Genomic DNA, 70,095 nt, shown 5'->3' with positions numbered 1-70,095 from the left:
CCAAGGGAGGACAGCACAGCCCAGCAGCAGGACAGGAAAAGGGAGGGCAGGGGAGAGATCAGCCTGAGAAGGGGAAAGAGGATGGGAGGCCAGGCAGGAGAAGCGGACAGAGTGGGGCACGGAGCCTGGGGCTGCTGCTGGCCTGGACCATCAGTGTGACAAAGCAGGCACTGGGGAAGAAGGGTAAAGACAGGTAGGGATCAGAGGCTTTCATGCAGGGACAGGGGAGCTTTCTCTCGCCACCAAGCCCTGGGCTAGCCCCTGGCCCTGAGAACGGGTAGGAGATGGCCCTGAGGCAGGCTGAAGGACAGAGTTCCGACCCTGGCCCCGGGGCCCAGCCCAGTCAGACCGACCTCCCTGTCCCCCTCCTCGACACCCTCCATCTTCAGCACCCCGTGGAGTCCTGGGTGAGGGTGAGAGAGGGGTGTGCTCTGTTTAGGTGGGGCCCTGCACACCCGTCTAGCATGAGACTGACTTTCTGAGCTCAGGTAGACCCTGGCTTCAGAGTTTATACACATAAACGAAATGAGAAGTGCTGGCAGCCCTGATCTGATTACAGAGTCATTCATTCTTTGGTCGTTAATAATTTGTGCAATAAAGGGTTTTGGCCGCTCAGTGTGAGGAGGAGGCTGTGGCCCAGCCTTCCCTTGGCGCCGGGCCGCGGGAGCTGGAAACAAAAATTATTAGTTTCTTATCGCTCAGCCTGCCATCGCTCATGCTGCCAGGAGCCTGGCAGGAGCCAGCGGCAGTCCCACCGCCTGCCTTGGCCGGACTCTCAGCTGCCGTTTGTTGGGAGACTCTGGGTGAGGCCCCTCATCGCCCCCCCCCCAGCCCCTCACTGGTGGGACCCTGAGACTTCAGGGTCTGCTTAGGGGCTGCAGCTGGCACTGAGGCCTATTCTGGAGCTAGGGGAGCTTTGGGGTTTGAGTTCTTGTGCTCTGAGCCTCAGGCCCTCCCTCTCTGTAAGTGAAGCCGAACCACTGGAGGTCGGTCAAGCAACCGCACCCTCCTGGCCCATGGTATTTGCTCAAAAAGGGCAGTGGTCATTGTGAGCAACACCACGGAGGTCCACAAACCGCTCTCCACCTTGGCCAACCCCCCAGTCAAGGGAAAAGAAAGGTCTGTATCCGGGTGCGTGTCAGCTCCTCTTGGTATGAACGTGCCTTCCTGGGTGGGACTCAGAGCGTGGTTTGGACCAGAGTCAGGTGAAACCTTTCTCTGGCCTTGCTTTGTGGTGTGTCTTCCAGCTTTCTTCATTTCCCTGGTTTCTGTGTGGGCCACAGGAGTAACCAGCCATTTCCTGTCTGGGGTCAGGCTGTGGTGTCCCAGCAGGAACAGGGGTCTCCGCCCCGAGATTGTGCCCATAATTCCTTTTTTTAAAAAAGATTTTATTTATTTATTTGACAGAGAGAGACACAGAGAGAGAGGGAACACAAGCAAGGGGAGTGGGAGAGGGAGAAGCAGGCTTCCCACGGAGCAGGGAGCCCGATGCGGGGCTCGATCCCAGGGCCCTGAGATCATTAACTGAGCCAAAGGCAGACGCTTAACGACTGAGCCACCCAGGCGTCCCTGTGCCCATAATTCCTAAAGTGGCCTCTCTGATTACATCTGATCTGTAATCAATCGGGGATTTCAATATCGAATAAGGGAAATTTTATGACAAATAAACAGAAGAAAACGAGTCCCCTTTGAAAATAGGTGGGCAGACACAAAGGCTCCTATTGCATGATTCCACGTACAGAAACATCCAGAACAAGTAAAAGAATAGGGAGAGAAAGCAGCTTAGGGGTTTCCAGGGTCTGGGCTGGGGGAGAAATGGGCAGGGGGGCTTCTGGTTCGGGGACTCCTTTGGGACACGAGATATTCCGCAGCAATGTTCTGGGGTGTGGTGGCACAGCGTTGGGAATGTACTTATGCTCATCACATGTTCAGTTGAAAACAAGTAATTTTATTTAAAACAAATAATAAACAGTATACAGAACATGAAAATGAACAATATGAACCAGAACAATATGAACCAGAGAGAAAGAATATAGGGGGAGGGGGTGAAACAATCTGGCGGGGCGTCGGGGTCCGGCGATGGAACTAAGGGCAATTGTACAAGGAGCTCTCCCCGCAGGGCTGTGGGCTCTGGATGTGGCTCTGGGAGCCCTGCGGGAGCAGGAGTAGGGGCAGGGGTTGGGATAGGGGCAGGGCCAGGGGCAGGGCCAGGTGTAAGAGCAGGCCCAGGGGCAGGGGCAAGGGGAGGGATAGGATCAGCAGTCGTGGCAGGTGCAGGATCTAGGGCAGGACCTGGGTAAGGAGCAGGAACAGAAGCTCCGGCAGGCGCAGGGGCAGGGGCAGTGGCAGAAGGAGCAGGAACAGGAGCTCAGGCAGGGGCAGGGGCAGGGGCAGCAGGTCTGACAGGGGCAGGGGCAGAAGCAGGAGCAGGAAAAGGATCAGGAACAGGAGCTCAGGCAGGGGCAGGGGAAGGGGCAGCAGGTCTGGCAGGGGTAGGGTTATGAGCAGGAGCAGGGTCAGGGACAAGAACAGGAGCCCAGGAAGGGGCAGGGGAAGGGGCAGCGAGTCTGGCAGGGGCAGGGACAGGAGCAGGAGAAGGAGCAGGAACAGGAGCTCAGGCAGGGGCAGGGGCAGGGGAAGGGGCAGTGGCTCTGGCAAGGGCAGGGGAAGGGGTAGGAGGAGGGGCAGGAGCTGGGTTGGAGCAGTGGCAGGTGCAGGATCCAGGGCAGGAGCTGGGTCAGGGGCAGCTGCCAGTTCTTCCTGGTCTGCGTCAGGCTGTCCGTGGGTGGGTGCTGGGTCACCTGCCGGCTCCTGGTCTCCTGCTGAAGTCGCAGCCACCACCCCTCCGTCCAGAGCTACCGATGGAGTTGGAACGGGCTCTAGCTCCTCAGGTGGTGGAGCAGCTGTGAGAGGAGAAAAGCTCACCCCTTGCCCAGTCTCCGTGGAGACAGAACCCACCCAGGGCCTCCCAGAGAAGCCGCAGCCAGGAAGGAGCCCTCCCCGGGGCGTCTCCCCGACCGCAGTCCACCCGCTGGGTGCTCTGCGCCCAGTCGTTGCTCCAGGCCCCACACCAGCCTCTGGGGGCTCGTCCCTGTGGGGCCAGCACCGACCCATCCCCACACACCACAAACACCCAGCCCCAGCCTTCTCACCCTCGGGCTCGGTCTCCGTGGGCTCCGACTCCTGGACCACTGTCCGGTGACCAACCAACTGGGACAGTGGTCTGGGTGGTGTTGGAGGTCTTGCCCGGCAATCCCCAGCACTTGTTTTTGGGGATGCCTGTTGGGTCAACCCCGCCATCAGGGAGGAGGGCATGTCCGCCAGCCGCCTCGGGAGGTCATCCGTGGCCTTCTGCAAAGATAGGGACGGGTAGCCGGCTGGAGGCATCACAGCCCTGCCCGGCCATCCTCACTGTCCTCCTGCCCAGTCCCCCTGCTGCTCCCAGATCAGACACAGACCTGTGAGTGCACAGCCCTCCACCCGGGATGCACTGACCCATCCCTGCAGGGCTATCGGGATAAACTCTGGGTAGAAGGGGCAGCGCCCGCACACCCCATCCCACACAGCCAGCCTTGCCCTTGAACATGACCTGCCCACTGGGAATCTGACCCCTCATCAGCCTGCTCCTGCTCAGGGTGGCCCCACCCCGCATGACCCCTCTTTAAACAAACGCGCACACACGCACACTCACACACAGACACGCACACACACACACACACACACGGAGGGGAGGGGACCTGGGGCTGCACAGGTGGATTAGACCCTGTGGGCCTGGGTGGCCGGCTCTGGGCCTCCTGGTGTCACCTGTCGGGCCTTCCGGCCAAACGGCCAGAGGCGGTGGGGAGCCCTGATCGGACATCCCCAGCGGGGGCCAGCGTTTGCAGGGCGGGCTTTCTTCAGCCTGCAGCATCCAGACTTAGGGAGGCAACAAGCCCACATGTTCATGGCTGGATGATCTCCAACGAAATGAGCTGGGCAGGGGGCTGTCTCTGGAATGTGGGTGCCTTTGTTACCTGGGTTCCAAATTCTGTTGGACTCTGTTGTCAGGGAAGTGAGGTCACCACTGCCTGGAGTCCCCTTACCCAACTTCCTCCTCACACAAGACCCCCGCCCCCGAGGGCCCCCTCCCCCGGCTGCTCAATGCTCCCCCTCCCCCCATGCCCCATCCATACAGTGACTCCCTCACAGCCCCCCCACAGCCTTCCCAAGGCCTGGGTGCAGCTGGTGTCCCCGCTGTGAGGACACAGAGCTGGCTTCAGACTGGGCTCCTGTGCGTGCCCAGGGCTGTGACCCTGGACAGACCCTGTGCCTCTCAGGGCCTCCCCAGGCTCCCCATCTGCACAGTGGGGTGTTCTGGCTTCTACTCCTAGGGACGCCATCAGGGGTAGGACCTCTACATACATTCCGGACCTGCTATCACAGGAGGCTGGGGCACACTTGGCAATGCAAGGAGGAGCCAGGGGCTGGGCGGGACATGGAGCACAGCTCAGAGGGGCCTGGGTCTGCTCTGGGGTCTGGGCAAGGCCACCCCCCTCCTGCCTGTGTCCCAGCCCCCATGGAAAGGTTGTAATGAACTGATTCTGACCTTGTCCTCTCACAGCACAGACTTCCAGGGGCTTCTATTAGGGTTAGGCTCAGGTCCCAGGGACTCATCTGTGCCCATGTGCTGAGCAGTCCCCACAGTCGCTCCCAGCATCCCCGAATCCTGGTCACAGATCCCTATGGAATCACCTCCCCTCCGGGGTGGATGGCCTGTGTGACCGCACTCTCAGGAAGAGAATGGGGCCAAAGGCTGGGATGTCATTTCCAAGCTGATGGAGGAACGTCTGTGACTTCTTCTGGTTCCCTCTGTCGTGTGTTCATTCTCTGTCTCCTTCTCTGTTTCTGTCTTTGTCTCTGTGTCTCTCACAGGAGCAGGATCTGTGGACTCCAGGGGTGATGTGAGAAACCTCAGAAGCCTCTCTTGTCCGTGTTTCCCTCTTCTGTCCTGGGGCTCCGTTCCTTCCTAAGGCCTTGTCACCCGGACCAGAGCACTGAATCTGGACCCTCTTCCAAATGGAGGCCCGGAGGCTGCAACAAGGAGGGTCTTGGCCTTGGTCCCCAGGCTAGTGGTCAGTGCTCTGCCACGTTCTGCGTACCCAGGTCCTCAGCCCCCCAAGCCCCCAGTCTGTCCCCTGCTCCGAAGGACCTCGAGGGAGTACAAAGCATTTTCCCAGGACTGGGAGCACAGGGGGTCGGGGATGGAGATCCAAGGCCAACAGGCTCTCACACAAGCCTGTGGGACCCTAGGGACACTGCATCTCTACAGCCCAAGTGACAGAAAAGTAAGCTGAGGCCTTTGTGCTGTAGCCCCTCTGGACTTGGGGGTGGGTATCTCTTCCTGCTTCCAAGTGCCCAGGTTGGTGATGGACACCGGAACCCAGACCCTGTCCTCTCCCAGTGCCCTGGCAACCGCCCTGGGCCCCTTGGGGACCCCTGACCCTCAGCCTGGCCTGTCTCCCCTCCCCATGCTATGGATCTGTGTCCTTGCCAGGAGTCCTGATGCCCTGCCCCATGGCCCAGCTGTCTGCAACCTGTTTCTTCTTTCCCCCCTGTCACCCACCTCGCTCCCAGGGTTTCCTCCCCTTCTGACCCCCAGTTGGGCAGTCAGAGTGGTGTGTGTGTGGGTGTGGGTGTGTGTGTGGGAGTGGGTGTGCGGGTGCACGTGCCTCTACGTGCCTGGGGATGCCAAGGTCATGTCCCCACATGGGACGGGTGGGTAGTTCTTCCCGACGATCTGAGGGGCTCTCACCCCCAAAGCAAACCTCATGGGAGGGTTGGGACTGGCCTAGGACTGGAGAGCAGCTCCTTGGAATCTGCACCCCTCAGTTGTCCTGGGCCAGTCCCTGCCTCTCTTGACCCAGGTTCCCAACTGTCCCTGAGGGTCGGACGTGGAAAGGCTTGAACGTGGCTGCTCCTCCAGGGGTAGGTGGGGGACAGGTGCACCAGGCTCGCAGGCCTCCCCACCGAGAGGGCCAGCCAGGTGTGTCATGGCCAGGTGTGCACAGACGACCTGCCCACAGCTCCTGGACCATGAACCAGCCCTGCGGCGGGCGTGCACGAGACCCATGGCTCCACACCTGACCGGTCCCCCGCGTTCCCTCACCACCTCGGAGACAAGGGCTCTTCTTCGTCCTAGGGCCTGTCATCCTTCAGACAATGAGAACAGAGGGATCCGTATGTAGAGGAGGCCGGCAGGGCGTCCCACGCAACGTCGTGTGCCCATCTCTGCTTTGTCGTCTAGGCTTAGCGGCGGACCCCCACCTACAAAGAGGCCCGCGGGGCAGGGACATTTGTCTGCCCTGTTCCCTGAATTATGGAAAATGTCTAGAAGGGGCTTCCTGTCCATTTGTGGAGTTGATGAAGCCCAGCCAGCACCTTCTAGATGTCTGAGTGGCTCTGGGACCCCTCTGCCAGCCCCCAGGGATCCCTGGTCTGGCTCCACCCAGGATGGGAGCCCCAGATGGAATGTGAAACCTCCTCACAGCCAGGAATGCGGCTTTGCCCGGGACACAGGACAGCGAGGCTTGGGGCAGAGAGCTCCTTCACGGTGGAGAGGAACCTCCTCAGCCCCAAGCCACCCTCCCCGTGGGCTGGCCACAGGGTCGGGGAGTTGTCCCAACAGGCCCGACGGCAACCCCGTGTGTGGGGCCTGGCCTCGTGAACGCAGGGTTCCCAGGAGTCACCTGAGGTTCGGAGAGGGGACGTGCCAGGCCCGAGACACACAGCCCGCAGGTGAGGGGGAGCCTCCGGGAGGGACGGGGGGCCCTGCTCACCTTGGTGAGCAGCAGGTGTGGGAAGGGCTGGGGAGGCGATCCTCTGGGAGGTGCTCTGGGAGAGGGGCCACAGGAGAGGGCCTGGCCCGGCTCCACCAGCTTCCTCAGGCTGTCAGCACGGACCGCCCACAGCCTCTGGTTCGCCCCCAGCGGCAGGGCCCACTCAGGTTCACGGTGGGGCTGATCTGTGGATAAAGGAGGGACAATTCACAACACAGAAACTGCAAAACTATTCCTGTCCATGTCCTGAAGTGCAACAGAATATCCAAATTGGTTCGGATCATCTTCCACGTATGTGAAGGGTGATTTTGTACCTGGCCAAGGATGGGGCTGGACCGGGTGTGTGTGTCTGTGTGTGAAGGATCAGGTGTGTGTGTGTGTGTTTGAAGGACTGGGTGTGTGTGTGTCTGTGTGTGTGTGTCTGTGACGGGAGCAGCCCAGACCCCTTGGGTTGAGATCATGGCCATGTAAGGGGCACAGCCATCATGGCACCCCGGGTCGTCAGTGTCCCGGATGGCGTCGGGGCAGGAGACCCTCCTGGCACTCCCCGAGCCCGGTCCTGGAGCGCCGTCGTCCCCACACTCCCCCTGAGGAACTTCATTAGCGTGGCTCGGCGTGGCTGGTCGGCTTCCTCCTTTTGGGTGGACGTGGCGCAGGTGCACTCTGGGTGGGCGGGGCCCTCCCACCAACGGTGGGTCGGAGGCAGGTGGATCCTGCGCAGGCGCACACGGCCCAGCAGACGGCGCTTGCGCGGGACCCCACCTGCCAGCAGGCCTGAGCAACCCCGAGGGGCTGGCTGTGGCCTTGGTCCTCCTTGTCCCGATCTCCACTGCCTGCTCAGTGACCCTCACGTCCTCTTAGGCCGGAGGCCAGCCCCAGTCCCGCCAGGCAGGGCCGCTGGACTGACTGGACGTGGAGACCTGGGGACTAGAGAGAAATGAAATATATGAAATATACCCCCGCTGCCGAAATGGCCCCCACGTTCCACTTCAGTGTTCGTCTCAGTGCATGGCGGGGGGGGGTCAGGGGAGGGTGATGGGGACAAGTGTGGCAGGGAGGAGGTCAGGCCGCCTTTTCCTCCTCTACATCCCCTCCCCCTGTCTTCCTGGCAGCAGCCCCTCTCCCCAAAATCTGGCACTCAAACACCTTCATCTCCCTGCTTTCAACCCCAACCCATCCTCCTCAGGTTGGAGTCACTGACCCCATCTCCAAAGTAGAAAACGGAGGTCCCAGGAGTTCCCACAGGAGCTTGCCAGTCACAGTGCTGTGACATGGCCCTGCTGTCGGTTTGAACCCAGCTCAATCTGACCCAAAGCCTGAGCTTACAGAGGAGCCGGAGGAAGGAGCCTTTGAGCCCAGGCTTGGAGGTGAGGCCATCCTGGATGGGGGTCATAGGGAGGGAGGGCAGGAGTTCTGAGGGGCAAATTCCTGCCGGGCTCCCTGGGGGACGAAGGCCCTACAGAGGCTGGAGTGGGCTGAGGGGTGCACACTGGGGAGCATGTCTAGACCAGATCACGCAGGGCTCTCTGGATATTGGGCAAGGAGTCAGGGGACACTGTGGGTTGGGGGGTTCAGGGGACACAATCCGAGCAGTCTTACAAGAGCCACAGCATCGTAGACTTAGAAGGAGCTTGGTGGGCATGTTATTGTCCCCACCCAAGCATGGATCACCAAGCAAGCACCAGCCGGAGGTGAGGAGGCTGCCGCAGTTTCCTCCTCTGTAGAGTGGGGGCCATGGTGGTCGTCTGAGTCCTTCCAGGCCTGGGCATGCTGCCTGGAAGGTCCAGAGGTGGCTCTTGTCAGAGTAGCTAGCTGTTCCAGTGAGGTCAGTACTCAGAGATGTCTGAGTCAGGAGACCAAAGGGACGCCCCACGTGCCCAGTTCAGCAGGATGCTCTTGGACATGGTGCCGATCTTCATGTCCAGGCTGATGGGGTTGAGGCAGCGGCGCCCACCTGCTGCATGGAGAGCAGCAGGGAGGAGCCGTGGTTGCAGACCCCGAGACACGGTGCTCGTGTGAGTCCGAGGCTCCCACAGATGTGATGGAGGCTGAGGAGAGGGAGGTGCTGACAGAGGCTGAGATGATGCCTGAGGTCTCCAGCGACGACTGGGAGGTCAACTCCGGAACTTGAGGAACGGCAAGGCCAGCAGAAACACCAGACTGTGTAAGGCAACCCCGGTCAGCATCTAGCCCAGAAGCTTCTAGAGACTGAGTCTTCTTGGCCCCTTGTGGCTGTGGAGTGGGGACCCAGGCTCCAGGAAGGGATGTCTGTCAGGGAGAAAGGGTGGGACAGTCACCTCCTTTTCCTGGCCATCAGGGATCCTGGGACAAAACCCACACTAATGTCGTCCAAATCTCCATCGGGCTGGAGGAGCATGGAGAGCGGGTAGGCGATGTCCCTGCTGCACAGATAGGGGCTGCATCTGAGCTGGTACCAGGACTTGGAGTGACCGCTCCTTTTGGTCTTGGGTGTTGTGTTGGGAGTGTGGTGGCAGAATGGAAGGGCTGACTTTGCATTGATCCGACATCCTGGGTGAATGGGTGCTCTAGGGTGTCCATGGGCACAGGTGGCTGTGACCCACACATGGGAAGGTGTGAAGGAAGCACACAGAAGACAGTGCCCTGAGCTATGCAGGTTTTCTGCTCATGGGCAGTGCTCCTTGGCAAAATTCAGCTAGTCTGCTTGTTCCTAGAGCACAGAAGGCCCCTAAGGTCGTGAGTGGTTCATGGGAAGTCAGGTCAGTCTGTTGCTGGGCATCATGCCTGGCAGGAGGAGAGCTTCAGCCTGAAATGAACGTCTGGGGGTGACCTGGAATGCCAGGTAGGGTAGAAATTGCCCAGGTAGCCTGATCCACTCCAGTCTGTATTGCTTCTCTACCCAACAACCCAGACCTAGACAATGGCCCTCTGGCTGGCTGGCATCTGGAACGGTTAGAATGTTCCTCTGGTTCAGTCGAAGGAGAAGATCAAAGTTAATAGAGCAAAGGAAACTATGAAGATTAGGGCAGAGATACATGGAAGAGAAGAGCACGTGAGAAAAATCAGTGAAAACAACAGTTCTTTCTTTTGCAGATTTACCAAAATTGACAAAGAGACAAAAATGGAACCACTTTATACCAACCAATTGGCTCCCTGAGATGAAGCAGATCATTCTGAGAAGCACACAAACTACCAAAGTGACTCCAGAAGAAATGGAAACCCTGAGCAGACCTGTAATAAGTAAATAGACTGAAGCAGTCATGAGAACTTCCCAAGAATGAAAAGTCCAGAACCTGATGCTTTCCCTGGTGATTTGTCCCACACGTTTAAAGAAGACAGAATACCAATCCTTCTGAAAGTCTGAAAAAAGTACAAGAGGAGGGAACACTTCCCACGTCCCCCTAGAATGCCAGCATTGTCCCGATTCCAAAGACTGACAAAGACCTTACAAGAAAAGACAGTTGCAGGCCAAAATCCATTATGAAGAGCGAGGCAAAAATCCTCAACAGAATTCTAGCAGACAGAATCTAGCAGCACATTGACAGGACTCTACATCATGACCAAGTGTGATTTACACCAGGAATGCAAAGGCTGTTCAACGTAGCTAATCAGTGTCCTAGACCACATCCAGAAGAAACATGATCATGTCAATTGTTGTAGGATAAGCTTTGACAAAATCCAAACCTTTTCATAACAAGTGTTCTCAATAAAATAGAAATAGAAGATTCAATTGTGGTAAAGGAGAGGTGCCTGGGTGGCTCAGTGGGTTGAGTGTCCGACTCTTGGTTTGGGCTCAGGTCATGATCTCAAGAGTCTTCAGATTGAGCTCCAGGGAGGGCTCTGCACTCGGTTGGGAGTCTGCTTGGAGATTCTCTCCCTCTGCCCCTCCCGACTCTTGGGCTTGCATGCTCTTAAATAAATAAATAAATAAATAAATAAATAAATAAATAAATAACTCTTTAAAAATTATGATAAAGGATATTTATGAAAAATAACTCATATGTATATCATCCTCTGTGGTGAAAGACTGAGAGTTTTCTCCTTAAAATCCCCAAAAAGTCAAGGATGCCCATGTCCACCTCTTCATTTCCATATTGTCATGGAAGTTTGGTCAGAGAAATTATACAAGATTAGTTACTAAAAGCTCACAAATGGAAAGGAAGAAGAAAAAGTTTATTTATATAGGATATGATCTTCTATGCAAATAATCCTAAGAACTGGAAAAACTCTGTACGAGATTATAATATTTCCCGAAAGGTATGAGCAGAGAAGACCAACACATATGGATCAATGGGATAGTGCTGAGAATCAAGGAATACATACATGTACAGTCAGTTTTTTTTGAGCACGGAGACCAAGATCACTCAATGAGGCAAAAACAGTGTATGCAACAAACGGTGTTGAGAAACCGGATATCCACATACGATGGAGTGAAGTCAGAGCATTCCCTTCCACCCTATAAAAAATGAACTCCACATGGATCCAAGAATGAACTTTAACAGCGAAAATTCTTAACACTCAGAAGGAAACTAAGAGCACCTAGGGGCAGATCTTCCTTCCCTTGGATTTGGCAATATGGTGTTTCTTGTATGGCACCCGAAGCCCAAGCAACAACAGAGAAAACAGAGACACTGGACTTCAACGTTGCTAAAAACTTTTGTGAATGAAAGGGTAATCTCAAGAGGATGTAAAGAAACCCAAAGAATGGTAGGAAATATTTGCAAATCTCATACGAGTCTTGCATCTAGAATGTGTACAAAACTCCTCCAACTTAAGAACCTAAGCAACCCCACTGAAAATAATAGACATTTCTCCAAAGAAGATAGTCAGACGACCCAGTGAGCACATGGGGCGATTTTCCTCATGAGATCATAGGAAATGCAAGCCAACAGCACAGTGACATGCCTTCCCCCACCCAGGAGGAGGGGCTCCAAGATCGGGTCAACCTTCCTCTTGTAAATTTCCACAAAAGGAAGCAGGCAGAATCCTAGAGATGTTCTTCCAGTGGTGACCCCTGTGACGCTCCTGGATCCGAGTGGTGCCAAGGTGGACTGCAGTCAGCGCTACAGTGTGCTGCCCAGATGCGCTCCTTGGGACAAAGGCTCTCATTTCCTCCGTGGCCGGGAGTGCTAGCTGCTGATGGCTCAGAGAAGTCCCTCTGAGGAGCTGCCTGCAGCTGCAGGGCCCCCCTCCCAGGGGGCAGCCGTGCAATGACTGGTTTGTGCACAGTGCAAAGGCTCCACCCTCTGGTCTCAATTCAGGATCTCTCTCCAGGTGGCCCCTCACCGTTCAACCTCTGCTCCCCAAGAAGCTGCCTGCACGCAAGGATCAGCCATGCCCAAGACTCCCCTGTTACCCAGCGCTCCAATCTTTGTCTCCCTGCTGCAGCTGTGATGCTCCCTCTCCCTGGAGCCACTCCTTGCATTTTGTCCCATCTTGCCCGCTCGCCTTAAACTACAGTCACAGGTCTCATCAATTGTCCCGACCCCTCCACGCCTCTCAGTGAACGCTGCTCATTCATTGTCTCATCCTTTTCCAAGAGTGTGCTCACAGACACAGCAGTAAGAGCTCCGTAATCAAACATTTTATACATGGGAGAAGTCATAAATAATAGAACAACAGCAGCATGCATTCCCTCGGCCATCAGAAATAAAGCATAATCGAAAAACTGAAGCCCCTTGACTTCCTTACTTACTGATCAAAGTCCCCACCAATACCCAGAGGCAACCACTCTCCTGAATTTAGTGTTTAGCATTCTTTTTTACTCTAAAAGAATGGAATTAGGGGTGCCTGGGTGCCTCAGTCGTTAAGCATCTGCCTTCGGCTCAGGTCATGATCCCAGGGTCCTGGGATCGAGCCCCACATCCGGCTCCCTCCTCCGGGGGAAGCCTGCTTCTCCCTCTCCCACTCCCCCTGCTGGTGTTTCCTCTCTGGTTGTCTCTCTCTCTCTCTCTGTCAAATGAATAAATAAAATCTTAAAAAAAAAAAAGAATGGAATTAAATAGTGCATGCATCCATATTCAACTTTTTTTTCATTTAACCTTGTGAAAATCATTTGTGTTGATATATGTAGCTACTTTATTCATTTTGTTACCATAAAGCATCCTATTGGATAGCTATGTATCATTTACCAATTCTCCTAGAGATGACTTGATGACCTTCCCCCCTGCCAGCAAAAGCAGCATGTTGCAGTGAATGTTCTTGTCTTTGCACATTTGGGCAAGCTGCTCTAGGGTACACACCAAGGGTGGAATTGCTGGGTTGTAGAGTATATGCATCCTTAACTACTAGAAATTGCTAGATGGCTGTTGAGAATCACTAAATCAATTTATACTCCCACCAGCAGTGAATCAGTTCATTCTGCACCGCTCACAAATCCACATCCTTGTCAATTTTGGCATTGACAGATTTTTAAGTTTTAGCCCATCTGTCATGTGTGAAATGGCATGTCCTTGGATTTAATTTCCATTAGCTTAAATCTTAGTGAAAGTGACCTTCTTGTTTGTTGGGGCACCTGGGCAGCTCATTAAGCATTTCCTTTGGCTCAGGTCATGATCCTGGGGTACTGGCATCGGGCCCTGCGTCAGGCTACCAGCTCAGCGGGGAGTTTGCTTCTCCCTCTCCCTTTCCCCCCTCCCCCTCTCATGCTCTCTCTCTCTCTCAAATAAATTTAAAAAAAAATATTTGTTGCACAGGGGTGCCTGGGTGGTTCAGTCTGTTGAACTTCTGACTCTTGATTTTGGTTCAGGTCATTATCTCGGGGTCATAGGTTGGAGCCCTGTGTGGGCTCTGCGCGCTCAGCGGGGAGTTGGCTTCTTCCTCTCCTTCCTCATCTGCCACCATCCCCCATCCCCTCTCTCAAATAAATAAACAAATCTTTTAAAAATTATTTCTTGCACAAATAAATACAAAGTGCTCCACTCATTCATTCTGGTTCATGCATCTGTCCTGTTTGATGCCTGCAGAGATCCCATTCCTAGACTGTACATATGTTATACTCAGTTTATACACCTGGCCTTCTACCAAACGCTCCTTTTACATCCTATCCTTACCAAGCTCCCCAGACAAAATCCATTTCTGGGGATTGTTTCTTCTTGGCTTTCTGTTCTGATTATGTTGCCATGATGCTGACCTATTCCTGTGACTTTTCCCTGGCAGATCCTCCCATCTCCTTGTCTGGAGACTAATCTGTCCTCTAACCTCGTGCTTGGCTGAGGTCTTACATCCGTGACCTTGACCCAAGTCATCCTAAACCAATCATAAACGTAGGCTGCAAACAGGCTGACCCCTTGCTCTCCTGTTTCTGATTGGCACTACTAACCCTTTGCTCAGTGGGTCCTGAAGCCTTCATCAATCTTGGTGTCAGTCTTGCTCCTTCCCCCAGGAGACCTGAGGCAGGAAAGCATCCTCAAGGTATAGGGACAACCGATCTAAGATGCTATAATTGCATCCAGCCAGTCACTAACTACTGTCCATTTTTTCTCTGTGAACTCTACTTCCATCATCTTCGGTCCTGCTGTCACCTCGCTGATTCTTTTTTTTTTTTTTATTCTTATGTTAATCCCCATACATTACATCATTAGTTTTAGATGAAGTGTTCCATGATTCATTGTTTGTGCACAACACCCAGTGCTCCATGCAGAATGTGCCCTCCTCAATACCCACCACCAGGCGAACCCATCCTCCCACCCACCTCCCATCTAGAACCTGTTTGTTTTTCAGAGTCCATCCTCTCTCATGGTTTGTCTACCCCTCCGATTTCCCCCGCTTCATTCTTCCCCTCCCGCTACCTTCTTCTTCTTCTTCTTTTTTTTTTTTTCTTAACATATATTGCATTATTTGTTTCAGAGGTACAGATCTGAGATTCAACAGCCTTGCACAATTCACAGCGCTTACCAGAGCACATACCCTCCCCAGTGTCTATCACCCAGTCACCCCATCCCTCCCACCCCACCCCCCACTCCAACAACCCTCAGTTTGATTCCTGAGATTAAGAATTCCTCATATCAGTGAAATCATATGATACATGTCTTTCTCTTTTTGACTTATTTCACTCAACATAATACCCTCCAGTTCCATCCACGTCGTTGCAAATGGCAAGATCTCATTCCTTTTGATGGCTGCATAATATTCCATTGTATATATATACCACTTCTTCTTTATCCATTCATCTGTCGATGGACATCTTGACTCTTTCCACAGTTTGGCTATTGTGGACATTGCTGCTATAAACATCGGGGTGCACGTATCCCTTCGGATCCCTACTTTTGTATCTTTGGGGTAAATACCCAGTAGTGCAATTGCTGGATCATATGGTAGCTCTATTTTCAACTTTTTGAGGAATCTCCATACAGTTTTCCAGAGTGGCTGCACCAGCTTGCATTCCCACCAACAGTATAGGAGGGTTCCCCTTTCTCCGCATCCCCGCCAACATCTGTCCTTTCCTGGTTTTTTATACTCCCTGGTTTTTTAGCCATTCTGACTGGTGTGAGGTGGTATATCATTGAGGTTTTGATTTGGATTTCCCTGATGCCGAGCGATATTGAGCACTTTTTCATGTGTCTGTTGGCCATTTGGATGTCTTCTTTGGAAAAATATCTGTTCATGTCTTCTGCCCATTTCTTGATTGGATTCTTTGTTCTTTGGGTGTTGAGTTTGATGAGTTCTTTATAGATTTTGGAAACTAGCCCTTTATCTGATATGTCATTTGCAAATATCTTCTCCCATTCTGTCGGTTGTCTTTTGGTTTTGTTGACTGTTTCCTTTGCTTTGCAAAAGCTTTTTATCTTGATGAAGTCCCAATAGTTCATTTTTGCCCTTGCATCCCTTGCCTTTGGCGATATTTCTAGGAAGAAGTTGCTTTGGCTGAGGTCAAAGAGGTTGCTGCCTGTGTTCTCCTTTAGGATTTTGATGGACTCCTGTCTTACATTGAGGTCTTTCAACAATTTGGAGTCTATTTTTGTGCGTGGTGTAAGGAAATGGTCCAGTTTCATTCTTCTGCATGTGGCTATCCAATTTTCCCAACACCATTTGTTGAAGAGACTGTCTTTGTTCCACTGGACAGTCTTTCCTGCGTTGTCGAAGATTAGTTGACCATAGAGTTGAGGGTCCATTTCTGGGCTCTCTATTCTGTTCCATTGATCTATGTGTCTGTTTTTGTGCCAGTACCATGCCGTCTTGATGATGACAGCTTTGTAATACAGCTGGAAGTCCGGAATTGTGATGCCGCCGGCTTTGCTTTTCTTTTTCAATATTCCTCTGGCTATGCGGGGTCTTTTCTGGTTCCATACAAATTTTAGGATTATTTGTTCCATTTCTTTGAAAAAAGTGGATGGTATTTTGATGGGGATTGCATTGAATGTGTCGATTGCTCTAGGTAGCATTGACATCTTCACAATATTTGTTCTTCCAATCCATGAGCATGGAACGTTTTTCCATTTCTTTGTGTCTTCCTCAATTTCTTTCATGAGTATTTTATAGTTTTCTGAGTATAGATCCTTTGTGTCTTTGGTTAGATTTATTCCTAGGTATCTTATGGTTTTGGGTGCAATTGTAAATGGGATGGATTCCTTAATTTCTCTTTCTTCTGTCTTGTTGTTGGTGTATAGGAAAGCCACTGACTTCTGTGCCTTGATTTTATATCCTGCCACTTTACTGAATTCCTGTATGAGTTCTAGCAGTTTTGGGGTGGAGTCTTTTGGGTTTTCCACATAAAGTATCATATCATCTGCAAAGAGTGAGAGTTTGACTTCTTCTTTGCCAATTTGGATGCCTTTGATTTCTTTTTGTTGTCTGATTGCTGTGGCTAGGACTTCCAATACTATGTTGAATAGCAGTGGTGATAGTGGACATCCCTGCCGCGTTCCTGACCTTAGGGGGAAAGCTCTCAGTTTTTCCCCATTGACAATAATATTTGCTGTAGGTTTTTCATAGATGGCTTTTATAATATTGAGGTATGTACCCTCTATCCCTATACTCTGAAGAGTTTTGATCAAGAAAGGATGCTGTACTTTGTCAAAAGCTTTTTCTGCATCTATTGAGAGGATCATATGATTCTTGTTCTTTCTTTTGTTAATGTATTGTATCACATTAATTGATTTGCGGATGTTGAACCAACATTGCAGCCCAGGGATAAATCCCACTTGGTCATGGTGAATAGTCCTTTTAATATAGTGTTGGATCCTATTGGCTAGTATTTTGGTGAGAATTTTTGCATCCATGTTCATCAGGGATATTGGTCCTCTAATTCTCCTTTTTGATGGGGTCTTTGTCTGGTTTTGGGATCAAGGTAATGCTGGCCTCATAAAATGAGTTTGGAAGTTTTCCTTCCGTTTCTATTTTTTGGAATAGTTTCAGAAGAATAGGTATTAATTCTTCTTGAAATGTTTGGTAGAATTCCCCTGGGAAGCCATCTGGCCATGGGCTTTTGTTTTTTGGGCGATTTTTGATGACTGCTTCAATTTCCTTAGTGGTTATAGGTCTGTTCAGGTTTTCTATTTCTTCCTGGTTCAGTTTTGGTAGTTGATACATCTCTAGGAATGCATCCATCTCTTCCAGGTTATCTAATTTGCTGCCATAGAGTTGCTCATAATATGTTCTTATAATTGTTTGTATTTCTTTGGTGTTGGTTGTGATCTCTCCTCTTTCATTCATGATTTTGTTGATTTGGGTCATTTCTCTTCTCTTTTTGATAAGTCTGGCCAGGGGTTTATCAATCTTGTTAATTCTTTCAAAGAACCAGCTCCTAGTTTCGTTGATCTGTTCTACTGTTCTTTTGGTTTCTATTTCATTGATTTCTGCTCTGATCTTTATGATTTCTCTTCTCCTGCTGGGTTTAGGCTTTATTTGCTGTTCTTTCTCCAGCTCCTTTAGGTGTAGGGTTAGGTTGTGTACTTGAGACCTTTCTTGTTTCTTGAGAAAGGCTTGTATTGCTATATACTTTCCTCTTAGGACTGCCTTTGCTGCATCCCAAAGATTTTGAACAGTTGTGTTTTCATTTTCATTGGTTTCCATGTATTTTTTTAATTCTTCTTTAATTTCCTGGTTGACCCATTCATTCTTCAGTAGGATGCTCCTTAGCCTCCATGTATTTGAGTTCTTTCCGATTTTCCTCTTGTGATTGAGTTCTAGTTTCAAAGCATTGTGGTCTGAAAATAGGCAGGGAATGATCCCAAACTTTTGGTACCCGTTGAGACCTGATTTATGAACTAGGATGTGATCTATTCTGGAGAATGTTCCATGGGCACTAGAGAAGAATGTGTATTCCGTTGCTTTGGGGTGGAATGTTCTGAATATGTCTGTGTAGTCCATTTGGTCCAGTGTGTCATGTAAAGTCTTTATTTCCTTGTTGATCTTTTGCTTACACGATCTGTCCATTTCAGTGAGGGGGGTGTTATAGTCCCCCACTATTATTGTATTGTTGTCGATGTGTTTCTTTGCTTTTGTTATTAATTCCCTTATGTAATTGGCTGCTCCCATGTTAGGGGCATAGATATTTACAATTGTTAGATCTTCTTGTGGGATAGATCCTTTAAGTATGATATAGTGTCCTTCCTCATCTCTTATTACAGTCTTTGATTTAAAATCTAATTTGTCTGATATAAGGATTGCCACCCCAGCTTTCTTTTGGTGTCCATTAGCATGGTAAATGGTTTTCCACCCCCTCACTTTCAATCTGGGGGTGTCTTTGGTTCTAAAATGAGTCTCTTGCAGACAGCATATTGATAGGTCTTGTTTTTTAATCCAGTCTGTTAGCCTGTGTCTTTTGATTGGGGCGTTTAGCCCATTTACATTCAGGGTAACTATTGAAAGATAGGAATTTAGTGCCATTGTATTGCCTGTAAGGTGACTGTTACCATATATTGTCTGTGTTCCTTTCTGGTCTATGTTGCTTTTAGGGTCTCTCTTTGCTTAGAGGACCCCTTTCAAGATTTCCTGTAGGGCTGGTTTTGTGTTTGGAAATTCCTTTAGTTTTTGTTTGTCCTGGAAGCTTTTTATCTCTCCTTCAATTTTCAATGGCATCTAGCTCGATAGAGTATTCTTGGCTGCATATTTTTCTCATTTAGTGCTCTGAATATATCCTGCCAGTCCTTTCTGGCCTGCCAGGTCTCTGTGGATAGGTCTGTTGCCAATCTAATATTTCTACCATTGTAGGTTACATATCTCTTCTCCCGAGCTGCTTTCAGGATTTTCTCTTTGTCTATGAGACTCGTAAGTTTTACTATTAGATGTCGGGGAGTTGACCTATTTTTATTGATTTTGAGAGGGGTTCTCTGTGCTTCCTGGATTTTCATGCCTGTTTCTTTCCCCAAATTAGGTAAGTTCTCTGCTATAATTTGCTCCATTATACCTTCTGGCCCTCTCTCTCTTTCTTCTTCTTCTGGGATCCCAATTATTCTAATGTTGTTTCGTCTTATGGTATCGCTTATCTCTCGAATTCTGCCCTCGTGATCCAGTAGTTGTTTATCTCTCTTTTTCTCAGCTTCTTTATTTTCCATCATTTCATCTTCTATATTACTGATTCTCTCTTCTGCCTCATTTATTCTAGCAGTTAGCGCCCCCATTTTTGATTGCACCTCTTTAATAGCCTTTTTAATTTCTACTTGGTTGGATTTTAGCTCTTTTACTTCTCCAGAAAGCGTTTCTCTAATAACGTCCATATTTTTTTCAAGTCCAGCTAGTATCTTTAAAGTGATGATTCTGAACTCTAGATCTGACATCGTACTAATGTCCGTATTGAGTAGGTCCCTGGCAGTCGGTACTACCTCTTGTTCTTTTTGTTGCAGTGATTTTTTCCGTCTTGTCATTTTGTGCAGAGGAGAATAGATTAATGAGAGAACAAAATGCTAGCAGAATAACCACGTCCCCAGAAAATATACTCTAAACAAATCAGAAAAGACCTAAAGCAGTGGGATAAGAAAGGGAAAGAGAGAAAAAAGAAAAAGAAAAAAAAAAGATAAAGATAAAAACAAAAACAAACAAAACAAAACAACAACAACAAAAGGAAAACCAGAATATGATCAAATATGATCTATATGGTATATAGATCAGTGCCACACACCAGATTTGGTGTGTATTTTGGTCTTTTAGAAGAAAGTGCCTCCCAAAATTTTAAAGAAAGAAAAACTTATATATGTACAAAAATAAGGGTTGATAGGATGAAGGGATGGAATATGACTGTAAAAATGGAAATTATAAAAAAATGTTATAAAAGGAATTGATAAGAAGTTGTTTGAAAAAAGAAAGAAGAGGATTTAAAAAAAGAAAAAAAGAAAAAGAGAAAAAAAAAAAAAAGAGGATGTGATCAGGCAGGGGAATAGAAAGCACCGTATACTAGAGATTTAGGGTATATTTTAATCTGTTAGAAGAAACTATCTCAAAATTTTAAAGAGAGAACAACTTATATATATAAGCCAAAAATATGGGTAACTACTATGAAGGGATAGAATATGACTCTAAAAATGAAAAATAATTTTTTTTAAAAGGGATTGATAAGATGTTGGTTGAAAAATGGAAAAAGAAAATTTCAAAAAGAAATAAAAAGACAAAAAGACAGTTAAAAAAAATTGACTTTAAAAGACTAAAGAATCATGGTAAAAAAGCCGTGAATTCTATGTGCAGTAGTCCCCTAGCGCCGGAGTTCTGCCGTTCTCATTGATCAGTAAACTTGGTCTTGGCTCGCTGTTCTCGCTGATCTTCTGGGGAGGGGCCTGTTGCCGTGGTTCCCAAATGTCTCTGCCGGAGGCGGAATTGCCCCGCCCTTGCCCCCTCCCAGCTAAGTAATCTGCTCGGGTTTGCTCTCCGGGGCTTTTGTTCCCTGCGAGCTTTCTGTACAGTTTTGGAGGCGGAGAGTGAAAATGGCGGCCTCCCAATCTCCGCCCCAGAGAAGCCGAGAACTCAGGGCCCCGTTCCTCAGTGAGCCCCCAGAGAAAAGCTGTCAGTCACTCCTGTCTCCCTGGTCTCCAGCCGCACTCCGTGCTCGCCCGGCCTGTGACCGCGTTTCTCTCTCTGGCACCCGACCCCGGGTGGAGTCTCTAAACCCAGCAGATCTCTGCAGTGCGCTCCCGCGCGGCTCCTCCCCGGGGAGGAAGGTGAGTCTCCCCGGATCTGCCGCTTGTTGGGTCCCTGCTGGAGGAGCAGGGGCCCGACTGTGCCGCGGATCATGGTCAATGGCAACCCCGAGCTGAGAGCCCGCGCCTGGGCTCCGCCTCTGCAGCCGGCTTCCCTGCTCCGATCCCTGGGAGCTCTGCTGCACTCAGGCACCCCCGGTCTTTCTGTGACCCCGAGGGTCCTGAGACCACACTGTCCCGGGGGTTCCACCCCCCGCTTAGCCACCAGAGTGACGTCCCTCAGCGGAGCAGACTTTTAAAAGTTCCGATTTTGTGCTCCGTGGTTCTATCACTTGCCAGAAGCAGCCGACAGAGGCCCCTCCCCTGCCGCCTATCCTCCCGAATATCGCCGCGGATTCACTTCTCCGCATGTCCTACCTTCCAGAAAGTGGTCGCTTTTCTGTTCAGAGAGTTGTTGCTCTTCCTTTCTTCGATCTCCTGTTGGGTTTGTAGGTGTTCAGAATGGTTTGGTCCCTATCCAGCTGAATTCCTGAGAGGAGACGAAATCCAGGTCTCCTACTCCTCCGCCATCTTGCTCCGTCACCTCGCTGATTCTTGCAATGAGCCAGAAGAGCTGCAGAGAACCCCTGAGGTCCCCAGTGATGTCCACAGGGGACCCCGGAGGCTGTTAGGAGCCAGTCTCTGAGAGGATTTCTGAGGCCTCGGGGCTGTATATTGGGAAGAGGTCCCTGGGGCCTTCCTGAGCTCCACTAGGAGAGAATCCCGGGAGACTGCCTGAGGCTGTGTCAGGAGGGAGTCCCTGCGGATCCACTGAAACCTTATTGGAAGATCTCTGGAGATTCCCTGAGGTCATGTAAGGACAGGATCCCGGAAGAGCTCATCAGGCTATGCAACTAAGGAGCGCTGAGGATCTAGTGAGGGTATGTCAGCTGGGGATCACCAAGGATCCATTAAGATCACACCAAAGAGAAGATTCCTGGAGTTTCTATGGTGACAAAAGGGGGTCCCTGGAGAGTTCCCATGGTTGTCATTCATCCAACACACACTTGCAGAGGCAGAAGACCTCGGCCCCACTGAGCAGGATCTCACAAGCTACCTGTGGACACAGAGATCATAAAAACAGTCAGGTAAGTGTTGCAGGGTGGGCGCAAGGACCTGTGGAAAGGGCATAAAATTCGGTGTCCGCGAGGTGAGCGAGCCATTCTGCTCTTCCGGGAGGGGCGGCCTTTGGGGGTGGTGGGCATACGGCTGCCGTACTGCATGTAAAGAACCCGGCGCAGACCTTGCGTGGGGCAAGAACTCCATCAGTGCTACCCATCAGTAAGCGAGGGGCACGGGCAAACGTACACATGCAGCCCAATTCTTGTCTCACGAGAGAACTGGCGGAGGTGCGTCCACGGACTCCCGAAGTTAGACTGTCCTGCAGTCGGGAAAGGCCAGGACCTGGCTTCTCGGTCCGGGTCCGCGACCAAGAGAAATCCAGCGCCAGTCACGCACGTCACCCCACATCTTCGTTGGCTACGTCGAGTTAAAAGAAGCAAACATCAAAACACCGAAACATAACTTCAGCAGCTGTCATTTCACCACGTAACCAACGCAGACTCGCTCTTTTCAAAGATTTCACTCACTCGAGCGAGCTGTCGAGCGAGCGAGGGCACCAGCCGGGAAGGGGCAGGCGGAGGGGGAAGCAGAGTCTCCCCGCCGAGCGGGGGGCCCGATGCGGGGCTCGAGCCCAGGGCCCTGGGGTCACGACCCGAGTCCAAGGCAGACGGCGGGCCGACGGAGCCGCCCGGCGCCCCACCCGTGTAGACGGACTCTCCCTCCGCTCCGCTTCGTGCCGACTCTTTGAAAACCCTGCCGGGGGCTTCCTGCGCCGGGTTCCGCGACCCCCAGGCGCCCCCCCCCCCCGCTCCGCCGACCCCGCTGCCCCTCGCTGCCTCCGCGCGCCCCGGGCCCTCCCGCCGCCTCGCCCGGCGGCAGAGCACAGAGCCGGACGGGGGCCCCAGCCAGCCGCCACCACACGGACCCCCGCCGCCCGCACCGCAGCCGCCACACCCGGTCCCCGGCGTCGCCCTTCAATGCCGTCACGCACGCGCCTTGCGTCCGGCGCGCCTGGGCGGAGGCGGGATTTCCGGGCGCGCGGAGGTGGGACTTCCGGGAGCAGGCGGAAGAGCCTCTGGGCTATGGGGTCATGACCCGAGTCCAAGGCAGACGGCGGGCCGACAGAGCGGCCCGGCGCCCCACCAGTGTAGACTGACTCTCTCCGCTCCGTTTCGTGCCGACTCTTCGAAAACCCTGCCGGGGGCTTCCTGCGCCGGGTTCCGCGACCCCCAGGCGCCCCCGCCCCCCCCCACCCCCCGCCGACCCCGCTGCCCCTCGCTGCCTCCGCGTGCCCCGGACCCTCCCGCCGCCTCGCCCGGCGGCAGAGCACAGAGCCGGACGGGGGCCCCAGCCAGCCGCCGACACACGGACCCCCGCCGCCCGCACCGCAGCCGCCACACCCCCTCCCCGGCGTTGCCCTTGAATGCCGTCACGCCCGCGCCTTGCGTCGGCGCGCCTGGGCGGAGGCGTGACTTCCGGGCGCGCGGAGGCGGGACTTCCGGGAGCAGGCGGAAGAGCCTCTGGGCTCTGGGGTCACGACCCGAGTCCAAGGCAGACGGCGGGCCGACGGAGCCGCCCGGCGCCCCACCAGTGTAGACGGACTCTCCCTCCGCTCCGCTTCGTGCCGACTCTTTAAAAACCCTGCCGGGGGCTTCCTGCGCCGGGTTCCGCGACCCCCAGGCGCCCCCCCCCCCCCCCCCCCGCTCCGCTGACCCCGCTGCCCCTCGCTGCCTCCGCGCGCCCCGGACCCTCCCGCCGCCTCGCCCGGCAGCAGAGCACAGAGTCGGACTGGGGCCCCAGCCATCCGCCGACACACGGACCCCCGCCGCCCGCACCGCAGCCGCCACACCCCTCCCTGGCGTCGCCCCTTAATGCCGTCACCCGCGCGCCTTGCGTCCGGCGCGCCTGGGTGGAGGCGGGACTTCCGGGCGCGCGGAGGCGGGACTTCCGGGAGCAGGCGGAAGAGCCTCTGGGCGCTGGGCTCGGGCGTCCGGGGGCCGCTGAGGGGCCGCTCGGGGTGCAGGAAAGGGCCACCGGGCCTGGCCGGCCCCGCTCGAGGTGTCGGGCCGCGGGCCTGAGGGAGGAGGAGGGGCCGTGGCCGGCGACGGGGCCCGGAAGTGGTTCTGGAGGCGCAGCAACGGCGAAGTCCCGGGCAGGTGGGTGTTACGGGGAGGCCGGTCGGGGTCAGGGCTCAGAGGTCGGGCGGGCGCGTGGGCCCGCGGGGCTGCGGGTGGAGTCGGGGGTCTGGGGAGGGCTGCTGGGGACGAGAGGGACGTTGGGGGGCCGGGGGCTCGAGCGCAGGGTCTGGGCGGTGACGGGGGCTGCGCGCAGACCGAGGCTTGAAGGGAGGAGGAGCAGCTGGTCGCGAGGCTTTCCGAGGCCGCAGGCTCTCCTCGGTGACACTCCTCGGCAGGCTCTCCTCGGTGACACTCCTCGGCAGGCTCTCCTCGGTGACACTCCTGCGCGCCCTGGGAAGCCCAAGGGGACCGACTCGGGTCGCGCTGCGAAGGGTTCGGGGAGTGCGGACCTGGCCCGCTGGCCGCGCGGGCTGCGCTGGCCGAGCGATCGCCTCTCCGGGGGGCGCGGCGGTGGGACCCACTTGAATGGCCTTCTTGTCCCTCCCGCGCTCGGCTGCGCTTGGCCTCGAGCTCGAGGACTCGCTCCGGTGGATTTGAGCCTCCCTGTGAATTTCCACGTACCCCACCTTCCGGCCGCAAAACCAACTCCTTTCTTGAGTCCGCAGCAGGAAGCGAATTAAGAAAAAGAAATTAAAGAAAAAATGAAGTGCGTGCAATGACCCGGGTGCACCCTGGAAGCTGTTCGGCTCCAAAGTCCTGATCAGCGTGCGGCTGATCCCCGGCCCGCGCCCCGGGGAAGGTGAAGACAGTGCGTGGACAGTGCCTGGCGAACTTAGATTAGAGAGAAACGGATGTCAAGGTTTCTTTTTCTTTTTTAAAGATTTTATTTATTTATTTGAGAGAGAAAGAGAGAGAGCATGAGGGGGGGAGGGTCAGAGGGAGAAGCAGACTCCCTGCCGAGCAGGGAGCCCGATGCGGGACTCGATCCCAGGACTCCAGGATCATGACCTGAGCCGAAGGCAGTCGCTTAACTGACTGAGCCACCCAGGCGCCCTGCCATCATCTTTTAAATTATGGAGTCTTACCAGAAAAACTGTGTCACTGGTGTATCTCTAGTAGGTGATTTGGCCAGGGTCTCACACTGCACGAGAGGTGGTCTTGCCAGTAGCCCCCCCTCCTCTATTCACGCTGGTCCTTAGGTTGTCTATTTGGCTGGGGCTTTCTTAGAAACTTCTGGATGAAGCAGGATGTGTGATGTGGTGGAAGCACCTCTGACTTGGTTCTGTGGTCTGGGTTTCAGCCTTTTTTTTTCTATTAAACTCTGTGTGACTTTCACCAGGTCATGTCACCCCTGGGGCCATCAGTTTCTGCCAGTGTAACCTGCTGAAGCTGGATGAGACCTAAGTGGCTGAGATCTCCAGGCACATATTTGTTCGGTCTGGTCCGATTCTCTTTGATGAGCACGAGAGAGGGCCTCTTGGAGGAGCTTTGAGAGTTTGAAAATTCATTCATTCAGTAGATATTTGTTTAAGCAACTCTTGGTGCCAATAACAGTTCCAGGGGCTAGAGATACACCAGTGAACAAAACAGATCAGAACCAGTGCTGTCTCAGAGCTTACAGCGGAGCTGGAGGGGCAGAGAATAGAGACCATGACTAAGTTAAGAAGAGAGTTACCCCCGAGAAGGTGGGAACTGTTATCCTGTTATTGAAACCTCAAGCAGAGAATTGGGATTGGGAGGCGTGTGGATTGGGGAGGGTTTCCCGGTGATAAGGTGGCCAGAGAAGGTCTCACAGAGGAGGTAACATTTGAGCAGGACTCACAGGAGGGGAGCGAACAGGCCCCCTGGGTGGCTGGGAGGACAGTGGTCTGGGCAGAGGGCCAGTGGAAAGTCCCCGGTTGGGAGCGACAGCGGTGTGCTCGAGAAGAGCGGGGGGCCTGGTGACTGGAGCCAAGGGAGGAGGGGGAGAGTCCTGGGGCATGAGGTCCGGAAGCTGGTGGGGCGGGCCTTGTGGTCACAGTGGAAAGACGTGGGCTTTCGGTCTCTTATTCTGATGGGGGAGCGCTTTGGATGGTCTTGGCAGAGGTGAGGCAGGATCCCTTTGGCCTCTGGGTGGATGGCAGGTTAGGGGCTGGGAGGGAAGGACGGACGCAGGGAGACCAGTTCGGAGGCTGTGGTGAACGTCCCGGTGAGAGAGGACGGTGGTGCTGCAAGAATCAGAGGGCGGGTGGTGGGGATCAGGACGCGTTCAGTCTGTGACTCTCTGGGGCTGGTTCTCTCTTGGGCCAGTGACCCACTTGGCTCCGAGGGGCGGCTGCCCTCTGCAGTTGTGGGTGGCACTCTTGCCACACTCAGCTGTCAGTGGCAGGACGAAGTCACCGCCCACCGCGGTGCGAGCGCAGGCGGCCCTCCGGCGTGGGTCCGCCGGGGCCGCGAGCGCTGTGCACAGGAGGCCGTTCGGGCGGTGGGGCCTGTGGAGGGCGACCTTTGTGAGCGGGATGGAGGCAGGAAGGGCCCAGATTGAATCGGCAAGGCTGTGGGTGCTTGGGGTGGAGCTGGAGGAGAAGACAGCTCACGGTGTTGTGGCTCCGACAGCTTTCAGCTTCCAGCGGTCACAGCCCGAGGAGTCTCCGAGCCGGTGAGACATGAGCTCCACCGTCATTGTAACAGGCCGCCATCACTCATCAGCTGAGGGGAGGACTTGTTGGGGGGACAGTTCATTCGTTCAGAACGTATTCTGTGTGCCAGGTCCCGTGCTGAATGCTGAGCCAAGAGATGTGGCTCTCAGAGGCTGCTGGGGTGAGGGAGACGGTAAGCACATTGGTATGTTCTTCGAAGGTCATCATCTGGGGGCGTTGGCAGAAGCACAGGACCCTGCGTCAATGGAAGGCCATGCCTTTCCAGAAGAGGTCATGCCTGACCTGAGACCTGTAGGTGGAGAGGGAGCCAGCCCACAGAGATGCACAGATGCGGAGATGCGGGGTGGGCGTCAGAGCACTCCTGGCAGGGGAAGGGTGCTGCGGGGACCCTGGGGCTGGGGAGGAGGACGGCAGGAGGGGAGCCTTGTGAGAAGAGGGGTGGGAGGCGGGCAGGGCTCGGAAGGCCATAGAAAAGGGCCGCCACGAAGCACTGAAGGGTGGCGATCACCAGGTTTCTGGCCGGAGGGATGGGGCGTGGTTGCAGAATGATGAACCCCAAAGATGTCTGCATCCTTATCCCTGGAACCTGGAACCAGACCACATGGCCAAAGAGTGGAAGGTGCAGATCTGCTGACCCTGAGGTGGTACCTTTTCCTGGGTGGCCTGGTGGGTCCAGTAGAATGGAGTGAGCGCTTAAAAGTGGTCAGAATCAACAGCAGATGAACGCTTGTCTTGTCGCTGGCTCTGAAAGTGGAGGCGGGGGCCATGAGCCGGGGGGTGCGGTGGCCTCCAGCATTTGGAGTGGCCTTCTGCTTGCAGCCGGCGGGAACCTCGGTCCTACAACCGCAGGAAACTGGATTCTGCCAACAGCCTGCATGAGCAGGACGTGGACTCTCCCCAGAGCGTCCAGAAATGAGTGCAGTGGCCAACACCTACACTTTAGTCCCGTGAGAACTGCCTTGGACTCTGACCTCCAGACTTTAAGATAATAAGTGTGTTTCAGGCTGTGTGTGGAGGACCGTTAGAGCAGCCACAGAAAAACCCTGAGGTGGGAGGAGGAAGGTTGGAGGAATGTGCGGGAGGGATGTTGGATGGGAAGGGTTGTGCACCTGACCCTGCAGAGTCTTGCCCTTGAATGTGGACAGGGCACCTGCTTCCGTCTTCCCGGGTGGGCTGGCCCCTCACCGCCCACCTCTGCAAAGTGCATTTAGTCCCGAAGGACTGGAACAGCACTGGGAGGGCTCTTCCTCCTGTCTCCTTGGGTCCAGGAACCAGGTGGAGGCCCTGCCTCTTTTTCCGGAAGCTCGGATCTGCTGCCCTGACCAGCTTGCTCTTGCGTTTTCAGAAACCTGTTTGTTTCCTTGCTTGTATTTTTGAAGTGGCTGTTTGGACGGAGTGCCTGTTTATTCCTCTCTTCCCGTGTTGCGAGGAGCCCGGGAGTCTCTCGGGTGGGTCTTTGTGTCCTGTGCGAGCGGGTCTCTCTGGGCTCCGTCTGTAAGTGGAGTTGGTCTTACTGTGCCAGCGCCTTGGAAGCACCGGGGGTGGGGGTGGGGGTGGTTTACTATGCACACAGTTCCTCTTGCTTGTGTGTTTCTTGGTGGTCCTGTTTGATGTTACTAAATGCCTTTTTAGCTGGTCTGGAAACATTTTGAAAAATGAACTTGATGTGAATCATGTTTTTTCTCTTTTACATATTTGTCTAATGTAGCAAGTCTAGACTCTTAGGGGTTAATCTTAAGTGAGGACAGAAATGATTAAAATAAATAAATCCCTGATGATTTTGATTAAACTTTTTTTTTTTTTTTTTAAACTGAGAGCAGGGGCAAGTATTCCATTCCCCGAGGGCTGTGAAGACATGGTCGGAGGTCATGGGTGGGAACGAGTCAAAGTGCCCTGGGAGCCTACGTCTGTTTCTCTGTTCCCCAGACTGCCCTGGGCCAGCCCTGCCTGCGTGCAGCACGGAGGAGGACGGTGGCGCAGTGACAGGGGCCAGTATGGGACACCCGCCCCGCCCCGGCCTTTCCAGCAGCTCTGTCTCTAACCGCTCCTCAGCTTCCTGGTGCTCAGACGTGTGCAGTTTGGAGTCTGGCCCTGCAGGCCCTTCGGGGTGCAGCACGGGTCCGCCAGGGGGGTCCTGCAGACAGCCGGGTGTCGGGATGGCCCTGTGCCGGGCCCTGGGAGCGCAGACAATGCCGAGCGAGGCTGTGGACAGACGTCCTGGGGCAGGGTTTTGTGCCACACCCCGGACGAGGCACTGTGGGCCTTGTTGTGACACTGCACGCTCGAGACTGCTTCTCTCCTGCCGGGGTCCTGACACGCGCCGCTCCGTCGGCCCTCCCTGCGGCCGGGGGTTTGCAGACCCGGAAGCCTGGGCTGTGGGTGGGTGGCAGAGCTGGCTCCCACTGCTGGCCCCTGGGCTCGGCCCTCGCCCGGCTCCTCTGGCCTGGGGGTCAGGAACGCGGTTCCCGTGCGCTTGGATTTGCACAGCGTGGGGGTTCTTCAGGAGGAGAGGAACAGCTTCTTCTAATTTCACCCTGATATTCCCTCCACAGGCCAGAGGCGGAGGGGTTGGGAGGCCCAGAGGGAATGGGGCAGCCTGGGTTCTTCCCGTCTTTGGGGCCCTGGGCTTGGGGGACTTTCATTTTGAGTATCCCTAGTCTTTGTGTTCCCCCATTCTGAAATGCTGTTTCCTCTTTTCTGGGGGTTAACATGGCAATTCCAGCCTGAGTGCTGAGGGTCACAGAGGTAGGTGCCCGTGGTCGTCAGTGGTTAGAACAGTGTGGACCGCCTGCAGTCACGTGAATTAAGGGCTGCAGATGCTGTTGCCGGGGCTCGCACAGCCGGCCGGGGAGCCCGCACACCAGGCCCTGTGGCAGCCCTGCCCGAGCGTGCTCCCGTCTGCCCAGACGGTGCTGCCGAGCTTGCGTCTGTCCCAGGCCCGCGGCTCCTAAGCGAGTGAGCCGCCTCTGAGCCCAGGCATGCTAGTTCAGGGCAGAGCTGTACACTTCTGGGTCCCCGACGGCATTAGCTCTGTTCCCTGGGGACCCTCCTGGGTGTTCTTGCCCGTCCTGGCATCCATCCTCTGGGGGTCTGGAGTTCGCCGGCGCTGGTGTGTGCCCACTGCCCCGGCTGGCATGTCTGTCGTCTGCTGTCTTCCTTCTCACACAGCCTCTGCACTTGAGCTTGGCCATGCTGCTCGTGGCCAGCCCCCCTCGGTACGCTTCTCAAATGTGCCATGGAGCAGCTCTCCACCTGTTCCCGCGTATACCTTGCTCCAGTTTTGAAATGACCCTTCTTTCAGTGAACCTTTGTACTAAACTAAAAGAATAAGCCTTGCTGGCTCTAAGGCTTATGCCCAGGGGAGACAAACAGCGCTTAATTCCTGTCTTCTGGATGAGCTCCTGATCCTTCACGGAAAGCCCTCCGCAGGGTGACTGGGAATGTCACGGGGCACTGGGCATGATGTGCGTGGAGAGCAGGGCAAAGGGCAGGGTCTTGGAAAGGGGACGGGTCCCTCGGCGCCACTGTGAACATTGGAGGCAGGGGGCAGTCCGTTTGAGGGTGTTGATACACGGGGTTCTCTAGTTTTTCCAGTGAACTTGTTTGCAGGGGGTGAGGCCAGCCAGTTGGTGGGACGATGTGTTGGGCTGTCGGCGTGGGGATCTAAAGGGGGCCTCTGGCCACGCTGCTTTCAGAATTCAGGCCGGCTCTGGGAGGAGAAAAGCATTTTCCTCCTCCTGTCGGGGGCGCTGGGCAGTTTGATGGGGTGGGGAAGGAGCACATAAGCCTGCCTCCGCCGACGGTAGCCGTCTGCCGGGCCATCTGCCGGGCGAGCTGGTAGTGCCTCGGGTCGGGCCGCCGTGGCGTGGCTCTGGGCCCCGTTTTGTTTTCTCTTTAGGATTGTGCTCTTTCTTGGATTAGTTTTCTGTTCCAAAACCACTCACTAGAGCTGTGTGGCGTTTTATTTCCAGACCAAATGTGGATTCAGAGACCGGCCTGATTTTCAGTGGCTCAGTTGGGATGGGTCAGGCCAGGGAAATGCAGGAGCTGATCAGAGGGCGCTCTCCTGTTGGGTTCTGAGAGAGTGTGCTCTGTCCTGTGGAACTTAACTCCTTCACGTGTAAAAGGCTCGATCATTCAAATATTTGTATAACAAAGAAGCATTAAATGTCTCAAGCATTTATTGGATGCCTTCTGTGTGCACAACAGGCCCTAAAGTTTGCTGGCCTGGGCTCCTGCAGGGCAGTCTGGGGGGCGCTCCCAGTTCCTGGGGCAGGGTGGGCGAGGGAAGGGAGATGCTGGTGGAGGAGGGTGGGGGTGACCTCAAACTGGACCTTGAAGGACCGTCCGTTCCTATAGGTCCGTACATGGTTGTGGGGGTGTTCTGTAGACAGGGCCCGGGGCTGGCCTGTGTGGCAGCCGAGTGGCTGCATGAAGGCCCGGCCGAGGAAAAGGTGAACAGGAGAGAAGAGCGTGGCTAGCAGGGACCTGACCGAGGGGGCTGGGCGTTCAGACGGGGTGGGCTGGAGGCCAGCGCTGGCCCCAAGCGGGGGTGTTGGTGAGGGGAGGGGCGGGAGAGGAACAGGGAGGGTTCCAGTTGTTCCCCAAGGGCGACAGGAAGACCTTGCAGACTTTGAACTGGGGAGTGAAGCTGTCCCCCGACTGGCAGAGCCGAGACCAGAACCAGAGGCAGCCGCGTGGGACAGTGACAGAGGGGAGGGTGGAGCTGTGGGAAGTGGTTCAGGGTTTAGGAGGATGTGGAGATTGGCTGAATGCGGGTGGCATGCTTCAGGGGGAGTGGAGGGGGGCCCTTGGGCTCCTGGATTGCCATTCATGGAGATTAGGTCATGGAGGGAGTTGGTGACCTGGGCAGGAGGAGAGACCGAGCCCCGATCCAGGGTGGTGGGGATAGCAGGTGGGTTTTGACGCCACAGACGTTGGCGGCCCAGGAGGGCCAGGAGCTGCTGGTGGCAGAGGGGCGTGAGGGGGTGCAGGAGGCAGGGTGTGCTCGTTAGTCTTCTGCCTGATCCGTGGGGGTTGTCCCGGGGCTGGACACTGTGAGAAGTGGGCATGAGGTGTGGCAACTGGGGCAGAGCTGACTTCCGTAGTGGACCCGTTAATGTGAGGAGGGGAGCGTGTGGCTGAGTTGCCAGTGGTGCCCCAGAGGCAGCGGTTTGAGAACCCTTTACCTAGAGACGGTCAGGAGCATCAGGAAAGAGCGTGGTTTCCCGTGAAGTGGGAAGAAGGCAGGGCTGGGGCCTCGGCTGTGGGGTGTGGAGGTCAGGAATGTGCAGAACAGTCTGAGGAGCCCCTGGACAGGCCGGCAGGAAAGGGGGTGCGGTGGCATGGGGGGATGGAGAGCAAGGTCGGGAGGGCTGGACGAGGTGCGTCTGGAGGTCAGACGAGGGCAGGAGGATTGAGGGAAGGTGGGACTTGGGGGTGGCTGGCCACCACGCTGTACACTTTCCCTGCTGATTCCAAAGCCTCCTTTCTTCCTACTCATCGTATCTTCTGTTTTCCATAATACACACCCATCACTTTTGTCTGGGTTGAGGTCTCGTGGACGTAGAACATTGTAGGAGTTTTGGGCGACAGTGTAATGATTTGATACGTGTATATCTTGTGAGATGATCACCACAGCCTGTCCTTAACCTCCACCACCACACAAGGTTCAGATTGCTTTTCTTCTGGTGAGAACTTGTGAGGTCTTCTCTGTCAGCTGCGGTCAAGTCTGCGACACCGTGTTACTAACTGTAGTCACCGTGCTGCCCACATCACTTCCCCAGGACTTATTTAATTTTGTGCCTCCTGCCCACCTTCACCCTTTTGCCTGACTCCCCCCACATCAGGCAGCCACCAGCCTGTCCCCTGTATCTGTGAGTTCACACGTTCCTCTTCTCATGTGGAGGAGCACTTTATTGTAAACATGCTCATTTCCAAGATCTATTCCAAGAGACTGTCCATGGAGCAACCTGCTGACCGACTCAACAGCTGCCCGAGTCTCTGCTGGGTTCTGGGGGCCCCAAGGAGCATGACAGGAGACAAATCCTGTCCCTTTCACGGGGAGCTCTGGCCCCGTGGGGGCACTGGACGGCCAAGAGTGTGTGGGACAGGCTGAGCGGCAATGCCGGGTGGGGTGGCGCGGTGCGGGAGTCATTGCTGGGACAGCTCGAGAGGTGCTCCGGTCTGGGTCCGTGGGGCCACGTGTGCCTGCAGCTGGCTCCGCGGGGGCCGAGAGCTCCAGACTCTGCTGTGGGTGGAGGGACGATGGAATTGTTTGCTGTGGTGATAGTGGTGTTTCACGCATTTTCCTCTGAAGCCCTCTAAAGTTAATTTCCTTGGAAAACTTACTTCTTCTGAATATTTTATAAACCTGGGGAACATCGCTGTGTGTTAGAGCGAGCCTAATGGTAAATCAGTCGCCAATTGAGTTCATATTTCAGAAAAGCATGTTGAGCGCAGAGGGGGCGCAGCATGGTTTGTGACCCCGGCCGGGGAGGCTGGTGGCTGGGGAGGTGGTGGCCGCGGCGGGGGCTCCCGACCTGCCCACTGATGCCCCGCGCCCGAGCTGCGGGCGAGCACTTCATCCTAAATGCCGGCATAGGTTCTTGGTTTCCTTTTAGGTGCTTAGGACACTTCTTTTCCGTACTTACCCTTCCTCTCACGCTTCACTGTCTCAGGGCTGAAAGCAGCCCTGCTACTCCAGCCTTTCACTGAGGAACAGAGAGCCATCCTGGTTCCTGGCTCGTCAGTTTTGTTGCCGAGCCAGGGCCTTGGTGGTGGGGCGTCCTAGTTAGACCAGAGACATGTTTGCCAGGACACGCGGGAGAGAATCGCCCTCTTGCTTCTCCCGCTGCTCTGCTCACCTGTGTTCAGATGATCGCCTGCCATCGTGGGAGCCGGGGGCGGGCAGGGGTTGTCCCTGTGTCCCTGGCTCCCTGGCGTCTCTCCAGCTCTGGTGCCGCTGCCTGCAGCAGGTGCTCAGCCAGTGTCTTCCGAATGAAGGGTGCTCTCCAAGGGGGACCAGGCTTGAGCACTTGGCCATCCACAAGTGGGCACTCAGACAGCCTTAGATTCTGGTTTTTATTATACTTTCCCTGCCCGAGTTGTAAAGGTGGTGGAGCAGAGTCCTGAGGAGCCAGCGGTGATTGTTCAGGGGCCCCCGTCTCTCTTCTGTGGGCCTCCCCCAGCTGACCCGTGTCTCCAGCCTGCCCTCACCTGTGACCCCCTCTGCCTGGGGCGCCCCTCGCTCCCACCTCCTGCTTGTGGTGAATCTCAGCTTTACTGTCTCTGTCGCCTGCCTTCCCCTTCCTGGTGGGGGCGTTGCAGGGGTGACTCCCTGTGCCTCATGCAGGAGGGGTGTGCTCTGTTGAGAACTCAGGGGCTATTGTCGGGGGGTCCTCTTCCGGGCGCCATCCTGGGGGGCATCTCTCCACCTGCCTGTCCCTGGGCTGCCCTGTGTGGTGCGGTCCTTGGTCTGGGCGCCTCCCTCTCAGCTGGATGGGAACCTCTGTGGGGCCACAGGGTTGGGTCCATGACTCATCGTGAGTTCTCGTGCATTTGTTCTTCCATCTGAGAGTCCTTCCCGGCCACCCAGTTGTGTGGTCGCTAACGCTATACACTACGTATACTATATACAGGATGGAGACCCGCCCGCCCAGAAAATGTAGCTGTGGTCCCCACTGTTGGCCTGCTGATAACCAATGAATCCTTCTGAAGTTTCGTGGTCTTAGTTCAGGGGTGATATCATGTCTGTCATCTTCACTTGAAGCTACTAAAATGTTTTGTTCTGGGCTGGTGGCATTAGGGACTTCTGTCATTCGGGGCTGCAGAGGTAGACTCGGACCTGTTTAAAGGCCAGCCGGGTGGCTGGTGCAGAAGGGCTGCCTTGCTCCAGCCTTCACCCCCCGCGGCACAGCCACCTTCCCGGACACCCGGTCAGGGAGGAGACCCTCCTGCTTCTTCCGCCTCTCCCCCTCCCTCCCTCCCTCCCTCCCTCCCCCCCCTTTCCTCCCTTCCTTTCAGCATCTTTGTGGAGACGTCATTTACCTGTCCTCTATTTCACTCACTTAAAGTGTACAGTTCAGTGTTTTTAGTCTGTGGAGTTGGACGATCATCACCATAGTCAATTTTAGAGCATTTGCCTCACCAGCCGTGACTCCCCAGTCCCTCCTCCCCAGCCCCTGGCTGCCACTCATCTGCTTTCTGTTTCTGTAGACTTGCTTATTCTGGACATGTGCTTATTCATGTGTGTGGGATCATATGAATGTGGTCTTCGTGACTGGTTCCTTTCACTGCGCATGATGTTTCCAGGCTTCTTCCACGTGGGAGCGGCTGTCAGCCCTTCATTCCTTGTTGGAAGCTGACGGTATATTCCGGCGTGTGCCTGGTCACCCACCGATGGGCCTCGGGACTGTTTGAGCACTTTGGCTCTTCGGAGTTGAAGCCATTGCATCCTCTTCCCGGCCCCAGAGTCCCCTCCACCCCCAGCCCTCCGCTCCCATCCTATTCTCCGTTTGTTTTCATCACCATCATGAGCTGGGAGTTTTGACCACCATGTATGTATCCGACACGGTAGATAGTTTCATTTTCTCGTTTTAAAAACTTTTTATAGATGACATCATACTGTGCATATTCAAGTTACTCTTCAGTGGTAGGCTTGTAAGTTCACCGATCTTGGTTCTTGTAGTTCCTTCGTTTTCATTGTGGTTAGTATTCCATTATAGGTGTATGTTCCTCATTTGTTCCTTTATTTGTTACTCAGTTGATAATGGACAAAGGGATAATGTGAATTCATTCTTCAGTTGATGATGGATAAAAGTTTTTCTTAATTTTTTTTTTCTTTTTAGCGTTAGCGACATCGCTGAACCTGCCTCCTGCGTCCTTACACAAGGGGTTTTCATGGCGTGTGCCTAGAAGTGGCATTATGTCGTGTGTATCTGCTTTTTGTGAGGAATCACTGGGGTCCTCTTTAAAGCAATGAGTTACTGTGGTGTTTTTAAGCAGTACAATTCATTAAAAAGTTTATTGGTGAACATATTTTTTAAAGAAAGATTTCATGATGTGCTACTTATTCTTTTAAAATGGCTTTAGATGAAGCCTGTTTTTCTTTTTGGCTATGCAAGACCAGATAAAAATGCAATTTTAATAAGATAAAATGAGATGCCTTTTAGTCTGAGCTTGAACTTTGCTGGAACATTTTCTGCTCAATAAACACAAGTGGTGTGCCCATGAAGAATTAATGCACTGGCGCTTTCCTGGGAGGCAAGGGGCCTGCAGCTTGTGGTAACACTGCAAGACCCATGGAAATGCCTTGCACATAGAGGGCAGAGGCCCACTGCCTGCTGGTTTTGAGCCCTATTCGTGTACTGAGACATAAGGGAAGGGTGCAAGCCAGCAAGGTAGGTGCATAGTACCGGTGAATGCTGTCTGTAGGTCACTTGGCGGTAGTCAAGCTGCTGCCATTTATGGCTGTCTCATTTCTTACACGTTCTTATTCCCATTTCCGAGACGAGGAAGCTAAAGCCTAGAGCAATTACCCAGGCCCTTTGCTTCTTAAAACAGGAAACCTACCAAGGTCGGGGAAGCCTCCAAGAGATTTCTGGAAAGGGACCACGACAGAGGGGTTGTGCATGACCTCCGTGGGCTGATACTCTTTCTTTCCAACAATGACAACAAACCCCCAAACCCTCCTGGATTCTGTGGGTCAGACTGGTCTCTTTTCCATGGTGTCACTGGGAAGGTTCAGAGGCTGGGAGGGAAATCAGAAGAAGGCTGGTGACTCATGCCTGTCGAGGTTGATGCCGGCCGTCATCAGCTGGGACACCCCCTTGAAGCTGTTGGTTCTAGTGCTTACATGTGGGCTTCTTCAAAGCCTGGTGGCTGGGTTCCAAGGGAGAACCCAAGAGAACCAGGTGGAAACTGTGCTGCCTTTAAAAACTTACATCTTCATTGAGACTCACATATAATAATAGTTCACCCATTAAAATTCACGTACAACACCATTCCCTCATTTAAGGGGTGAAAGTCAGTGGTACTGCGGTGTATCCGTCGCCACAGTCAACGTTAGAATATGTTTGTCCCCTCAGGAAGAAGCCCTGTAGTCTTCTGCTGTCACCCCAGTCTCCCATCCTCCACCCAGGCAACCACTAGTCTCCCTTCTGTCTCCCTTCTAGACATTTCATGTCAGTGAGATCATAGGTGTTTTTTTTTTAAGATTTTTATTTGTTTGACAGAGAGGGAGTGTTAGTGAGAGCAGGAACAAGCAGGGGGAGTGGGAGAGGGAGAAGCAGGCCTCCCTCGGAGCAGGGAGCCCGACGTGGGGCTCGATCCCAGGACCCCGGGATCAGGACCTGAGCCGAAGGCAGACACCCAACGGCTGAGCCACCCCGGCGCCCCAGAATAGGTGTTTTTTCATGACTGGCTTCCCACGCGTAGCGTGATGGTTTCAAGGTTCTTCCGTGTTACAGCGTGAGCTAGCACTTTATTTTTTAGCTGATGACTATTTCACTGAATAATATTCCAGTTTACCATGTTTTTGTTGTCCAAGAACATTATAAATGCCAATTCATTTTTTTTATTTTTGTAGGTAAACTTAAAGGTTCGTGCGAGTTTGGAGTCCAGTGTGCTTGTCTTTGCCTGCCTCGTACTCCTCATAACCCCGTCGCAATGTGGGGGCTATCGAATGTCCGTTAAATTTTGCTGAAACATTTTAGGATATAAAAGGGAACATTTTCTGTAATTAAAATGTTGTGTCACAGGCACAGACATGGAGGAATGAATGGAAAACTGAAAAAATGCCCCAGCATAGAGTAATCTCCTGCGTATTGAAGACAGTGTCCGCAAACCAGTAGGGAATAGGATAGGTTTTTAACCAATGTCATTGGAGCAGTGGATTATTTTTTAAAAAAGTTTTCTGCAGGCGCCTGGGTGGCTCAATCCTTAAGCGTCTGCCTTCGGCTCAGGTCATGATATCAGGGTCCTGGGATCGAGCCCCACATCGGGCTCCCTGCTCGGCGGGGAGCCTCCTTCTCCCACTCCCACTGCTTGTGTTCCTGCTATCGCTCTCTCTCTCTCTGTCAAAAGAAAAAAATGTTTTCTACAGTCTGTAGCAAAATAAAATAAATTCTAGGTGACTCAATACTCAAGGGTAAAAAATAAAACCACACAAGTGTGGAACTAGGACACAGTTGGAGATTTATGCCATCTCAGTAAGTCGGCTGGGCTGAATGTTCGTGCGCTCCCAAAACTCACAGGAAGCCCTACCCACCAGACTGAGGGTGTTAGGAGGTGGGGGTTTTGAGGGGGTGAGGAGGTCCTGAGGCCAGAGTCCCCCATGGTGGGATTGGAGCCTTTATAAAAGAGACCCCAGAGAGCTTCCCTGCCTCTTCCGCTGGGTGGGGACGCAGCAGAAGGCACCAGCTGAGGCCCTCACCAGATACCAAATCTGCCAGCACCTTGATCTTGGACGTCCAGCCTCCAGAACTGTGGGGAATAAATGTCTTTGTTTATAAGCTGCCACATGCGTGGTATTTTTGTTATAGCAGCCGGGATGGACGAAGACAGTTGGGGGTGGGCCTTTTTAAGTAGAGTCCTCAAAGGAGAGCCCCGTGTAACGCATAAAAGTGAGGTTGACTTAACCACAGAGACCTTTAAGCTTCCATAAGCCAAGAGGATGGCTTTGTCACCTGTCTGTCACCATTCTGTTCTCTTTTGGTTTTCTGCTGCTGCTGTAACAAATCAGCATAACCCTATTGGCTTATAATACACACTTGCTGTCTTATAGTTCTGGTGCTGGGCTAAGATGAAGGTGTTGGCAGGGCTGCAGTGCCCCCGAGACCTGTGCTCTTTCTCATCTTCCTGCCGTGCCCGCGTTCTCGGGTGGTTGATATCTCCTGCTCATTTCTCATGGTGGCATGAGGCTGGGGAACATCTAGGCCTCACATGTGTGTTCCAGGCAGATGAGGAAGGGCCCACACTGCTGGTGACTGAGCTGCGCTGGGTCACAGGGCCTCCCCTGGCTGGACGCCCCCGCCGAGGAAGGGGTGCGGGTGCGGCCACTCAGTGGACCGCCCTGGTGTCTGCCACGGGGGCTGTTTTGTTTCCATCTGTTTTCCAAGTTTACTCTGATGAACAGAAGACTTTATTTTTAAATTTAATTTTTATCTTTTTTAAAAAGATTTTACTTAATTAGAGAGGGAGAGAGAGAGAGAGAGAGAGAGAGAGAGGGCACGAGTGGGGGAGCAGCAGTGGGAGAGGGAGAAGCAGGCTTCCCGCGGAGCAGGGAGCCCGATGTGGGGCTCAATCCCAGGACCCTGGGATCATGACCTGACCTGAAGGCAGACGCTTAACTGACTGAGCGCCCTGGGTGCCCCCAGAAAACTTTTATAATAAAATCATTAAGTCTTTAAAAAACACATTTATCTTCTTTTTGTGATTCTGCATTCTGTCTTTGACGAAATGGCAGCAGATGGGAATTTCCAGACGGGCATTTCAGCATTAGTTCGTAGTCCTGCCGCTGGCACACGGTCCGGGAGCAGAGGCTGCTGGAACTGGGCGATGCTGAGTGGCTCCCAGCTCCCAGCAGCCTCGTCGGCAGCGGCGCCTGAGGCCCTGCCGATGCGGTCAGGGCTGCGGCTCCCCGGGCTGAGGCCCATTTGCCCGGCAGGCTGAATGCCCCGTTCTGTGTGTGGCGTGGACCTGGGTGGCGCCATTCATCCCTTCCAGACGGGCCCTCGGGACCCATGGCAGCTGAGGGAGAGTTGCTGCTCAGGCGTGTAGGTTACTGGGAACTGGTCCTTTTCCCGAGTTAGTGTGGGCTCTTGAGGAAGCCGGAGAGAAGCTAATCGGTTTTCCTTTCTTTTTAAACAGCATCCAGCATGTGTACGGCGCCCAGCACCCCCCCTTCGACCCACTGTTACACGGCACGTAAGTGAGGCCTGTGGTCATGCTGCATCACGCACGCGCCTGGGCGTCCTGGTGACCCGCCGGCCTCCTCGGGGTCCTGAGGGGAGCAGCGTGGTCTTCCCTCGAGCAGACACGCGTCAGGGCCTCGCACGACTGGTCCTCCGGACAAGGGCAGAGGTGGAAGCCCAGCCCAAAGTGGAGGAGAGCACGAAGCTGGCACCCCCTTAGCTGACGGGAGGGCCTGGCCCCGGGCCTGTTCTCGGTGGTCAGCTCACTTCCCTTGCCCTCCACTGCACGCTCTGCCCCTGCGTCTGGCTCCTCCACCAGAGCCACGCAGGGGGCTGGTGTGGCCCCCCGCCCGTGCTGGCGGGTGTCACTGGGCCCCCCGCGGGGGCTCTTGCTCTAGTGGTGCTGTGTCGCGTCTGCACGCCGAAGGACAGCCGCTCCTGCCCCCGCCGCCCCCACTGCTGCCTTAGGAGGTTTGCGGGCACTGGCCCGGGTGAGGTTTGGGGACTCCCTGTGAATGCCGTGACTGCGGTGCTGGGGTTCCTCCTGAGTGGCTTCTGTCACTGAGCAGAGACTGCTCAGCGGTACTGCCCCTCGAGAGCCTCTCCTTCCTGCCCCCGAATCCTAGGAATCCTCTTCTGTTTTTTTTTTTTTTTTAGGATTATTTATTTGAGAAAGAGAGCGAGGGCACAAGAGTGGGGGGGTAGGGAGGGGGGCGAGGGAGAAGCAGAATCCCCACCGAGCAGGGAGTCCGATGTGGGGCTCGATCCCAGGACCCCGGGGTCACAACCTGAGCCGAAGGCAGACATTTAACCGACTGAGCCCCCTGGGTGCCCCAGGAGTCCTCTCTCGGATGCCTCTTTGGATTGTGCTTGCTCTTCACCCTCAGCTCAGTTGACACTGGAAGCTTGAATGTGCACCCTTCATCCATGGGCTCCTTTCTGACCGGTCGTGGGGTGAGTCCGCTCCAGCCTCCGAGGGGACAGCTGAAGTCTGCCTTTGCTTTGCAGCTTGCTCAAGGGTGCGCCCAAGGCGCCTGCCACACCCATGAAGGCCAAGAGCCTCAGCACTTCCCGGAGTTTGAGAGCAACACCAGCGACGCCTGGGATGCTGGCGAGGACGATGACGGGCTCCTGGCCGTGGCAGCCGAGAGCCTGAACACCGACGTGGTCATGGAGACAGCCCACCACGTCCTGCGCAACCACAGCCAGCGGCAGGAGCGCCGCAAGCCGCAGGAGGCGCCGGGCCCCGAGCAGGAGCCACAGCCTTCGGCAGAGCCTCCTTCGGTCCCGAGCGGTGACCTCGGCTGGTGAAGTCCGTCAGCGAGAGCCACACATCCTGTCCTGCAGGTGGGCGGGGGCGCGAGGAGATGACGGGCAGTGCTGCGAGGGAGAGGGGCTGGAGGCCTCTCGGTGTGGGGGGTTAGCGGGCGTTCCGTCCTCTTTGCCACAGGAGCTCGTGCCCTTGGAAGACCTTGAGGTTGTGATCCACGTGCCCACAGGCCTTCCCAGGCAGGAGAAGCCGGAGACTTTTCTTTGTGTCCCCAGCTGAGTGCTTCTCTCCTCTGGGTGGAGGGTGTGGTGTGTGGCTTTTGTGGCCTGGCTGTGAGAGGCCCACAGTGAGCACCAGGCCCCAGGGGACTGTGTCTCCCTTCTAAGTGTGCCCCGGTTGTCCCAGGGGGACATTTCCAGCTCAGGGGCCAGGCCAACTGCACGTTCAGAGGCTGCACCTCCTTCGGCAGCTTCCAATGACACCCCCTCCCCCGCCGGGACACCTGCACGTGGCTCAGAGTCTGTAGGGGGCAGAGTCTGGGGTGTGGAATGACTGCCTCCAGGTCATAAACTCAAGGATGCGATCAGCGCATGTCTTGTACCCCGTGCCTGGTGCTCAGTAGCCTTTCTGGAGACGGCTCTCAGTAGCTTTGCTTTTTGTTTTTGGGGTTGTCTATGATGTAAAACAACCCAGTATTTGATGAGCCTCTGTGATGGGTCAGACTCTTAGGGCTTGGGGTGCCCCCAGGAAGTCCCTGGCCTGGAGTGTGTGTTCTGGTGAGGGGGACAAGCACTGACCTACACGTTGGGTCAGTAAGGAGGCCTGGAGCTTGCAGGGAGGAGACAAGCGCCCTGGGTCGAGACAGAGGTGGGAGGTGGCGACAGCAGCCTGGACCTGGGGCGTAATCTTCAGTCAGAGCGTCCAGATGCCCTACTGAGAAGGTGACACGTGAGCATCAGTGAGGTGAGGCAGTGAGGCGTGGGGAGCTGGTGGCAGAGGGGCCGGCCTGCACCGCGGCGGACTCACGGCCTCCCTCTCCCAGGGTCTCTGGGGGTCAGGGGGACTGCCCCTTGTTAACAGAGGAGAGAAGAGGGCATCGGGCAGCCTCAGCTTGCCCTGCTGGGACCACGGAGCTGGCGTTCATCCCCCTGTCTAGTTTTCAGAAACCCGTCCCGGGAGCTGACTAATGTTTGGAACATCACACGTCTTCGTAGGTGAGAGTGCTGTGAATTAGTTCCTTTGACCAGTTTTCATATTGGAATCTGAACTGTTTTTCTCCAAAATAGGCTGAACTTCAAAGTATTTGAGTTTAAAAATGAAAATCTGGTTAGGGCTTCTGCGAGTGGGTCGGGTTTCCCCGAGACTGACGCATCCTATGCCGATTACCGCCTGCGCGCCCCGGCCGGGCAGTGCCCTCAGCCTGGGTGCCTGTTCAAGTTGGCAGGTGCCCCGGATTCCTCTGCCCTCTGCTGTGCCCCACGCCTCTGGGGCCTGGGTAGAGCCTCTGTGACACCTGCCATCTGAGCAGTTGCTGGGGGGCGGGCCTCAGCACCCGTAGAGGTGGGGGCCCATCTCGGCTGAGCGGGCAGGCTCCTGTTCTCTCAGGCCGTGGGGCTGCTGCGAAGAGCACCACAGGTTGATGGTGCATGAGCAGCAGAAAGTTAGGTCTCCTAGTCCTGGAGGCCGGAAGTCAGGTCAGGCGGCCAACACGGTTGGGTCCTGGCTCTCTTCGGGGCGCAGACAGCTGCCTTCTCACAGTATCCCAACATGGGGGAGACTAGAGAGGGGAAACAGGCTGTCTTGTGACTCCTCAGGAGCACCGATCTCATCAGGGGACCCCAGCCTCCTGACTTCCTCTAAACCTGAGGCCCTTCTTCCTAACACCGTCCCGTCTGGGGAAGGACTTGCGCATACGGACTTTGGGGCCTCACAGCATTCAGCCCATGGCCAGGTATGCAGTTGGGCTGCATCCTGCCAGGGTGGGGAGCCTTGGGGTGGCCTCCTCCTGTAAAAGCCAGGTGAAGGATGCCCCAAGCGGCTCATGCTGGGGAAGGGGCCGATTACTGTGTTTGCCTCTGCCTCCACCCGCTTGCGCATCAACCATCTTGCCTTTGCTTTCTGAGCAGGCTTTTTGTGAGCAGTTCATTTCATGATAGCAGCTAGTGTTTATCCATCGCTTACTATGGGGCAGGGGCTGTCTCGGGCCCTCGTCATGAACAGATCCCTCTGACTTTGCAGCCAGTCTAGGAGAGAGCTTACGGGGGAGGTATAGGGAGGTCACGTGGCTCGCCCAGCATGCTGAGCGGTGGGGTAGGGTTCAAGTCCAGGGCGTCTGAGGCCAGGGCCTGCTGCTAGCTGCTGACCTCCCCACAGAGAGCAGGGCCTCTTCGCTGGTGATGCCGCCCCCAGGGGACATGAGGTCCTGTGTTAGGACCTTTCCTGTTAACATCTGGGGCAGGGAGTGTGTGCTCCTGGCATGAAGTGGGCAGAGACCAGGGTGCCTGGCCCCCAGGGGACTCTCTGGCCCGACCGTGCACAGTGCCAAGGGGGAGAGGGCCGCTCTGGAGCCCGAGGTGGCCTCTCAGGGAGCCGACCCCACCGGTGGCTGGCAGTGGTGCGCAGAACTCGTGGGCCTGTGTTCAGTTCCCTTGGTGGGCTGTTAGTCGTGGGGATGGCTTACTCGGTGTTGGCGCTAAGACGACCACGTCAGCCCTCATTCTTACTGGGCAGGGCCTGGCGCAGATGTGTTGATTGGCAGGCAGTCTAGTGGGGAAACACAAGGATCTGAGTCTTTCACCTCCCTGGGTGGAATGGAGCCTTGGAGTGATGGACAGGACCCAGAAGCACCCACGGGTAGAAGTCCCAGTTCAGTCTTGTTGAGGAGGGCCAGGACGTGTCAGGGAAGGCTTCAGGGAGGAGGTGATGTCTCTAAGGTTACCAGTAGGGTGAGGCTCCAGGCTTAGGAGGTGGGGCCATCCCAGCCGAGGGGAGGTGCCGGGTGGGCTGGGCTGGCTGACTGCACACCTCATCTACGTGGTTTGCAAGTTCCCCCAAGGCAGGGACCATGTCCCATTACCTTTGTTTCCCTTTGGGGTCCTGTGTCATTACGTGAATGTTGCTGAGCTAAACTGAGGTGTCTTCAGGGCCTGGTGACCGCGGGCTCTCCCCTCCTCCATGTTCTGCCCCACTCTTGTGCCTGCACCGGCCCCACGGCACAGGGCCAGGCCAGGCCTCTGTTGAGGTGAGGGACCTGTGAGTGCCATTTCATGTGACTGTGCTCCTCGGAGCGGAGTTGTGTTTCTGGGGCCTGGACGCTGTGTTTCACGGGGCCCAGTGTGATCAGAGTGCTGCCTGCCCTTCCCACTGCCGGCATTGTGTCGGTGCCTGTCCCTTTATGGTGCGCCACTGTAGGAGCTCACGTCACCCCACGCAGCGTCCACAGGGCCTGCTGGCTGCCCTCGCCTTTGGCCCTCAGCCCTGGGTAGATGGCAGCCTGAAAGTTCCGGGATGCTGCAGCAGGGGTCTCCGGCTGGCCTTCCCCGCGCCTCCTGCTTACCTTTCGACTGTCCTGACTTTCTTAATCAGCGTCTGAGGTATATGTACCTTTGTATCTGAAGTCAGATGCCTTTTGCTTATTCTAGGGTGCCGCTGGCGTAATGGGGAGCCTGCGCCTTTGGCTGCGAAGGGCTCAGTGGGCGTGGCTGGGGAGGACTGTCCATCGCTGATGGGGACTGAGCTGCAAGTGGGTCCTGGGTGGACACTGGCTGCCCCGGAGGGGGACACTGATGTGTTTTCCACTTACAGTAGCAGGGAGACCTGCTGTTGACCTTCCTGCTTCCTCGGGGGGCAGGGGGCATCACTGTGCCTTGCAAACCCTGCCCGTCCCATCTTAGAGGGGGACCGGATGTGTGCTCTGCTCAGGACGACGTGGTCCTTACATGTCGGAGTAAATCACAGGGATGCTCTCTAAGATGGCGGAGAAGTAAAACTCAGCACGTTTGGTTCCGCGTTAGAACGAGGAATCCCTCCTCCCGCCCATCGTCTTTCCTGAGGAATCATGACGCACAGCGGAGTGGCAGATTCCGAGGGCGGGGAGGAGGGGGTCTGAGCATCGCTGCCCTGGGCCTCCCGGAGGGCAGGCCGGTGGGGACACCTCCTCCAAGCGAGGGGTCAGCCCTGCGGAGGGGCTGGGACTTGCCCTCACCTCGACGCCCACCTCTCCAGGCTTTTCTGGAAGCTTAACTGGGCCAGACACTGCTCCTCTGTAGCCTGAGGGTTTCTGTGTGAAGCCTTTCCGGGCCTCGATTTTAGGGTAATGAGTCAGCTCTGCGGGAAGGAGGGGGTCGGTGGGAGTCTGACAGCGGCGGCAAGGAGCCGGCATGTTTTCTTCACTTTGTTTGGTTCCCGCCCCATTTCCTGGAGTTGGTTTTTTCCTCTACTTTAAATTTCAGTTCTGGGAGATGTGACCATTCAAGGGTATTTAGACCTGGGGGTGTACAGCCTGGTGCTGCCTGTTCCTGTGGGCCCCTCGTTGGTCCCTGGTGGCTCTTTCTGAGTGGGTGTTGGGCCTTGGGCTCTTTTCTGTGGCTCTTCCTGGTCTGGGTTCCTGGATTTAACGCACGGTTTCACTTCGGCCCTGTGTGTCCCTGTCGGTGGGCCTTTGTGCGTGGTGGTAGGTGGTGCCCTGGGGCGGGGGGTGCTGGGCAGGCCTGCAGCCTGCTGCCCCTCCCCTGCTTGCATGCGCTCTAGCTTCCTGTGCTTTCTCTTGGTGATGGTTCCTGCCCGCCTCCCTCATGGGGCTTGGGGAGATCCAAGGGGTGCAGTGCCTTTGTGGGCTTCATGCTCCTCCACATGTGGCTCGGTGGCTTCCTTCTGTGCTCAGGCCCAGGTGTGCCCCACAGGCACCAGCAGATCCTTGGGTTGTGTCACCTGGGCAGGCCTGCTAGCAGTGGGGGAGCCGGGGGGGTCTGGAGTTTTCTGGTTGTCGTTTTGCTTTTGTGTGAGGCACGTCTGTTTTCCCAGGGAGTAACGCTCTACCAATAAGGCCAGTGGGCTTCTTGGGTGTTCACTAGTTTCACTTTATTGTGCATTTCTTTCCAAAGGCCTTTGTGAATTTCCTCGGGAACACATTGAATTTCCACATTGCATTGTGTACTATTGCCATCTTATCAATAATATGTCTTTTCATCACCGTGGGGTCCTCAGATTTATTTAGGTTTCCCTTTCTTTCAGCAATGTTTTGTAATTTTCAGTGTACAAGCCTTGCACCTTGATTACATCTATTCCTGAGTATTTTGTCAATGTTAATGTTCCCTAAAATGGAATTGTTTTCTTAAATTATTTTTTGGATGATTCATGGTTAATGTATACAAATAAGAGAGATTTTTGTGTGTTGATATTAACTGGCTGTAATCATTTTTTGTTGATTGTTTAGGAAGCTCTCTATATAAGATGATGTCATCTCCGGTCTCTGAATAGACGAAGTTCTACTGTTTTCTTTCACATGTGGATTTCTTGCCTTATCATTCTGGGTAGAACTTCCAGTACGATACTGAGCAATGAGTGAAAGCCAGCATGATGGACTTCTTTGTGATTTCAGAGTAGAGCTGTCAGTCCTCTAAATTGAGCATGATGTTTGATTAGAGTTAGGGTTGGGTTAGGGGTTAGGTTTAAGACTTAGGGTTAGGGTAGGTGACCCTGTGACCCATGCAGCCCCACAGTCAGCATGCTGGAGCCAGGAACGCTCCCCCTGTGCTGAGCTCCCGGGCAAACCCTGCAGGTCCCCTCCCCTGGCTGACCCACTGAAGGTTCTGTCCCCACCTGCCATGAGTTGGAAGTCCCCACAACCTCCTCTTCAGGTTTGGATAATCTGCTCCAGTGGCTCATGGAACTCAGAGAAACATGCGTGATTCTTGGGCACAGCCATGAATCTCAGCTTCTTCATGATGGGGGGCAGCCCAGCAGCTGAGTGACCATGCAGGGCTGCCTCTGCTTTTATTTCATTTTTTTATCAGAAAAGCAAGGGCAGTTGCCTCAAAGCATGGGAAAGGAGGACAAAGGGATGGCAAGTATCCTGAAGCTGTAAAGCAGTCCTGCGCCCTCCCCTAGGGGCAGGCACTCAGGGAGGCAGTCATGGGATAAGGGAAAAGTGGGATGTTTGTGCTAGCAAGCACCAGGTGCAGAAAGGGGACCTGAGGGTTACATTCTTTCCTAGCTCCTAACCTGTGCCCTGCCCCTGGGGATCATGGGATTCTGCTCCTACTGGGCCCTTGCGTTCAATAGTCTGAGAACAGGAACGCTGTTGACCTTTCAGCTGCTTCCACAATCACTCCTGAGGGCTTACAATATATTTTCTAAGATTAATTCCACACTTCCTCCGTGAGGTGGACTACCTGGTATGCACAGAGGTGGACGTGAAGTTCTGTGACCACGTGGGTATGGAGATCCTGTCCCCCCTCTTCGGCACCCTGCACCCCGGTTTCTACCAGGCAGCCCGCAAGGACTTCAGCTACGAGCATTGGCCACAGTCCCAGGCACACATCCCCAGGGACAAGGGCGACTTTTACTACATGAGGACCTTTTTTGGGGGGTCGGTGTTAGAGGTTCACCGACTGACCTTGGCCTCTCACCAGGCAATGGGGGTCAACCTGGCCACTGGGATTGAGGCTGTGTGGCACAATGAGAGCCACCTGAACAGGTACTTGCTGGACCATAAGCCCATTAAGGTGCTGTCCCCAGAGGACCCGTGGGAACCTCAGCTGCTGGGCTGTCCCCAAGAGGACCTGTGGGACCCACTGCTGCTGGGCTGCCCCTGGAGGACCTGTGGGATCCACAGCTGCTGGGCTGCGCCCCATCATGAAGAAGCTGAGATTCATGGCTGTGCTCAAGAATCACCAGGACATCAGCAGTGGTTATTACTTGAGGAGTCATTTTGGTGCCCACCGGGTCTTTCACTTGAGTTAACAGATGAGCCTGAAGGAAGGACATCATCAGTGAGGAAGTACAGACGAAGGTCAGAGTGGAGGTGGGCAAAGGCCTCTTTAACTCAGAGAGCGGGAGAGCCCCGAGCTTCTTCTACACACCTTGCCCTGCTCATCGATTCCAGCTGCCTGGCTCTGAGTTCTGTCCTTTTAATGAACTGGTCATCTAGTAAGTAACATGTTTCTCTGAGTTCCATGAGCCACTGGAGCAGATTATTCAAACCTGAAGAGGAGGTTGTGGGGACTTCCAGTCTGTAGCCCATAGCTCGGAAACAGGGGTGACCTCTCTGCCCAGCCACTGGCTGACCACTGAGTTAACAGCACAGGGATTCAGTGGCCACAAAGAGCAAAGAATACAGACTTGACAAAGTGAGTTCAGAAAAGTCACTAAGCCAACAGTAGCAACTACAACGAGCAGCAATCATGAAGCCTGGAGTGGGGAAGGTCTGATGTTCAGGATGCTTCCATTATAATATTCATAATCACACCCTGGACTTGTCACTGGGGCCAAGTCCCCCGGCTGGGGGTCAGGGAGCTCCTACATGTTCCACGTGCCTCTCTCTGGCTCCCCCAGCCGTGCACAGTCCTATGCTGCTTCCCAGCAGAGGTCGGGTTTAACCAAAGCCAGGAAGATGGGATGGGTTTTCCTGACCCCCCACCCCCTGCCCCACAGGGCTGCAAGAGAGGACAAAGTTTTCCTCAACCCTGTTAAGGTCCCCGGCTGAGTCTGGAAATTGACAAAGACAGATGAACAGGAGAAAAGCAAGCAAAATGTATTGATTGCTTTGGTGGGAGCCTCACAAGACCATGAAGACCAGCAGAGGTGACTGGAGCAGACAGCTCTTCTACCTTTTAAACAAAGAAGCAGTAAGTGTGTGAAGAATTGACAGACGCAGGGGTTTGGAGTAGGGCTCGTAAACGGTAAAGAAGTAACTAGGAAGATAAGGGCTAGTTTAACCAGGTGTGTTTGTATAGACCCCGTGGTCCTAAATTCCTTGACTCTGGTGATAAGCACGTCATCTCTGTGGTCCGGGGCGAGAAAGTTCCACATGGCAGTCTTCTGACCTGCTTAAGGGAAAAAGGGCTGATGGCTGGGGGTCAGAGAGACCTTCTTGCTTTGCTCTATGCAAAAGTTCTTTTAGCTTCTGTATTTATTTTGCCAAGGTGCCGTATTCGGGGTAGTGTGTCCTGACCCTCACTGGCCTGGTGCTGTACTCTGTCTCCTAGTATCCAGGACATTGGATGTGCTGCTGTGGAGACCTTCCAGCCCTGGGGTAGCCCCTTGTCCAGGGAGGCACCTGCCTCAAGGGGAGGGTCGCTAAGGGTGGCCGCCCCTCCTCAGGGAGATTGGGTGGGAGAATGCAGATCTTACTTCGAGAAACTGACTTTATTTCCTGAAAAGGTCTACCTGATAGTGGGATCATACGGGAGTTCTATTTTTAGTATTTTGGGGAAGCTTCATCTTTTTCCCAGCATGGGTGTGCCAACCAAAGTCAATTCCAGATGATTTTTACCTATAAACCAGAGATTTTGCAAGAACCTCTCCAGCAGAGAACATGAGGAGAACAGTTTCAAGACCTTAGACAGGCAGAGATTTCCCAGGATGCAAAGTATACTAACCATAGGAACAAACCGGTGACTTAGAAACTATGAAATGAAGAACTGGTACTCCTTCTTCCATTTCTGGCTAGTGTGCTGGTCTGTGGCTCGATCTCACCTCAGGCAGCTGAAAGGTTGACCTCCCAGGTCAGCTACCACTGAGATGGCTACTGTTTCTAGAAATTCTTTGGGGTGTGGCCGGTTTTCCCCACCTGTGCACTGATCAAGTCGGCGACCTCGGACAGTGGAGCCACGGGTCCTCCGGGCATGGTTCCCCACCAATGCCCCAGTAAAGCCATTCCACTGAGGGTTTAGGGGGACCGGAGCTGCCCCGAGGCAAAACCACCAGAGATTCTCACTGTCCCTACCTGGCCTTCAGATGCTCCTCAGTTACTCCTGTGCCTCTGGTGTTTTCCTGGAATCCTGACCTGGCTGTTTTTGGACAGTTTGTCCAGCGGTACCCTCACTTTCTGGGAGGGGGATTTGCTGGAATCCGCAGTGTGTCCTGCAGCCCCACCGGGATCACTTTTTGAAGGCACGTCGCCTGGGCCATCTGAGGACTCAAGACTGTGGGTCTTTGGCTTGGAGGGATTCTGAGCAGCTGGTGGGATTCTGAGCGCTGGTGGGATGGGAGGGCTGCAAGGCCCAGAGGCAGGTCTCCAGAAAGCTGTCTGGGGTCCCCGGCATCCTGCCGTTTTTGAATCAAAGCCCTGAGATCTTTAAAATGCCAGCATCGTTACAGCATGGGCCAGAAAAACAAATGTCCCTGTGCACCCAACACCACCTAAACTATTGGCCATTTCTTGTCACTTGAGTTGAGTAGAAAGGATTGGGAGTCAGGGCTTGAGGGCGGTCCTGGATCAGACTTTGTGTTTGGGGGACAAAGGTCATCCGGACAAGCTTGTGCTGAGGCTGAGGAGGGGGTCTGTGTGGAGACCCCAGCTGCAGGCCCTGCTGTCCACTGATGCCCCCTCAGCCTGCCCAAATGCACCTGTTGCTGGGGGAGAGCCTGCCCCCTCTTCTGTGCCTGAGGCCTCTGTCCTGCACCAGGTGTGTCTCCTCTCCTGCCAGCCACTGCCAGCCTGCAGTCTGGGAGGGTGGCTACCCCGAGTTCCTCCAGCTGCTGGGGGAGAGCCTGCCCCCTCCTCTCTGCCTGAGGGCTCTCTCCTGCACGAGGTGTGCCTCCTCCCCTGCCAGTCACTGCCAGCCTGCAGCATGGGAGGGTGGATACCCTGAAAACCTCCAGCCCTGTGGACAGAGTCAGTGCAATGTGGTCTCCCAGCAGGTCTGAGCACCAGGCCCCCACATTGCTCACTCTCGTCCTATGGGCTCAATGTGCCACATCCTCCCTCAGGCTCCCTGGGTCCGAGTCCTCCTCTGCTCGTGGACCATCCTTGGCCCAGGCTCCACACACTGGGACTGGGAGCGGGTCGTCTGGACGTTCTGGACCCTCGCTTCTGTTCCCGTGACACGGGCACAGGCTAGCTCACAGACTGCTCAGAGGAGACTCAGCACAGGACGATGCAGGTAGCTGTAAGGGGAGATGCCAAGTGACCCCAGAGGGAGCACACAGGCCTTGCAGAAGGCACTGGGCTCATGGGGCTCAGTGTGGGATGCGGGTGCCCAGCCAAGGGGCATGGGGAATCCTGGTGAGGGCGGCCCTGGCAAGTGGGGGAGGGGGAAGCCATGGAATGGTCTCAGAAGAGGCAGGAGACAAGGAAGAGGACAGGACAGAGCTTCTCAAGGAGGTCGATGGAAGGATCAAAGGATGACAGAGACCCTTGGGAAAACTCGGAGGCCCTGGAGATGTTGGCTGAAATGCTGTCATTTGGTCAGAAAAGTTGTGAACAACTCCCCAGTTGACACTGGATGATTTACTCTTTTTTGGTTCTAGGAATCAGTGCGTACCTGCCTTTAGAACTCACATGGCATGAAGTCTAGGACATACTTACTTTTCATCACTTTTCAGGACGAGATTTTTCTAGAGGAGGTGCTAAACACAGGTCTCTCCATTCTTTTCTTTGTGCGACTGGCCTGTTTCCAGGAGCAGATTCCTAGTGCTCATCGCCAGAGCTAGCCGTGAGGACTGCCCCCCATCACCTCCCACAGTGGACGTGACCATGTGGGTTGGGGGGTGCTCACTGATGAAGCCCCAGTGTTCAGTACCCAGCAGGGACCCCAGATCCTGTGCTGAATGAGGGAGGATGGGAGTGAGGGAAAGAGAGAGGGAGGGACGATGGGAGAGAAGGAGGGGAGAGAGGGAGAAGGGAAGGGAGGATGGGAGGGAGGCAGGATGGGGAGGGGGAGGGGAGAGAGGCAGGAGGAAAGGGAGGATGGGAAGGGTAGAGGGGAGGGAGGGAGGCAGGGAGGATGGGAGGGAGGCAGAGAGGCAGGGAGGGAGGGAGTGGGGGAGGGAAGGGAGGAGTGGATGGGAAGGAGAGAGAGGGGGGAATGAATGAGTGAATAAATGACGTAGGGAGGGAGGGAGTGAAACCACAGAAGCTGGATCTGTACCTCAGGAGCCATTATTTGGGGTGAGGTCCGAGGGCATCACAGCCTGGGTCCTGGATGGTGGCTCAGGGCACGTCCATCTGTCCTCCCAGTGCTGACCTTCCTTCTCCTTGGACCCGGTGTCATCCTGGATCCTCTCCACCTCCTCCTCAAACAATTCTCAATGTTCCCAGGAACAGGGTGGCAGGAGGGAGTCTCAGGAGGGGCTTCCCGGATCCTGTGCCCCGAAGGACAATGTGACAGTGGCTACAGGACATTCTATCATGAGGACTGGGACCATGGATCCCATCCATCTCCTTGGGCATTAGCGTTGTTCCATTCCCTGCTCTCTCCACCACCGCTGTGATGAACACTCCTGAAAGCAGATCTGTGAAAAAGCGAGCCAGATTTTCCGGGGGTGAGTCCGAGGCCGAGCATGCCAGGTGATGGGTGCGCCTGCGGCCTGGGGTGGGTGCTGATCACTGTTCTCCCAGACAAGGGTGCCCGTCACCCTTTCCTCCAGGGGACCTGCATTGGATCTCCGCTTCCTCACGTTCTCCCCAGACCAGACACCTGCCAGTCTGAGGGTGACCAGCGCTGCCTCCATAGGGTTTCCTTTGCCGGAGTCCTTCACCAGGAGCTCCACATCTCTGACACATATTCCCTGCGTGCCTATCCTCCCCCTTGGATTGGCATGTGTTTGGTCTCCATCCCTGTGGAACCCAGTGACTTGGAGCATGGTTTGGACCAGAGTCAGGTGAAACCTTTCTCTGGCCTTGGGTTGTGAGCAATGCTTTTGCCCTTTGTGGTGTGTCTTCCAGCTTTCTGCATTTCCCTGGTTTCTGTGCCACAGGAGTAACCAGCCATTTCCTGTCTGGGGTCAGGCTGTGGTGTCCCAGCAGGAACAGGGGTCTTGGCCCCGAGATTGTGCCCATAATTCCTAAAGCGGCCTCTCTGATTACATCTGATCTGTAATCCATCAGTGATTTCAATATCGAATAAGGGAAATTTTATGACAAATAAACACAGAAGAAAACAAGTCCCCTTTGTAAATAGGTGGGCAGGGCGCCTGGGTGGCTCAGTTGGTTAAGCGACTGCCTTCGGCTCCGGTCATGATCCTGGAGTCCCTGGATCGAGTCCCGCATCAGGCTCCCTGCTCGGCAGGGAGTCTGCTTCTCCCTCTGACCCTCCTCCCTCTCATGCTCTCTGTCTCTCATTCTCTCTGTCTCAAATAAATAAATAAAATCTTTAAAAAAAAAAAGAAAATAGGTGGGCAGACACAAAGGCACCTATTGCGTGATTCCACATACAGAAACATCAGGAATAGGTAAAGAAACAGAGAGAGAAAGCAGCTTAGGGGTTTTGATGGTGTGGGCTGGGGGAGAAATGGGCAGGGAGGGCTTCTGGTTCGGGGACTCCTTTGGGGAATGAGATATTCTGCAGCAATGTTCTATGGTGTGGTGGCACAGCGTTGGGAATGTACTTAATGCTCATGACGTACTCAAATGATAACAGGTAATTTTATTTAAAACAAATCATAAAAAGTATATAGGACATGGAAGGATAAAATAAGAGTTAATATGTACCAGAGAGAAAGAACATAGGGGGAGGGGATGAAACAATCTGGCGGGGCGTCGGGGTCCGGCGATGGACCTAAGGGTAATTGTACAAGGAGCTCTCCCCGCAGGGCTGTGGGCTCTGGATGTGGCTCTGGGAGCCCTGCGGGAGCAGGAGTAGGGGCAGGGGTTGGGATAGGGGCAGGGCCAGGGGCAGGGCCAGGTGGAAGAGCAGGGCCAGGGGCAGGGGCAAGGGGAGGGATCGGATCAGCAGTCGTGGCAGGTGCAGGATCTAGGGCAGGACCTGGGTAAGGAGCAGGAACAGGAGCTCAGGCAGGGGCAGGGGAAGGGGCAGGGAAGGGGCAGCAGGTCTGGCAGGGGAAGGGGCAGGAGCAGGGGCAGGGACAAGAACAGGAGCCCAGGAAGGGGCAGGGGAAGGCGCAGCGGGTCTGGCAGGGGAAGGGGCACAAGCAGGAGCAGGAAAAGGAGCAGGAACAGGAGCTCAGGCAGGGGCAGGGGAAGGGGCAGAAGCAGGGGCAGGAACAGGAGCTCAGGCAGGGGCAGGGGCAGGGGAAGGGGCAGCAGGTCTTGCAGGGGAAGGGGCAGAAGCAGGAACAGGAAAAGGAGCAGGAACGGGAGCTCAGGCAGGGGCAGGGGAAGGGGCAGAAGGTCTGGCAGGGGTAGGGTTATGAGCAGGAGCAGAGTCAGGGACAAGAACAGGAGCCCAGGAAGGGTCAGGGGAAGGGGCAGCCGAGTCTGGCAGGGGCAGGGAGAGGAGCAGGAGAAGGAGCAGGAACCGGAGCTCAGGCATGGGAAGGGGCAGTGGCTCTGGAAGGGGCAGGGGAAGGGGTAGGAGGAGGATCAGGAGCTGGGTTGGAGCAGTGGCAGGTGCAGGATCCAGGGCAGGAGCTGGGTCAGGTGCAGGAACAGTAGCAGGAGCTGGGTCAGGGGCAGGTGCCAGTTCTTCCTGGTCCGCGTCAGGCTGTCCGTGGGTGGGTGCCGGGTCACCTGGGTCTCCTCCTGAAGTCGCTGCAGTCACCACCCCTCCCTCCTGAGCTGCCGATGGAGTTGGAACCGGCTCTAACTCCTCAGGTGGTGGAGCAGCTGTGAGAGGAGAAAAGCGCACCCCGTGCCCGCTCTCCGTGGAGACAGAACCCAGCCCAGGGCATCCCAGAGAAGCCGCAGCCAGGAAGGAGCCCTCCCTGGGGTGTCTCCCCGACTGCAGTCCCCCCGCTGGATGCTCTGCGCCCAGTCGTTGCTCCAGGCCCCACACCAGCCTCTGGGGGCTCGTCCCTGTGGGGCCAGCACCGACCCATCCCCACACACCACAAACACCCAGCCCCAGCCTTCTCACCCTCGGGCTCGGTCTCCGTGGGCTCCAGCTCCTGGACCACTGTCCGGTGACCAACCACCTGGGACAGTGGTCTGGGTGGTGTTGGAGGTCTTGCCCGGCAATCCCCAGCACTTGTTTTTGGGGATGCCTGTGGGGTCAACCCCTCAGTCAGGGAGGAGGGCATGTCCGCCATCCGCCTCGGGAGGTCATCTGTGGCCTTCTGCAAAGACAGGGACGGGTAGCCGGCTGGAGGCATCACAGCCCTGCCTGGCCATCCTCACTGTCCTCCTGCCCAGTCCCCCTGCTGCTCCCAGATCAGACACAGACCTGTGAGTGCACAGCCCTGCACCCGGGATGCAGTGACCCATCCCTGCAGGGCTATCGGGATAAACCCTGGGTAGAAGGGGCAGCGCCCGCACACCCCATCCCACACGGCCAGCCTTGACCTTGAACATGACCTGCCCACTGGGAATCTGACCCCTCATCAGCCTGTTCCTGCTCAGGGTGGCCCAACCTGCATGACCCCTCTTTACACACACACACACACACACACACACGGAAGGGAGGGGACCTGGGGCTGCACAGGTGGATTAGACCCTGTGGGGCTGGGTGGCCGGCTCTGGGCCTCCTGGTGTCACCTTTCGGGCCTTCTGGCCAAACGGCCAGAGGCGGTGGGGAGCCCTGATCGGACATCCCCAGCGGGGGCCAGCGTTTGCAGGGCGGGCTTTCTTCAGCCTGCAGCCTCCAGACTTAGGGAGGCAACAAGCCCACATGTTCATGGTTGGATGATCTCCAACGAAATGAGCTGGGCAGGGGGCTGTCTCTTGAATGTGGGTGCCTTGTTACCTGGGTTCCAAATTCTGTTGGACTCTGTTGTCAGGGAAGTGAGGTCACCACTGCCTGGGGTCCCCTTACCCAACTTCCTCCTCACACAAGAGCCCCGCCCCCGAGGGCCCCCTCCCCCAGCTGCTCAATGCTCCCCCTCCCCCAATGCCCCATCCATACAGTGACTCCCTCACAGCCCACCCACAGCCTTCCCAAGGCCTGGGTGCAGCCGGTGTCCCCGCTGTGAGGACACAGAGCTGGCTTCAGACTGGGCTCCTGTGCGTGCCCAGGGCTGTGACCCTGGACAGACCCTGTGCCTCTCAGGGCCTCCCCAGTCTCCCCATCTGCACAGTGGGGTGTTCTGGCTTCTACTCCTAGGGAAGCCATCAGGGGTAGGACCTCTACATACATTCCGGACCTGCTATCACAGGAGGCTGCGGCACACTTGGCAATGCAAGGAAGAGCCAGGGGCTGGGCGGGACATGGAGCACAGCTCAGAGGGGCCTGGGTCTGCTCTGGGGTCTGGGCAAAGCCACCCCCTTCTTGCCTGTTCCCAGCCCCTGTGGTATGGTTGCAATGAACGGATTCCGACCTTGTCCCCTGGTGACGCACACTTCCAGGGTCTCCCATTAGGTTTAGGCTCAGGCCCCGGGGCCTCGTCTGCGCCCATGTGCTGGGCAGTCCCCACAGTGGTTCCCGGGCATTCCCGCATCCTGCTCACACATCCCTGTGGAATCCCCTCCCCTCCGGGGTGGATGGCCTGTGTGTCTGCGCTCTCAGGAAGACAATGGGGCCAAATGCTGGGAGGTCATTTCCAAGCAAATGGAGGAAAGTCTGTGACTTCTTCTGGTTCCCTCTGTCGTGTGTTCATTCTCCATCTCCTTATCTGTTTCTGTCTCTCTCTCTGTGTCTCTCACAGGAGCAGGATCTGTGGACTCCAGGGGTGATGTGAGAAACCTCAGAAGCCTCCCTTGTCCGTGTTTCCCTCTTCTGTCCCGGTGCTCCATTCCTTCCTAAGGCCTTGTCACCTGGACCAGAGCAGTGAATCTGGAACCTCTTCCAAATGGAGACTCGGAGGCTGCAACAAGGAGGGTCTTGGTCTTGGTCCCCAGACTAGTGGTCAGTGCTCTGCCACGTTCTGTGTACCCAGGTCCTCAGCCCCCCAAGTCCCCAGTCTGTCCCCTGCTCCGAAGGACCTCGAGGGACTACAAAGCATTTTCCCAGGACTGGGAGCACAGGGGGACGGGGATGGAGGTCCAAGGCCAACAGGCTCTCCCACAAGCCTGTGGGACCCTAGGGACACTGCATCTCTCCAGCCCAAGTGACAGAAGAGTAAGCTGAGGCCTTTGTGCTGGAGCCCCTCTGGACCTGGTGGTGGGTATCTCTTCCTGCTTCCAAGTGCCCAGGCTGGTGATGGACACCGGAATCCAGACCCTGTCCTCTCCCAGTGCCCTGGAAACCCCATGGGCCCCTTGGGGTACCGTGACGCTCAGCCTGGCCTGTCTCCCCTCCCCATGCTATGGATCTGGGTACTTGCCAGGAGTCCAGATGCCCTGCCCCATGGACCAGCTGTCTGCAACCTGTTTCTTCTTTCCCCCCTGTCACCCACCTCGCTCCCAGGGTGTCCTCCCCTTCTGACCCCCAGCTGGGCAGTCAGAGTGGTGTGTGTGTGTGTGGGTGTGTGTGGGGGGGTGGGTGTGCAGGTGCACGTGCCTCTACGTGCCTGGGGTTGCCAAGGTCATGTCCCCACATGGGACAGGGTGGGTAGATCTTCCCGAGGATCTGAGGGACTGTCACCCCCAAAGCAAACCTCATGGGAGGATTGGGAATGGCCTAGGACTGGAGAGCAGCTCCTTGGACTCTGCACCCCTCAGTTGTCCTGGGCCAGTCCCTGCCTCTCTTGACCCAGGTTCCCAACTGTCCCTGAGGGTCGGACATGGAAAGGCTTGAACGTGGCTGCTCCTCCAGGGGTAGGTGGGGGACAGATGCACCAGGCACGCAGGCCTCCCCACCGAGAGGGCCAGCCAGGTGTGTCATGGCCAGTTGTGCACAGACGACCTGCCCACACCTCCTGTACCATGACTCAGCCCTGCGGCAGATGTGCAGAAGACCCATGGCTCCGCACGTGACCGGTCCCCCGCGTTCCCTCACCAAATCGGAGACAAGGGCTCTTCGTCCTAGGGCCCGTCATCCTTCAGACAATGAGAGCAGAGGGACCCGTATGTAGAGGAGGCCGGCAGGGCGTCCCACGGAACGTCGTGTGCCCATCTCTGCTTTGTCGTCTAGGCTTAGCGGCGGACCCCCACCTAGAAAGAGGCCCGCGGGGCAGGGACATTTGTCTGCCCTGTTCCCTGAAGTATGGAAAATGTCTAGAAGGGGCTTCCTGTCCATGTGTGGAGTCGATGAAGCCCAGCCGCATCTTTCAGATGTCTGAGTGGGTCTGGGGCCCCTCTGCCAGCCCCCAGGGATCCCTGCTCTGGCTCCACCCAGGATGGGAGCCCCAGATGGAATCTGAAACCTCCTCACAGCCAGGAATGCGGCTTTGCCCGGGACACAGGACACCGAGGCTTGGGGCAGAGAGCTCCTTCACGGTGGAGAGGAACGGCCTCAGCCCCAGGCCACCCTCCCCGTGGGCCGGCCACAGGGTCGGGGAGCGGTCCCAACAGGCCCGACGGCAACCCCGTGTGTGGGGCCTGGCCTCGTGGCACGCAGGGTCCCCAGGAGACACCTGCGGTTCGGAGAGGGGACGTGCCAGGCCCGAGACACACAGCCCGCAGGTGAGGGGGAGCCTCCGGGCAGGACTGGGGGCCCTGCTCACCTTGGTGAGCAGCAGGTGTGGGAAGGGCTGGGGAGGCGTTCCTCTGGGAGGTGCTCTGGGAGAGGGGTCACAGGAGAGGGCCTGGCCCGGCTCCACCAGCTTCCTCAGGCTGTCAGCACGGACCGCCCACATCCTCTGGCTCGCCCCCAGCGGCAGGGCCCACTCAGGTTCACGGTGGGGCTGATCTGTGGATAAAGGAGGGACAAATCACAACACAGAAACTGCAAAACTGTTTCTGTCCGTGTCCTGAAGTGCAACAGAATATCCAAATTGGTTCGGATCATCTTCCACGTATGTGAAGGGTGATTTTGTACCTGGCCAAGGCTGGGCCTGGACCGGGTCTGTGTGTCTGTGTGTGAAGGACCAGGGGTGTGTGTGTGTGTGTTTGAAGGACTGGGTGTGTGTGTGTGTTTGGCGTGTGTGTCTGTGTGTGTGTGTCTGTGAAGGGAGCAGCCCAGACCCCTTGGGTTGAGATCATGGCCACGTAAGGGGCACAGCCATCGTGGCACCCCGGGTCGTCAGTGTGCCGGATGGCGTCGGGGCAGGAGACCCTCGCGGCCCTCCCTGAGCCCGGTCCTGGAGCGCCCTCGTCCCCACACTCCCCCTGAGCCCGCACCAGCCCTTACCGACTGCCTGGTGCCGTGCCCCACGCCGGGGAGCTGTCGAGTGAGGCTCCTGTTGACCAGCTTGTCCCCAATTTCTTCCATGGGGCTTTGCGAAGACAGTGAGCGGCGCCCGGCCCGGAGGCATCACAGCCCTGCCCGGCCGTCCTCACCGTCCTCCTGCCCAGGCCCACTGCTGCCCCCAGATCAGACACAGCCCCGTGCGGGCACAGCCCTGTGCCCGGGGTGCAGTGACATGTATCGACAGGGCTCCGGATCAAACCTGGGCAGAAGGATGCCGCCCCAGCACACCCCATCCCACCCAGCCAGCCTTGACCCGGGGTGTCAACATGATCCACCCACCAGGCATCTGGCCCCTCATCACCCTGCTCCTGCTCAGGGTGGGCTACCCTGCCTGAGACCTCTGCACACACACACACACACACACACACACACACAGAGGGGCGCTGGGCTGCTGTGTCGGATCACAGCGGTGTCTGGCTGGCCTGCCTGGCTCTGGGCCTCCCTGTGTTCCCTTTGGGCCCCTCCAGGCAAATGGCCAGAGGTGTCGGGTGGGACCTGACCCCAGGTCTGCAGTGTAGGCAACGGCTCTCACTGTCGGCTTTGCTGAGACCACATCCTGGGGACATCGGGATTGAGCAGGATTGCAGCATCTCCAGCCAAGTGAACTGAGTAGGAAAGGGGCTGTCTCTAGAATATGGGTGCCTGTGAGAGCCCTTGGGCATCTTGGGGACGCCCTGGCCATCAGCCTGGCATGTCTCCCCCGAGCCCCATGCTACGGCCCCGGGCATGTTCCCAGGAGACAATGCCCACAGCCCACGGCCCAGCTGCCTCCAACCTCCTCCTTCTTTCCCCCTTGTCCCCTCCAGGGTCCACGGCCCCTTGGACGCCCCTGGGGAGTTTGTGTGTGTGTGTGAGTGTATGTGTGTGTGCGCGCGCGCGCACGCAGAGAGCCTTGTGCGTACGTGTGACCGCGTGAGGATGACCAGAGGAAAGGGCCCCACATGGGAGTGTGGGCAGGGGTCCCCCAGATCTTAGGGGCCCTCGTTCCCAACGGAAACCCCCTGCGAGGTGAAGCTTGGCCTCGGAAGCTGGAACCCGCCCTGTTCCTCTAGCCTCTGCTCAGCTGGTGGGTCCCAGGCAGTCCCTGCTTCTCCTGCCCTCAGTTTGCCGACTGTCCCATGAGGGCTTGGAGGAGGACCTTCATTAGCATGGCTCGGCGTGGCCGGTCGGCTCCCACATTTTGGGTGGACGTGGCGCAGGTGCACTCTGGGTGGGCGGGGCCCTCCCACCAACGGTGGGTCGGAGGCAGGTGGATCCTGCGCAGGCGCACACGGCCCAGCAGACGGCGCCTGAGTGGGACCCCACCTGTCAGCAGGCCTGCACAACCCCGAGGGGCTGGCTGTGGCCTTGGTCCTCCGTGTCCCGATCTCCACTGCCTGCTCAGTGACCCTCACGTCCTCTTAGGCCGGGGGCCAGCCCCAGGCCCGCCAGGCAGGGCCGCTGGACTGAGTGGACATGGAGGCCTGGGGACTAGAGAGAAATGAAATATACCCACGCTGCCGTCCTGGCCCCCACGTTCCACTTCAGTGTTCATCTCAGTGCATGGCGGGGTGGTCAGGGGAGGGTGATGGGGACACGTGTGGCAGGGAGGAGGTCAGGCCGCCTTTTCCTCCTCTACATCCCCTCCCCCTGTCTTCCTGGCAGCAGCCCTTCTCCCCAAATTCCGGCACTCACGCAGCTTCATCTCCCTGCTTTCAACCCCAACCCATCCTCCTGAGGTGGGAGGCACTGACCCCATCTCCAAAGTAGAAAACTGAGGTCCCAGGAGTTCCCACAGGAGCTTGCCAGTCACAGGGCTGTGACATGGCCCTGCTGTGGGTTTGAACCCAGCTCAATCTGACCCAAAGCCTGAGCTTACAGAGGAGCCGGAGGAAGGAGCCTTTGAGCCCAGGCTTGGAGGTGAGGCCATCCTGGATGGGAGTCATAGGGAGGGATGGCAGGGGTTCTGAGGGTCAAATTCCTGCCGGGCTCCCTGGGGTATGAAGGCCCTACAGAGGCTGGAGTGGGCTGAGGGGTGCACACTGGGGAGCATGTCTAGAGCAGATCACGCAGGGCTCTCTGGATATTGGGCAAGGAGTCAGGGGACACTGCGGGTTGGGGGGTTCAGGGTACACAATCCGGGCAGTCTTACCAGAGCCACAGCATCGTAGATTGAGAAGGAGCTTGGTGGGCATGTTAGTGTCCCCACCCAAGCATAGATCACCAAGCAAACACCAGCCGGAGGTGAGGAGGCAGTTTCCTCCTGTGTAGAGTGGGGGCCGTGGTGGACGTCTGTGGCCTTCCAGGCCTGGGCATGCTGCCTGGAAGTTCCAGAGGTGGCTTCTTGTCAGAGTAGCTAGCTGTTCCAGTGAGGTCAGTACTCAGAGACGTCTGAGTCAGGAGACCAAAGGGACGCCCCACGGGCCCAGTTCAGCGGGATGCTCTTGGACATGGTGCTGATCTTCATGTCCAGGCTGATGGGGTTGAGGCAGCAGCGCCCACCTGCTGCATGGAGAGCGGCAGCGAGGAGCCGTGGTTGCAGACCCCGAGACACGGCGCTCGTGTGAGTCCAAGGCTGCCACAGATGTGATGGAGGCTGAGGAGGGGGTGGTGCTGACAGAGGCTGAGATGATGCCTGAGGTCTCCAGCGACGACTGGGAGGTCAACTCCGGAACTTGAGGAACGGCAAGGCCAGCAGAAACACCAGACTGTGTAAGGCAACCCCGGTCAGCATCTAGCCCAGAAGCTTTTAGAGACTGAGTCTTCTTGGCCCCTTGTGGCTGTGGAGTGGGGACCCAGGCTCCAGGAAGGGATGTCTGTCACGGAGAAAGGGTGGGACAGTCACCTCCTTTTCCTGGCCATCAGGGATCCTGGGACAAAACCCAAACTAATGTCGTCTACATCTACATCGGGCTGGAGGAGCATGCAGAGCGGGTAGGCGATGTCCCTGCTGCCCAGGTAGGGGCTGCATCTGAGCTGGTCCCTAGACTTGGAGTGAGCGCTCCTTTTGGTCTTGGGTGTTGTGTTGGGGGTGTGGTGGCAGAATTGAAGGGCTGACTTTGCATTGATCCGACACCCTGGGTGAATGGGTGCTCTAGGGTGTCCATGGGCACAGGTGGCTGTGACCCACACATGGGAAGGTGTGAAGGAAGCACACAGAAGACAGTGCCCTGAGCTATGCAGGTTTTCTGCTCATGGGCAGTGCTCCTTGGCAAAATTCCTCTAGTCTGCTTTTTCCTAGAGCACAGAGGCCCCTAAGGTCGTGAGTGGTTCATGGGAAGTCAGGTCAGTCTGTTGCTGGGCATCATGCCTGGCAGGAGGAGAGCTTCAGCCTGAAATGACGGTCTGGGGGTGACCTGGAATGCCAGGTGAGGTAGAAATTGCCCAGGTAGCCTGATCCACTCCAGTCTATATTGCTTCTCTACCCAACAACCCAGACCTAGACAATGGCCCTCTGGCTGGCTGGCATCTGGAACAGTTCGAAGGTTCCTCTGGTTCAGTTGGAGGAGAAGATCAAAGTTAGTAGAGCATAGGAAACTATGAAGATTAGGGCAGAGATACATGGAAGAGAAGAGCACGTGAGAAAAATCAGTGAAAACAACCGTTTTTTCTTTTGCAGATTTACCAAAATTGACAAAAAGACAAAAATGGAACCACTTTATATCAACCAATTGGCTCCCTGAGATGAAGCAGATCATTCTGAGAAGCACACAAACTACCAAAGTGACTCCAGAAGAAATGGAAACCCTGAGCAGACCTATAATAAGTAAATAGACTGAAGCAGTCATGAGAACTTCCCAAGAATGAAAAGTCCAGAACCTGATGCTTTCCCTGGTGATTTGTCCCACACGTTTAAAGAAGACAGAGTACCAATCCTTCTGAAAGTCTGAAAAAAGTACAAGAGGAGGGAACACTTCCCACGTCACCCTAGAATGCCAGCATTGTCCCGATTCCAAAGACTGACAGAGACCTTACAAGAAAAGACAGTTGCAGGCCAAAATCCATTATGAAGAGCGAGGCAAAAATCCTCAACAGAATTCTAGCAGACAGAATCTAGCGGCAAATTGACAGGACTCTACATCATGACCAAGTGTGATTTATACCGGGAATGCAAAGGCTGTTCAACGTAGCTAATCAGTGTCCTAGACCACATCCAGAAGAAACATGATCATGTCAATTGTTGTAGGATAAGCTTTGACAAAATCCAAACCTTTTCATAACAAGTGTTCTCAATAAAATAGAAATAGAAGGTTAAATTGTGATAAAGGAGAGGTGCCTGGGTGGCTCAGTGGGTTGAGTGTCCGACTCTTGGTTTGGGCTCAGGTCATGATCTCAAGAGTCTTCAGATTGAGCTCCAGGGAGGGCTCTGCACTCGGTTGGGAGTCTGCTTGGAGATTCTCTCCCTCTGCCCCTCCCCACTCTTGGGCTTGCATGCTCTCAAATAAATAAATAAATAAATAAATAAATAAATAAATAAATAATTCTTTAAAAATTATGATAAAGGATATTTATGAAAAATAACTCATATGTATATCATTCTCTGTGGTGAAAGACTGAGAGTTTTCTCCTTAAAATCCCCAAAAAGTCAAGGATGCCCATGTCCACCACTTCATTTCAATATTGTCATGGAAGTTTGGTCAGAGAAATTATACAAGATTAGTTACTAAAAGCTCACAAGTGGAAAGGAAGGAGAAAAAGTTTATTTATATAGGACATGATCTTCTATGCAAATAATCCTAAGAATTGGAAAAACTCTGTACGAGATTATAATATTTCCCGAAAGGTATGAGCAGAGAAGACCAACACATATGGATCAATGGGATACTGCTGAGAATCAAGGAATACATACATGTACAGTCAGTTGTTTTCGAACACGGAGACCAAGATCAGTCAATGAGGCAAAAACAGTGTCTCCAACAAACGGTGTTGAGAAACCGGATATCCACATACGAAGGCGTGAAGTCAGAGCATTCCCTTCCACCCTATAAAAAATGAACTCCACATGGATCCAAGAATGAACTTTAAGAACGAAAATTCTTAACACTCAGAAGGAAACTAAGAGCACCTAGGGGCAGATCTTCCTTCCCTTGGATTTGGCAATATGGTGTCTCTTGTATGGCACCCGAAGCCCAAGCAACAACAGAGAAAACAGAGACACTGGACTTCAACGTTGCTAAAAACTTTTGTGAATGAAAGGGTAATCTCAAGAAAATGTAAAGAAACCCAAAGAATGTTAGGAAATATTTGCAAATCTCATACGAGTCTTGCATCTAGAATGTGTACAAAACTCCTCCAACTTAAGAACCTAAACAACCCCACTGAAAATAATAGACATTTCTCCAAAGAAGATAGTCAGACGACCCAGTGAGCACATGGGGCGATTTTCATCATGAGATCGTAGGAAATGCAAGCCAACACCACAGTGACATGCCTTCCCCCACCCAGGAAGAGGGGCTATAGTGAATAAGCAGAAATAACAAGTGTCGGAGAGGATCTGGGGAAACAGAACCCTCCTCCATTGCTGGGGGAGATGTAATATGGTGGAGCCACTGTGGCAAAGGTTGTGGCACGTCGTCCACACGTTGAGCATACTTTTCTCACTTAGCCGAACTCCACTCATTATCTAAACAGAAGAATGGAATACAGGCCCTCTAACAACAGCCTGCACGTAAGTCTTCGTAGCAGCACTCTGGACAATAACCGAAAGATGAAAACAACCCACAGGTGCACCCACACTTGAATGGACAAACACAACGTGGTGTGTTCATACAATGGGATTCATTCAGTCACGCCAGGATTGAAGTAGTGATACACGATATCACGTGGGTGAACTTCGAAAACATCCTACTCAGTGGAAGAAACTAGACCCCAAATACCACATACGGTATGATCCCACGTGTATGAATAATTCGTCCCAGGTAAATGACAGGTGCCAGATCAGTGGTTGCCTGGGAGCAGGGGGATGGGGAATGGCCAGTGACTGCCTGCTCAGAGGGTGCGGGGTTTCTCTCCAGGGCATTAAATGTTCTGGGACAGATAGGGTGATGGTGCCAGCACGGGAAATGGAGTTGATAACAGTGGTTTGCACACTTTGAAATGTTTAAAAAGATAAAGTATATTTTATCTTAAGCTACAAATATACCTGGAGACATGAAAAGAAACCAAAGCCAAAAGAGAAGAAAAGGAATGCGTTCGCTGGTGAGGACAGGCCGACTCTGGTGCTGGAACTGGCCCTGGTTGGAGCTCATCAGCTGCTCCGGGAGGTGGGGCCGGAGCTGGCTGTAGCTGGTGCTGGATTGGGTCTCGCTCCCACTGGCCCTAGCTCTGCAGGGGGAGCCAGCGCTGGCTCCAGGTCGGAGGTGCCGCCGGAGCTGAGTGTGGAGCCGGTCCAGCTCGGAGTCTTGCCTTGGCTCTAGCTCTGCAGTCGGCGATGGAGCCGTAGGTCCAGGGGCTTCCTTCCACTGGGGCACACGTGGCTCCAGCTCCCGAGCTCCTGGCGAAGGCCCCGCAGCAGGACATGGAAATGCCTCGAGCTCTGCAGCGGGCTTTGGGTCTGTAGCTGCTTCTGCAGCCGCGACGACTCTGCAGCGGGGACCGGCCCCGGGGCAGAGGCCAGTTCTCCGTCTCGAGATGGTGCCGAAGCAGCAGGAGGAGAGAAGATCACCACCCTGCAAGGGGGATCACCCTGTGCTGATCCCCAAAGCCCGTCCCTGTGCCTTCTCAGAGGAAACCGGCCTCCCCCAACAGCACTGAGCTGCCTCGACACCTGGCTCTCGTTCTCGGGCTGCCTCTCACTCTGCCAGTGCTGCCGGATCGGGTGGGAGAACTGGTGTGGAGGTGGCTCTGCTCTGGAATTCACCCCGGAGCTGCTTTTGCCTCCGGAGGGGGACCGCGGGTCGGAGCTGGAGGGGCTCTAGTGTGTGGGGCCCTGGCTCAGGCTCTCGAGCTGCTTCCACGGCTGGCTCGAGTCAGCGCTGGGGCACGTTCCGGTGCGTCAGATGGTTCGAGATCTTAGCTGCCCCACGGCTCGTTCAAGGTCTCGTGCTCGAGGTGCTCTAGCTCTGTATCGCCCACTTGCTGACTGTGGGTGAGATGCTGACCCACCGGTTAGGCTGGGAGCTCCGAGGGCAGGGAGGGTGTCTGGGGGTCCCCTCTGCGTTCCAGCGAACAGACACAGGTGTGGGTGATGCCCGCGTGGAAGAAAGCGTGAACACAAGAGTCTGTGGCCCAGACCTCTCATCTGTAACAACATCCGCCGCATCACGGTGCTGCTGGGGGAATCCCACCGACTCACTAAACTTTGAAGTGCTACCACCTCCCAGGCACTGTTCTGGGGGTTGGCGACCCAGAGGTGAGGAAGCACGGTCCCTGCTCGCGTGGGGCTGGCCGGAGCAGAGGTCAAACGAGGACTTCAGGTCCCCGGCAAGTGTCTCTGCTCAGCTGGGGGCAGCTGCCGGGAGCAGCGGTTCAGGCCCTTGTCCCCGTCTGGCAGCTCAGGACCGCCCCGCGTGGGGCGCGTGGTGAAGGGGATGCAGGATCCTTGGTCAGAATCCCCCCGTAGCCATTACCCCCATGTAGCCGGTCCTGTCACCGTCCCGAGTTTTGTCATCCATGAAGTGGGCAGGGGAGGAAAGCCGTTCGTGGGTTCAAGAGCCCTATCCAAGTGCGGAACCGGGTCTAGGTCATCTCTGGAGGGGGATTCAGCTCCAGCACCTGCCCCAGAGCTCGAGCCAGGTCCTCCAGCGATGCGTGCCGCAGCTCCCGAGACTGGGGCAGCTGCAGCTTCGGCTCTCGCGCCAGCTCTGGGATCCGAGCCCGGTTTGGAGCTTGAGCAGCTCCAGCACCAGCTAGGGAACTCGCCAGCCAAGGGCCAGCACCTTCACCGTCACACCCTCACAATTGCGCACGAGGCCAGGAGAGGGGCTGGGGGCGGGAGGGTCCCTGCTGGGCAGGTCACCCCGGGTACCTTGGTCACTCCACTCAGAGCTCCCCCTCCCCTCCCCTCCCACAGGTCACAGCCCCAGGGATCCCCACCCCTGCTTCCCAAACAAGGCTCAAGGTGGACAAGCAGACCTGGGATGTTGGAAATTGAGGCTTGTACCTTCAACACTGTATACGTGTTGACCCAGAAACTCCACTTTATGGATTCTGTTGCAAAGAGAGGTTGATGGACACAGTGTTCCCTTCTACACGGTGGGAGTGAGCTGCCCACGCTAGATGATGGGTGCACCTGTGGCCTGGGATGGGTGCTGCTCACTGTTCTCCCAGACAGGGGTGCCCGTCACCCTTCTCTCCCGGGGACCTCCGTTTCCACACGTTCTCGCCAGGGCTGCTGGTCCCCAGACCAGACACCTGCCAGTCTGAGGGTGACCAGTGCTGCCTCCATAGGGTTTCCTTTGCCAGAGTCCTTCCCCGGGAGCTCCTGCATCTCTGACTGCCCCCATGCCTGTCCCCCTCCCCTTGGACTTGCATGCATTTCGTCTCTGTCCCTGTGGAACCCAGTGACTTGGAGCATGGTTTGGACCAGAGGCATGGGAAACCTTTCTGTGACCTTGGGTTGTGAGCAATGCTTTGGCCCTTTGAGGTGTGTCTTCCAGCTTTCTGCATTTCCCTGGTTTCTCTGTGGGTCACAGGAGGAACCAGCCCTTTCCTGTCTGGGGTCAGGCTGAGGTGTCCCAGCAGGAACAGGGGTCTCCGCCCCGAGATTGTGTCCATATTTACCAAAGGGGGCTCTACGGTTACATCTCATCTGTAATCTATCGGGGATTTCAACATCCAATAAGGGAAATTCTATGTCAAGTCAACCCAGAAAAGAAGGAGTCCCCTTTGAAAATAGGGGGGCAGACACAAAGGCCCATACTGTGTGATTCCACGTACAGGAAACCTCCAGAACAGGTAAAGGAACAGAGAGAGGAAGCAGCTTAGGGGTTTCCAGGGAGGCCTTCTGGTTCGGGGACTCCTTTGGGGAAGCAGATATTCCACAGCCATGTTCTGTGGTGTGGTGGCCCAGCGTTGGGAATGTACTTGATGCTCAGGACTTGTTCAACTGAAAACAATTCATTTTATTTAAAATGAATAATAAACAGCATATAGGACATGGAAAGAGAATAGAACAGTTAATACGAACCAGAGAGAAAGAACATAGGGGGAGGGGATGAAACAATCTGGCGGGGCATCGGGGTCGGGTGATGGAGATAAGGGTAATGGTACAAGGAGCTCTCCCCGTGAGGATGTGGGCTCTGGATGTGGTTCTGGGAGCCCTGCAGGAGCAGGAGGAGGGGCAGGGCCAGATGCAAGAGCAGGGCCAGACGCAAGAGCAGGGCCAGGGGCAGGATCCACGGTAAGAGCTGGGTCAGGGGCAAGTAGAGGAGCACAGGCAGGGCCAGGGGAAGGGGCAGCGGCCCTGGAAAGCAGGGGAAGGGGCATCGGCTCTGGCAGGGGCAGGGGCAGGAACAGGGACACTGGCAGGGGAAGGGGCATCGGCTCTGGCAGGGGCAGAGGCAGGAACTGGGACGCAGGCAGGGGAAGGGGCATTGGATCTGGCAGGGGCAGGAACAGGGACACTGGCAGGGGAAGGGGCATCGGCTCTGGCAGGGGCAGGGGCAGGAACTGGGACGCAGGCCCGCGAAGGGTCATCGGATCTGGCAGGGGCAGGGGCAGGGACACTGGCAGGGGAAGGGGCATCGGCTCTGGCAGGGGCAGGGGCAGGAACAAGGACGCAGGCAGGGGAAGGGTCATCGGCTCTGGCAGGGGCAGGAACAGGGACGCAGGCAGGGGAACGGGCATCAGCTCTGGCAGGGGCAGGGGCAGGAACAGGGACGCAGGCAGGGGAAGGGGCATCGGCTCTGGCAGGGGCCGGAACATGGACGCAGGCAGAGGAAGGGACAGGTGCCGGGGCAGGGGGTGGGTCAGGGGCAGGAATGGGCGCACACGCTGGGGCAGGGAAACGGGTAGGGGAAGGGGAAGGAGCTGGGTCAGAGGCAAGGATAGGAGCACAGGGAGGGGCTGGGGAAGGGACAGTTGCAGGGGCAGAAGCCGAGTCAAGGGCAAGAACAGGAATACAGGCAGGGGCAGGAGAAGGGGCAGGATCCAGGGCAGGAGCTGGGTCCGGGGCAAGAACAGGAACACAGGTAGGGGAAGGGGCAGGTGCAGGGGCAGGAGGTGGGTCAGGGACAGGAACAGGACCAGAGGCAGGGGCAGGGGCAGAATCCGGGTCAGGGGCAAGAATAGGAGCACAGGCAGGGGCAAGGGAAGGGGCAGGATCCAGGGCAGGAGCTGGATCAGGGTCAGGATACGGATCAGGGGCAAGAAGAGGTGCACAGGTAAGGGAAGGGGCTGGTGCAGGGTCAGGAGCTGGGTCAGGGGCAAGAACAGGTGCACAGGCAGGTGCTGGGGAAGGGGCAGGTGCAGGGGCAGGAGGTGGGTCAGGAGAAGGGACATTGGCTCTAGCAGGGGCAGGGGCAGGGTCAGGGGCAGGAGTTGGGGCAGGGGCCGGAACAGGAGCACAAGCCGGGGAAGGGGAGGGGGCAGGTGCAAGGGGAGGGACAGGGTCTGCCGCATTGGCACGTACAGGACCCGGGGCAGTATCTGGGTCAGGGGCAAGAACCGGGACACTGGCAGGGGTAGGGATGGGTCAGGATCCAGGGCAGGAGCTGGGTCGGGGGCAGGAGCAGGGCCACAGTTCGGGGCAGGCGCAGGGGCGGCGGCTCTGGCAGGCACAGGGGCAGGCACTGGGGCAGGCTCTCCGGAGGCAGGTTGTCCAGCAGGCCCTTCCTGGCCCCCGACAGGCTCTCCCTGGGTGGGTGCCGGGTCACCTGCCGGCTCCTGGTCTCCTGCTGAAGTCGCAACCACCACCCCTCCGTCCAGAGCTGCCGATGGAGTTGGAACCGGCTCTAGCTCCTCAGGTGGTGGAGCAGCTGTGAGAGGAGAAAAGCTCACCCCGAGCCTGCTCTCCGTGGAGACAG

General features: G+C 55.6%; 1 long non-coding RNA gene across 1 annotated transcript; it reads left to right on the top strand.

The window, feature by feature from the left end:
• The first annotated feature begins 23,827 nt into the window (after positions 1-23,827).
• Positions 23,828-41,051, top strand: LOC135363179 (uncharacterized). The gene is made up of 3 exons (XR_010408849.1): positions 23,828-24,120; positions 39,552-39,608; positions 40,604-41,051. It is a non-coding gene; the product is annotated as an uncharacterized LOC135363179 (long non-coding RNA).
• The last annotated feature ends 29,044 nt before the right edge of the window (positions 41,052-70,095 follow it).

The sequence above is a fragment of the Mirounga angustirostris genome, unplaced genomic scaffold (assembly GCF_029215605.1).
Source record: "Mirounga angustirostris isolate CCGP_5_RB_7025 unplaced genomic scaffold, mMirAng1.0.hap1 SCAF_48, whole genome shotgun sequence".
Classification (NCBI taxonomy): domain Eukaryota; kingdom Metazoa; phylum Chordata; class Mammalia; order Carnivora; family Phocidae; genus Mirounga; species Mirounga angustirostris.
The sequence above is the reverse complement of the archived record's forward strand: the minus strand, read 5'-3'. Positions and strand labels throughout refer to the sequence as shown.